The 72,089-nt window shown below is 39.4% G+C and overlaps 2 protein-coding genes and 1 pseudogene across 2 annotated transcripts; 1 reads left to right on the top strand and 2 right to left on the bottom strand.

Moving 5' to 3' along the window:
- Positions 1-15,844: 15,844 nt before the first annotated feature.
- LOC114031326 (olfactory receptor 4D6-like) lies at positions 15,845-16,780 on the top strand. Its single transcript, XM_027846385.1, has one exon. The coding sequence runs from the start codon at positions 15,845-15,847 to the stop codon at positions 16,778-16,780; it is 936 nt and encodes a 311-aa protein (XP_027702186.1).
- A 5,552-nt stretch (positions 16,781-22,332) lies between these two features.
- On the bottom strand, positions 22,333-53,549 carry LOC114031325 (butyrophilin subfamily 3 member A1-like). Its single transcript, XM_027846384.1, has 8 exons — positions 53,190-53,549; positions 46,251-46,325; positions 43,801-44,148; positions 40,211-40,492; positions 38,051-38,164; positions 29,455-29,676; positions 25,601-25,627; positions 22,333-23,338 (listed from the first exon to the last, which is right to left on the bottom strand). Exons 1-8 carry the CDS (start codon positions 53,254-53,256, stop codon positions 22,749-22,751), a joined length of 1,725 nt encoding a protein of 574 aa, XP_027702185.1. The 5' UTR covers positions 53,257-53,549; the 3' UTR covers positions 22,333-22,748.
- Positions 53,550-56,690: 3,141 nt separating this feature from the next.
- On the bottom strand, positions 56,691-58,934 carry LOC114031324 (annotated as a pseudogene).
- Between the last annotated feature and the right edge of the window lie 13,155 nt (positions 58,935-72,089).

Below are 72,089 nucleotides of genomic sequence, written 5' to 3'. Positions count from 1 at the left end.
ATCAGTCTGAAAGCAAAGGAGTAAGAGATGAGCAAAGCCATAATTACTGCGTGGTGAACGTCCAGACAGTACCTACCAGAAACAGCCAGCGGCCTTTCAGATCCAGAAGCAGGAACACAGCCAAAGAGAATTAACTAAGATTCTTTCAGAAGATACTCAACTTCAAGACACCCATAAAGTCCATGGAGGACCCTTCTATTGACAAGAAGAATCCTTTTACCAGGAATGTCTCCATCCATGGCTGGATCCTACCTAGCGTGGTGAGCAGGATGACGACATAGCTGACTTGCATTATACATGCAAGTAAAACTGCTTCATCAAGTGTTACAAAAACACGTTCACATAAGTTGCCCTGCTTGTAAGATATCCAGATTGGGGTCATCATGACAGTGGGCAAGTGAGAGACTCTCAGCAAGGCAGTGTATCCCTATGTGCTGAAGATCCCTAAGACATTTGAGGCCAAAATACAGTTCCAAAAGTTCTGGGAGTGAAAGCAGTGACTGGCTTGAGCTCTCCCCAAAACCCTTCCAAATACCCATAAAAAATGGCTCTAAACAAAAGTTCTGAGCTCCTCCTCTTATCAGACAGGCATGTGGGTGGAGAATAGGAGAGGGAAGTTCTAGAGTCATCTGCCCAGCAGCCCTGCAGATTTCTCAGAGGAAAAAATAATGAGACACCTAGAACAGGCTTCTTTACTTTTGTGGCATGGACCCCTTGGGAAGCCTCATACTATCTGTAGACTACCACCCCCCTCTCAGAATAATGATTTTCTAATTTATAAAAAAATTTATAATAAAAAGGCATAGGATTACAAAGGAAACAAATTATATTGAGATATAGTTAACGATTTAAAAACAAGTTTGAGGACTCCCTTAAATCAGTCCACAAGTTCTTTTTATGTCTCTGGACCCCAAGTTAAAAACTCCTGACTTAAAGAGTCAAGAGTCCACTGGCTGGGCAAAGATGAATGAGCTGCAAACAGCATTGTGGAAAGAATTCCTGTAACGATGAGATCAAATTTTGAAGACTGCACCACACAGTGCTTCCAATGCGTGCTCCTTTACAGAGAAAGCTGCCTTTCTCTTTAACGCCAAAATTTTTCCCAGGAGATTATGTGGCTGTGAATCATGGCACAGAGAAGAATCAAAATTGCAGGTGACCCACTAAACAAAGAAAAGATACAGGGTCAGAACAAGTGCTCTTCAGCATATTACTAATGAGCCATCATCCAGCTCACATGAGTTAGGAAAAGAGAGCAGGCTAGGCGTGGATGTAGCAAGAATAAGAAGCAAGAGACAGGTAGCTTTAATGTGATGATGAAAGCCCTGGGATATTTAAAGGACTAGAGAAGGCTATACAGCAGGATGGGATGATTTTATTTGGACAGTTTGGAGGGCCAGGAGAACAACTGCATGGGTGAGAAGCTATAGAAGGGCTATGATATGCTCCCATGGAGGAAGTGCCCACACTTATGAGATCATGGCACCTTTCTGCACCTCAGTTTCCTCATCTGCTAAAGAGGATCATAAATTTAGAGTTTGAGAGGATCATTGAGGTCATCTCATAAAAGTCCTTCACTTTATGGATGAAGAAGCTGAAGTGACTTACCCAGGATCACACAGGTAGCAGCACAAGTGAAATATGAATCCACGGCTGGATTCTGACTTCAGTGGCTAGGGGATAAAGAGTAAGAAATGGAAAAGATCAAAGAGGAGATGGATTACTCAGAGAGGGGGCCTCAGTTACCTTGAAGTAGACCTGCACATCCACGCAGGCCCTCTGGGGAACAAATACACTGATGAGCCTGTCCCACATGAAGAGGACTAAGCAAAGATCTGGAACCAAAACTACTGAACCCATTGGAGGAATTCTGGATCAATTAATTAATCAGTCAACCAAAAAGAATTCATTAAAAACTGCTGTTAAGAACCTGACACTGTGCTCGATCCAAGAATACAAAGAAAAAACCAAACAGGCCCCACCCTCAAGGAGTTTATATTCTATCAGGGACATATACCTACAAATAGTACGTACACATGTATTATCTAGGCACTATGGACACAATATTTCAAGGGGAAACACAAACAGCTGGGTGGAATCTGGAAAGGTCTTACAAGGAGAGGTGACCTTGATTTGAGCTATGATGGGAGACAGGGATTTTAAGAGGTGAGATGAGAGAGTACATTTCAGGTATATCCTATACAAAAGCATAGATTGAGCTAGAATGTCATGTGTGAGGAACAGCAAGTAATCCAGTTTGTTGGAGTATAGCAAGATAGGATGGAGTATGAGTCATTTCCTCTTTAAAAATTACCTTAAACGAAGCCTGTCATATATTCAAAATCTCATTAGCCTGAATACTAACATGGTGACTGAGGAGCCTTCTTCCTTTTGGTGGAGAGCTAGATAGGAGATAAATCCTGACTTTCCTGGGAGAAAACCAGTGAAAGGACTCAAGCCAATGAATTTGATTATGCAGAAGTCACCCAAGATTGAACCCATTTGTTGTAATCGTAGAGCTTGGGCTCTGGATCACAGGTTACGTTTGAAATCAGGATGCATGCTGGAGTAAAGTCATCTTATGTGCATATAATCTTGTCCTTGTGATCAAAAGTTCAGGTTTCCATCTGAGATTCTGGTTCAGATTGGGACATGGGGCATATAGGCAGTGGAGGAAGGCATCTATGGGATAGGGGCATTAGAAAAAAGACCTTAGCCAAAATCTATTGGCAGACAATTGAGGTTCTCTTAGCCTTACCCAATTAGAGTTAGGCATTAAGATTTGCACCTTAAATATGCAAAACAACTATAATAGTGTCTTCAGGCATGAGGGGGTGGGAGTTCGCTTGGGCAGAAGATAGAGGTGTCCTGGCTAGGTTGATTTTTTTTGATCTGGACCCATGATTCCACTGATGTAGGGAACTCATGGTGACAAAATTCCCTTGACATAGAAAGGACCAGTAATTCTTACTATATCAGCTGCTTTCAAACACAAACAAAGATGATACTCTACTCAAGAAAAATCTGGTGTTGGCACACGAATTAGGAAAAGACGAGACAGAGAAAGAGAGATAAAAACTAGGAGGCTGGAAGAAGTGAAATGGTTTGCCTTGGGGCCCACAGCTAGAAAGTTGCCTGGTTCAGGTGGGTCTTCCTGACTTCTAGCTGAGTGTTCTATCTGCTATTGTTTATGATGAGGAAAAAAATAAAGCTTTCATACATTAGGCATAACGAAAAAATGTCTATTCTCATGATTATTGAGATCACTGCTGAACCTGAGGTTTCAATGGTATGGGGAGCTTCCAGGTAAGGAAGTATCCTGTCCTAATGCAGGTTAATGTCACTTATGCTGTTTTGTCTTAGAGAGCTGCCTAAAGCACTTAGAGGTTCGATGATGTGCCCAGGAACACACGGTGTGAATTAGAGGTAGGAACTGAACCCAGGACTACCTGGCTCATTCAAGTACTCTTTCTACTATACACACAGCCTTGCTAACAAAAACTTAGAAAAATTGGTAAACATCATTTCAAGTAATTACCAAATAAAATAAAAATAAAAGTCGTTAGAAGTCTACTGAACTACCCTACCAAGACATATGAAGACATTAGATAAACACAACTTTCCAAAAAAAGAAATAATTGAAGAATTTTAGTAGCATAGCGCCTGGCAAGTGGTAGATGCTTAATAAATGCTTGTTGACTATGGAACTAAATAATTGGATAGATATTCAACATACAGGGTAAGTGATAGCAGTATAGCAAAGGTATATGGCCCAAATTAAACTTGAGATTTAATGCTATATCAATCAAAATATCAGTGGTATTATTCACAGAATTAGATAAAATAATAGCTCAATGTATATGAAAGAATATCAAGGAAAATAGTGGGAAAAGTAGAGATGGGGGGAATTTTCACTGCTATGTCCCTGATTGAATTATGATTCAGTAATCAACAAAAACAGTTTATAACAGATTTTGAAAATAGAAAAGTAGGTCAATGAAATAGAATAAATGAGAAAGACTTAAGACCAAATTTCTACAGTAGTTTAAGGCTCAGTAAATTAGTATACAACATATGGAGGAAGAAATTAATTATACAACAAAAATTTTCAGAGAAAAAGAGAGTATAAAACCATAACATTGTTGATATCCCAGGGGAAAAAATGTGAAAAATAAGTTACTCTAAATGCCATTTTTAGAAAACAATGTAAGAAAAGTCCCCAATTGGTATTGGTGGGAAAACAAAAACAACAGAATACAAATCAATAGACTACTGACTGTGCCTTAGAGAGGAATTCTAATTCTAATCCCATGAAATATATGGAAAAAAATGGGAATATGCCAGCCATTTATACTACATACCACAATAATTCAATTGTGTTCAATTAAATAAACCTCCATTTGGGACCTACTCTGTGCAAGACACTGCTATTCAATGGAATGTTCAAATATGCATACAACTATAGATATGTTCAATGTAACATAAAACAATTTCAAGAGGGAGAAATCACTAAAAACTGAGATGATCTGAAAGGACAATCAATTTTAAATATACCAACAATATGAATGCAAAAATTCACACAATAGACAAAGTTAGAGAAGACTAGAAAGGTATATTTCTCACAACTCAGGAGAGTGGAAGAAATTCTAATCAGTTCAGACTTAGAAGAAGTGATGAGATGAAATAAATAAATTAGATTACATAAAAAGAAAAGAAGTTTTTGCAAATAGAAGCATTGCATTCACAGTTACAGATATTGAAAAAAACTTTTACTTTCAACATCTCTAATAAAAGTGTGTTATCAAAATCTACAAGGAACCAGTTCAAATATATCTGGGTAAGAGCCATTCTCCATTAGATAAGTGATAACATGATATAAACAAGAAGTTCTTGAAAAGGGAAACAAAAATTATCTACAACCACTTGAATATATATATAATTGATAATTTGAGGAATACACACTATGAGGAAGGCAAAGTGACTATCCTTTAAAATTGACTAATATGAATAATCACCCATTAAATTGACTAAAATAATAAAAGATTATAAAATATAATACCTGAGGGGTAGTGGAAAAGGTGACCCACTAACTCATCAGATGTTGGTGGAGCTCAGAATTGGGTCAATATTTTTGTAAAGCAATATAGAATTTTAAGATAAGAATTACAAAACTGCGCATGCATGCGCTATGACCAATTAATTACAATATTAGAACTGTATCCTAAGGATGTTATTAATAGGAGGAAAAGACCTATCTGGATAAGCAATTTTACAAATTTGTAAATTTTGTAAAAGCAAAGAAGAAAATAAAAATCATGCAAATTCTACGCCCAATCCCTGAGGAATGGTTGCATGAATTTGGGCATATAAACACAGACACAATGGTGTAATAGAGAACTAGCCTCAGAGTCCAGAAGACTTGGGTTTAAGTCCTTCCTCTAACACATAAAGTCTATGTGACCCAAATGTGTTCATGTATATAAGCATGTATATACTGGTGTTCTGTCATTTCAGTCACGTCCAACTCGTCATGACCCCAGTTGGGGTTTTCTTGTCAGAGATACTGGAGTGGTTCACCATTTCCTTGTCCAGCTCATTTTACAGATAAGGAAACTGAGGCAAACAGGGATGGGTGATTTGCCCAGGGTCACACAGCTAGTAAGTGTCTGAGGCAAGATTTGAACTCAGGTCTTCTTGACTCTAACCTGGGCATTCTATCCACCAAGCCACCCACCTGCCCTAAGCATGTGGACACATAGATAGATAGATAGATAGATAGATAGATAGATAGATAGATAGATAGATAGATACATATACACAAACACACACAGATAAATATACACTATATATGTATACATACATATATATGCATATGATGTGAATATATATATAAATATGTACATAAACATAATATGCATATATATTCTTCCTTCACCATGAACGTGAGCTTGATTGGTGCATGAAAGCAAATTTAGCTAACTAGTCACCAACCTTGCATCACATCCATCCGCTGCAGACAGATGTCTCTTCACCCTGTTGATTCCACACATACCAGCTTTAATCTCCATTCCATTCCTATTCCACCTTTTGTTTTGGGAACAGCAACCCAAGCTCACCAATGCTTGGGAGCTCACCAAAGATGTGATACATCGGATTAGACTGGATTTGTAGTACTGCATATCTTGACATGCTTCTATTTGTCAATGGAATTTAAAACTAAATGTATTAATTTAAAAAAATTAATGTTCACAAAAAGTACTAGACTAGATGATCTCTAAGGTCCCTTCCAGTTTTGAAATTGTTCCATTCATCATTTCTGGGATTCTCCAAAAACCTTTTTCCCTCTGTTATAATGCAAGCTCCTTACAGTCAGGGGCTTTGGTATTTGTATCCTTAGAGCTTAGCATTGTGCCTCTTAATACACAAGCAGCCACTTAATAAATTGTTTTCATTTATTCATTCACTCCCTCATTCACTCATTCATATGAATGTAGAGGGGTAGCAGTGATGTAGTGGAAAGAGTATTAGATTTGGGTTCAAATTCTGTCTCTGCCACTTTGTACCCATGTAGCTTTGGCTAAATTATTATACCTCTCTTCCAAGTTTCCTCATCTATTAAGAGAGTGGAGTTGAACTAGAAGACCTCTAAGAGCCCTTCCAGCTATACATCTCTGGTACAAGAAGATTCATTGAGAATGGAAAATTACAGGACTTTAAGAAATGATGATGAATAGAAAGAACTATGAGAAGATTCCTATGAAGTGAGGCAGAATGAAGCCATAAAACTGAAAGACCTTATACACACTGACCACAACTCTGTAAATAAAAACCCCATCTGATAGCAGCAAGAGCCCTCTTAAATCTATTGGGTGGCTGAGTTACTATATCTTCATTAGCATTAATTTACAAAGTTTTTGTTGCTTTTAGTCTACGATCTTATGAATATTTAGCAAATGACAGAATCATAGGGTTACAAATATAATCATTTCCACTCACTCTTTTTTTAAAAAATTATTGATATCATTTGTTTTTGTACTATAAAAATTTACAGATTATTCCCATTTCATGAGGGGTATGTTGTAACGAAATGAAATCATTAAGTAAAATGAAAAATACAATGACCTTATTTGAAAGTTGTTGCATCATTCTGGATCTGTAACACTCCTCCAGTTATTTGCTTGCTTGTTTTTTCTTTTAGATTAATGGAAATCTATTTTCTCTCCCTTCCCCCTAACCCTCCTTGGAAAAAAGAAGAAAAGAAAAGTCAATTTCTTATAACAAGCAAGCACAATGAAGCAAAATCTGCCACGGACACGGTGTTTCATCTCTGCCATGGATGTGGTGTTTCATGATCAGTCATCTGGAATCACAAATGATTATTTTGATCATACAACATTCTTTCAGTTTTCAAAATTGCTTTTACATTGTCATTATTGTATAAATTATTCTCATGATTCTATTCATTTCCTTCTTCATCTGTTTGTAAAAGTCTTCAAAAATATACTTTTGTGTTATAATATTGACATTAGACTATAAATTGTCCTTCTGGTTCTTCTGACTTCACTCTGTATCAGTTCATTCACGTCTTTCTATGGCTCTTTAAAATCATTCATTTCTTACAGCATAATAGTAATTAATCACATTCACATACCACAACATATTCAATCATTCCTCAATTAATGGACAGCCTTGTTAGTTTCCAGTTTAGTTTCGTCACTACTAAAAAAGTTGCTATACAATCACTTTTAAACATTGTTTTGTCTAGTTGCTTTCATTTGTGTTTGTGTTTTTGTCTTTTTTTTTTGTAGTGGTGGGTTGCAAGTTTTTTTTCATGTTACCTGTTTTATCCTCCCAGTAGACTGAAAGTTTCTTGGAAGCAAAAGCTATTTTCTTTTGGTCTCCAGCAGTGCCTTGGATATTCTAAAATGCCCAAATGGATCTGTGTTCTAAGTGATGTGTTCATTCCCTCAAACAACACAGATCCCAGATCACCAAACTGCACACCTCTTGTCCATGTCAACCCATTATTTCCACCGTAAGACTGAGACACAAAGGGAGAAGGAGAGAGTCCATGCAAGGAGTTGGGGGCCTTCCTGTCTTTCTTTTGACTTCACAAGTATAACAGTGGAGCACACAGGCTATTTCTCAATTGTCCCTCCCTCCTGTCACATGATCAGCCCATCTCCCTTCTCTGCTTATATATTTCATTGATGACATCCTTTGCTTCGATTATCTTTCACAGTTCCTGGTTTCAGAATGCGTTACCTGCTCACATGCCCCACTGCGCAGAACTAAGTATGATCTCTGCACTTGGAAAGATCTTAGTAAAACTTTGTTGCATTGGATTGGATTGGATTTGTAACTCTTCCTATCTTACCATGCTTCTATTGGTCAATGGAATTTAAAATGAAATATATTAATAAAAAAACAATGATCAAAAAAAAGAAGGGATTGTACCGGATAATCTCTAAGATCCCTTCCAGTTATAAAAATCTATGATGTTAGTATGGACAAGAATTCTCTTTTAACTAAAACTAAAAGATCTTACATTTCATATAACCAATATCAACGTGCTCTTGGCCATTACCTCTAGGGTATAGGCCCCAGAGCACAGAGGCTGGGAAGCACAACACAAGCTAATTAGAAACCAGACTTTGGATATCTTCCAGTAGTGTGTATGTGTGTGTGTGTGTGTGTGTGTGTGTGTTTGTGCACGTATGTGTGTGTGTGTTTATGAGTGTGACATTTTAATGACTCCCCATGCATTTGTACTGCTCCTTGTAACAAGACAAACCTTCCAAGGTCCAACAGTGTCAACTGCCCTGCTAATTATACCAAAGAATTGTGTGCCTGGGAGTAGAATAGATTGTGATAAAGCTTAGGTGGAGCACATCAGACCAGGAAAGATGGGGGTCCTGGAGACACCACCATAGTGATGTGGAGGTAGGTCAGGGAGCGGTGTGGCAATGTTGAAACCCCAAACTTAAGTCAAAAGGCTCAGAGCTTCCAGAGTTAATAACCATTCTCAGAAGCACTTTTAATATTTTTTTGTGAATTCTTTCTTTTTTAGGGGGGGTGGGCTCGGCAATGGGGTTAAGTGACTTGCCCAAAGTCACACAGCTAGTAAGCATCAAGTGTCTGAGACCAGATTTGAACTCCTGACTCCAGAGCAGTTGCTCTATCCACTGCGCCACCTAGATGCCCCTAATATATTTTTAATTTTAAAAAAATATATAAATGGTGTTTTCTACATCCTTTTTATAAAATCTTCTGATGTCTTATCGTCTCTGAAAAGCAACGGCTGCTGAGCACAGTCTCTGGCAGGGTCTACCAAGCTGGAAAGTCAACAATAGACTGGGTGCTCAAAGACCACCCCAACTCTAGGTGGAGAGGCTCACTACCAGCATGTGACCTAGGCTGATCATTTCACGGCCCCAGCAATTCATGAAACTGCAGCACCTGCAGAGTATTTGGTCCAGAGCAGGCACTTCACAAACGTTTGTTTCAATTACTGGTTGTTTTGATGTATTGGCTTTGTTTGTGTTATTGGATTGCTTTGATTTGTTTTATTCATTGACTGATTGATGGAATCATCTACTAAGTAATAGAAGGGGTGGAACATTATGTCCCTACATCAGTTCAGAGCACCCACACTAATGAAATCACCAATTCCTAAAAGAGAAGTTGTTTTCTACTTGGTGCTTTATGGTCTTGTATGGCAAAAGGATCATCAATGATTGTTATCATGGCATCCTGGATTAGAGCTAGAAGGAACCTCTTGGTTTTTTTTTTTCAAATATAATCCTCCTTTTTTATTTATTTTCAAAGGTTTATCAATGCCCTTTATCAATTATACATTAGCCATTTACTGATATCCATCCCACACAAATGAATTTCATCTTGCAACAACTGAAAACAGTTCAACAAAAACTGACCCATGCCACCACCAAGTCTGACCTCACATTCTGAACCCTGAGAACCCCACCCATCTATTAAGAGTCCAGAGGATACTTTAACATCTCTTCTCCAGGATCAAATTAGACATTGTCACTAATGATTCTGCCTGCCTTTGCTGATTTTTTTTCATGTTTTTAATCATTGTTGTATATGTTGCTTTCCTGGTTCCCTCTTCATCTTATAGACAAGGAAACTGAGGCCCAGAGAGATGAAGTGCCTCCCAAGGTCACATAAACAGTGACAATCATGGCTCAAATCTATACTTCCTGACTCCTGCTCCAGTCCTTTTCTTTTTTTTCTTCTTCTTTTTTTTTTGATTGAATATCCAAATGGCTTTATTGAGAGCCCAGGTTTACACACCTGGGGATGTGAGGCAGTATGACATTGAAAATATTGTCCAATTCTCTTTTCACTCTGCTCTCCTCCTTCTCTTACATTTTTGAAGAAACTGACAGTGGTGACTCTAAGCTCTGTCTTCATGCTGTCATTCTCAGTCTCCTGCTCCAGTTCAGGATCCCCTGGAAGGACAATAATATCTAGCCCTCCATCCAGAAACAGACGTCTCTATGCCATTCTTAAGATGGGGACACTGGCTGTCTTGAGACCACAATGAATGCCTAGAATGTTATACTACCACTCTATTCCTCTGAATAGACAGAAAAATTTTAATAATATTCATCACAATAATGTTTCTAACATAATAGTCTATGTTTATATAATGCTCCAGAGTTGTAGAGTACTTTACATACAAACTCTCAGTCACTTGACTGTTCAGATCCTCTTCCATAAAATAAGTAGATTGGACTCAATGGCCTGTCAGATTTCTTCCAGCTCTGAAGCTATGGTCCGAATACTTGCCCAGAGTCAACCAACATGAAAGTGTCAAAGCCAGGATTTGAATCTGAGTGTACATTTCCTTCTACCATCCTGCCACACTATGGGACTGGTTTGAGGTGAGGATCTAACAAACTGCGGGAATCTTCCGTCTAGAGAAGAGAAAGAAGACTTAAGAGAAACACGACAGCTGGTGACAGGCAGTCGAAGGGTTTTCATAGGAAAGAAGGATTTAGACTTGTTCTGCTTGGTCCTAGAATACAGAACTAGAGTCAACTGGTGTAAGCTACAGGAAGACAGACTTTGGTCCAGCATATTAAACAACAGCAACAAGAACAAAATGTTCCTAATAATTAAAGCTAACTCACAATGCAATGTGCTGCCTCAGGGCCTCAGGTATCATCGATTTAGAGCTGGATAGATTCTTGGAGATCATCTGGCACCCAACCCCTTCATCTTACAAGCAAAAGACCCTGAAGCCCAGAGATGTTAGACTTGCTCAAGGTCACACAGCTAGTAAGTGGAAGAATCAAGGTTCAGACTCAGGTCCCCTGACACCAAATACATTCTCTTCTTTTTCCTCTGCATCATGCTGCTCTTACATGACATCCTGTGTTAAATTGTTGGTGTCGTGTATAACAAAGGACATTGACAAAGTGATGTGGATTCTGAGGAAGGTGATTCAGATGACGAAAGGACCAAGGCCAAATCCTGACAGATTTTAGCTCATAGATTAAGAGCTGGAGGGAAACTTAGAGATCATCTAGGCCAATACCTTCATTCTATACATGAGGGAACTGAGGCTCAGTGAGATTCAATGATTTGTCCAAGGTCACACATGTTGTAAATGGCAAAGCTGGGATTCACACATAAGTTCTGTGACTAAATTCTAATGGACTAGTGGGAGCTAATCTCTGTCTCTGTTTCTCTGTCTCTCTGCCTCTGTCTTTCTCTCTCTGTGTGTCTCTCTCTCTGACTCTCTGCCTTCTCGCTCTCTGTCTCTCTGTCTCTCTCTCCTCTCTCTGTCTCTGTCTTTCTTTCTCTGTCTCTGTCTGTCTCTCACTCTGTCTCTCTCTCTGTCTCTCACTCTGTCTCTCACTGTCTCTCTCTGTCTCTCTCTGTCTGTGTGTGTGTGTGTGTGTGTGTGTGTGTGTGTCTCACTGTTTCTCTCTCTGTGTGTCTCTTCCTCGTTGCCTCTTCTTCCCTGAATAATGTCAAATTTTTATTGGAACCTTCTGGAGATGGTGCCTCAACTCAGTGATCTCCACACTTTCCAAGTATGAGGACCCCATTTCATATTGTAACAATTTTTGCAAAGCTCCTGCAAGATCACAATCATATGATTTTTGTCCATTGATTAAGAAAATGCATTCTGACAAAAAGTTTCTGTGATTTCTATCATCCTTTTAAATGAATTTGCATTTTATTCATTACAAGAGGCAGCTATAAACATTTGAAAAATAGAATTACATGTGATCATAGCATCTGAGTTAGAAGGGACCTCTGAGGTCATCTAGGTTGACCCTGCCCATTTTATAGATGGGGCCCAGAGAAATTAAATGAGTTGCCCAACGTAATTCAGATAACAGGGATAGAGCTGGCATTTGAACTCAGGTCCTGTGACTCCAGGCTTCAGGCTTCTTTCCACTCTACCATAGTGTATGGGAGAAGCACAGTTTTTAACTCTGCCTAAGTGTCCTTGATCATGGATTTACATGTGGATTCATGGATCCCTAACAATAACTCTATGACCCCTCAATGGTCCATGATCCACAGATTGGTCACCTTCACCTTGGTCTAGAGAAGGGATTTTCATAGTAGAGGTTTCAAGCATCACAGCAGGCCAGGAAGAGAGATATTTTTACTTGAAAGACTCACAGTCTCATTCTACTCACTCTGATACCACACAGTAGAAAGATCACCGTATTTATAAACAAAAGGTTCTAATCCCATCTCTGCTACTTTATGATTGTGGGTAAGTCATTATTATGTCTCTGGATCTCAGTTTCCTCATCTATAAAATGGGGAGGGTGTTCTTGTTCTACCCACTGTACAAACTTGTTGTGATGAAGACACTTTGTAATTCCCAAGGCCCCAGAGAAGTATATACAAATATTTGAAAGATTGGCATGGGGAAGAAGGATACTGTGTGGTTCCAGAGGGCAAATCTGGGAACATTGATATATTCTAGTTAGAGGTGGACTTTGGATAAATGTAAAAAAGAACTTCCTTGGAGGGAAGGTTATACAGAAGTGGAAAGGACTGGCTTGTGGGTCCCCATAATAACAGATGCTCACAAGGAAGCTAGATAACCATTTGTCAGCAACGTTATGCAGGTGATTCATGTTTTGGGAAAGGCTGGACTCTGGTCTGCCAGGATGGTCCCAAATTTATGATGCTGTGATTCTATGATCGTAATTATAGTCAAAGCTAGCACTGAGGAAAATTGTGATATAACAAGTAGAGAGCACGGTCTCTGTCCAGAAAAGTTATGTAAGCCTGTCTGTCCTGGAAGCACAGTCTATCTTATGTACTGAAAAGCAGACCCCATTATGGCTAAAGCCCAGGAGTTGTCGGATCATTAGGGAGGCAATGTGGTACAGCAGAAAGAATAAAGAACATGGAGAGCTGAAGAGTTGAACCTGAGGCCACCAACTATTGCTACTTACCATTTTTGTGACATTGGACAAGTCACCTAAACAACATAGTCTTAGTTTCCTCATTGACAAAATGATGGAGTGGGACGAGACCTCCCAAAATGTTGGGTTGGACTAGACCTCCAAGTTGCCTCCCCGATCTAGAGGTATGATCTATTGTCTATGCCAGAATTTAATCCAATCAAATATTGCTTAAATTAAGATCAGTCATCTGGGATTGGGGATATTACGAGAGACACAGAGATCGTTGGGTGGAATAGGGTAAGAGAACTCGATGTGGTTGAGATTCTGCTGAACATGGAAGCCAAAAAAGCCAAGTTTCTATCCCAGCTCTGATGTTTGCCAGCTGGGTGGCCATGGACGAGTCACCTTACTTCTCTTCATCTGTGAAATAGGGCTCATGGCACCTAAACTACCAACTTCGCAGGACTGTTGTAAGACTCAAGCTACCTCACGAATAATAAAGTGCTTAGCAACCACTAAAGCCTGTAAGTGTCCATTACGATTACTGCTTAAGTTGGGCTTTTGCCATAAAGGCAGCTAGGTGGTACAATGAATAGAGCTGAGCTTTGAGTCAGGAGCTCTGAGTTCAAATCCTGCCTCAGATATTTATTTAGTTAAGTGCTTTGCAAAGTTTAAAGTGCTATATAAATGTTAGCTATTATTATTGTTGTTGTCATTATTATGGGCAGCTAGGTGGCACAGTGGGTAGAATGCTGGGCCTGGAGTCAGGAAGACTCATCTTCCTGAGTTCAAATCTTATCTCAGATTGGAAAATCATTTAACCCTGTTTGTCTCAGTTTCCTTATCTGTAAAATGAGTTGGAGAAGAAAATGGCAAATCATTCCAGTATCTGTGCCAAGAAAACCCCAAATGAGGTCACGAAGAGTTGGACACAACTGAAATGACTGAACAATAACAAAAACAAGGAAAGACTTCTTGCATAGGCAGAATTTGAACTGAGACTTTAAGAAAGCCAGGGAAAACAGGAGGTGGAGATGAAGCAGGAGAAAGTTTTAGGCAGGAGGACAGTCAGTGAAAATAGCCAGATTTGGGAGATGAACTGTCTTATGCAAAGAACAACAAGGAGGCCGATATCATTGGATTGTAGAGTATGTGGAATGAGCTGTTTTGGGAGGAAGTGGGTTCCCCCCAAATATCCCTTTCAGTCAATACTTATGTAGCATGAACTTAAGGCCCTAGAAGTCTTCAAGCAGAGGCTGGTGGTCACTTGTTCTTTATGACACAGTAGGAATGTGTTTTTCAGGTATAGATTGGACTTGAACTCTGAGGTGTCCTCTAACTCTGAAATTCCGTGCTTCTAAATGAGTCTGACCCTTTGCTTCTTTGAGGAAAGAAGTGAAACATGGAGGGGCAGCTAGGTGGTGCACTGGACAGAGCACCGGTTCTGGAGTCAGGAGGACCTGAGTTCCAATCCGGTGTCAGACCAGACACTTGACACTTACCAGCTGGGTGACCCTGGGCAAGTCACTTAACCCCAATTGCCTTGCAAAGAAAAAACAAAAAGCGAAACATGGAATGTTTAAAAGTTGATCTTTCCATGTTCCTCCTCTTACTGTAACTTCACTGTGATCCCATTGATGGGGTGCGGTGCTTCTCTCCTTAGAACAGATAGCCTTTCCTTCCCTCCTCACCTTCGGAAACATTTTCATTATTTATTGTAACCAAAATAACGTAGCATCTTGTAGTTAGACCTCTGGTAATGTCTCTCTCTGAACTCGGGCTGCTCCTCAGACAACAGACACATATAGTCCATAACTTGAAGCCTTTCCAGCTTGGTAGAACAGTGAGCTGTTGGTATAGCCTTCAAAAAGCAAGGATTGTTTGCCTCGAGGCCACAGCAGATCATTAGGGGAGGATAACAGCGGGCAATTCTCATACAGGTGGAGGTTAATTCCCAGGTCCTCATCCTTACAGAGGCTGTAATCTCTCATTTGGCTTTTGGAAATTCCCTGTGTCTGTGAACCTCTCATCCCCAAAAGGTGATACAAAGAAGTATGTATTTGGCAGTTGACTAAGTAGCATTATTCAAATATTGTCCCATTGATGTTGCCAGGTATGTTTCCTGAAAAGAAAGCTATATCATAGTTAGGGAAAGCTTATATCCCACTTTTTCCCAGAAGACACAGAGTGAGTGCACAATCTACCTAACTGACAAGATTCTCACTGTTACCCAAACCCCATCATGGCAGTAGGAGACAATTGGCAGGTTTAGAGCAAATCTAAGGGATGAATCCGCCCTAGTATTTTTTTCTCCTGGGCACCCAACATATTCTTGGTGTTGCAGAGAATTCCATTAAAAGCCCAATAAAAAATATAATCTAATTCTTACTTGGCTCCTCCCAAGGTGGAGCTGAAAGAGAAGCCTCTACACCATGGACTTAGAAAACTACACCCGAGTGACAGAGTTTGTCTTCTTGGAACTTACACAGTTTCGGGAGCTGGAAACTTTCTTGTTTGTGGTATTCCTTGCTGTGTACATAGCGATGGTGTTGGGGAATGTCCTCATTGTGGTCATTGTTACCTCTGAGTCTCGTCTTCACACACCTATGTACCTCCTCCTCCGGAACAAGTCCATACTGGATATTGTTTTCTCCTCCATTACAGTCCCTAAGTTTTTGGTGGACCTCCTGTCAGAGAGAAAAGCCATCTCTTACAATGGATGCATGGCCCAGATATTTTTCTTCCATTTTGCTGGTGGGGCAGACATTTTTTTCCTCTCAGTTATGGCGTATGACCGATACCTTGCGATCTCAAAACCCCTCCACTATGTCTCCATCATGAGAAAGGAAGTATGGGTTGGATTGATTTTGGCTTCATGGGTAGGGGGTGGTTTGCATTCAATTGTCCAGATCATTCTGATCCTCCCCCTCCACTTCTGTGGCCCCAATGTCCTGGATGCTTTCTACTGTGATGTCCCTCAGGTGGTGAAGCTTGCCTGCTCAGACACTTTTGCCCTTGAATTGCTGTTAATCTCCAACAATGGCCTGGTGACCTTACTGTGGTTCCTACTGCTTCTGGGGTCCTACACAGCTATTTTGGTGATGCTCAGATCACAGAAAGGGGAAGGGAGAACCAAAGTCCTGTCCACCTGTACCTCCCACATCATAGTGGTGACACTACACTTTGTCCCCTGTGTTTACATCTACTGCAGGCCCTTTGCCACCCTGCCCATGGATACAGCTGTGTCCATCAACAATACTGTCATCACCCCCACGCTCAATCCCATTATCTACACCCTGAGGAACCAAGAAATGAAGTTGGCCATGAGAAAATTGAAAAAACGACTTGTGTCTGCTGAAAGTAATTAAATCATGGTGAGAGAATCTGAGTCAGACTGAGAAGACAAAAATTCATTCGTGCATTCAATTACTAAATAACCTCTTATTAAGCACCTACTATGTAATGTTAACTGAAACATACTTAATTTCCTCACACTGCTGTTTTGAGACCAGAGCACCTAGTTCCCACCCTTCCTCATACATTAGCACTTTAGCATTCAAGCCTCCTAGAGAATGGGAAGGAGATGAAGAAGAAAAAGTGGCAAAATCTTCGTTGTTCAGTTGGACTGCTTCTTAGGGTCTCTGTTGAAGAAGATGATGTGGGAGAAGACAAGCAAAGAATATCACCCAGATGTGATTGTAGTGGGATCTCTACATGCTATTTTCCACTATAGAAAACAAGCTCCTTAAGGGAAGGAATTGTATTATTTTTGTCTTTGTATTCTTAGTGCCCAGCACAGTGATTGGAATGCAGTAGGTACTTAATAAATGCTTCCTGATCATTGATTGATTGGTTTTTGATTTCATTTCAGCATTCAAAAATATCCCTTTCTATCATCTGTCTTACCATATATAATCAAGAGGTAACTGCAAGCATTCTTCTTTATGCAGGTTTCAGTATATCAAAAAATGTATGATTTCATCATTTTACCATGACTTCACCATAATTCCAATGGAGATTGCAAATCTTCTATGCCTTAGTAGGTGGATAAATAAAATATATTCAATAAATATATATTCAATAAAAAATACTCATCACCTACCTGGATAATCTTATGACAGTGTGCATCTCCAAATTTTGTTCTTCTTGTCATTCAGTCATATCCTACTCTTTGTGACCCTGTGGACCAACTGTCCATGAGGTTTTCTTGGCAAAAATACTGAAGTGGTTTGCCATTTCCTTCTTCAGTTTTATGCAGGCAGGAGTTAAGTGACTTGTCCAGGGTCACACAGCTAGTAGGTATCTGAGGTCATATTTGAACTCAGATCTTCCTGACTCCAGGCCCGGTGCTCCATTCACTGCACCACCTAATTGTCCTGATCTTCCAACTTAGCTAGGTTGATCTTCAGGTGACAATCCTCCACTGGATCCATACTCAAAGCGTTTGTAATTTGGTAGGACCCGCGAGAACTTGTACTTCATTGGCATAGTCTTTGAGAACCCACAGTCTTCTTAAGTCATAATGGAAGCAACTGATGTTTTTCTGATTGTTTAGATCTGACTTTATTTGTATGAAAAGTGTTTTGTGATTGTTCATATAGTTCCAGGGTTTGTCTTGGCAGGTAGACTCCCAAATATTTTATAATGTCTACAGTAACTTTAAATGGAATTTCTCTTTCTATATTTTGCTGTTGAGCTTTGTTAGTAATACGTAGAAATGTCAATGGTTTATGTGGGTTTATTTTATATCCTACAACTTTGCTGAAGTTGTTTATTATTTCAAGTAGTTTTTTTTATTTGATTCTCTAGGATTCTCTAAGTATACCATCATATCATCTGCAAAGAGTGATAGCTTTGTTTCTTCTTTGCCTATTCTAACTCCTTCAATTTCTTTTTCTTCTCTTATTGCTAAAGCTAACATTTCTAGTACAATATTGAATAACAGTGGTGAATTCCAAATTTACAGATGAGAACACTGAGGTCTTGGGAGGTGTTTGGCTTGCCCAAGGTTACATAAGTAGTGAGAGCAGCACTGAGACTTGAACCCAGGTCCCCTGACAACAGATCCACCACTAGTTTCTTTATACCGCCCAGCCTTGAAGAGGCTTTTTTACCCACTTCACCACGTACACTAAGAACTGCAAGCAAGAATGTTTCAATTAGGAGAGAAATTTTACCCAGAGGTGGTACAGAGAAATGATCCCAAGACCGTGCCTAGACAGTTCTGGAATTTCTCTTCCTGAGGCACTTTGACTCAAGTAGAAGGAGCCCTGAATTGGGAAGCAGGGTCATCCAGGGGTTCGAATTCTCCCTCTGCTCCACCTGTGTGACATTGGGTATCACTTTTTCTTTCTGGGTCCCAATGTCCTTATGGACTAGGTGAGCTCTAACGTCCCTGTCAACTCTGAGATTCTGTGATTTCTTCAACTAAGGAGCAAACTAGAGCCCAAAGAGAAGTCACTGTGCACTTCTCTTCATATTGTCAGGGAGATCATTTGAAGCTCAGGAGCAGGAAGGAGCATGTTTCTCCAAAATAGAGACCTCAGAGGACAGAGCTTGGTTAGTCTGAGCTGAGATTCCCTCAGATGGACTCTGGGAAGCTGCATGAGACCAGCTGTCATTGCTTCCAATATAACTTTCCAAACTACTTTTTTTTTTTGGCTAGGCAATGGGGTTAAGTGACTTGCCTAGGGTCACACAGCTAGTAAGTGTCAAATGTCTTAAGCCAGATTTGAACTCAGGGCCTCCTAACTCCAAGGCCAGTGCTCTATACACTGTGCCACCTAGCTACCCCCAAACTACTTTCAAAACCAGTCTACCAGACACAATTAAGTACCATGAACTTCAGTCACAAGATAATGGCCCATATGTAGAACAGACCTATCTTTAGCTTGCCACTCAATCTGACCCAGATGACTGAAATGCACTTGTGAGCCCATCCTTGGCATGGAAGAGTTGTACAGGTGGCCAGGGAGGCACCTCAGTCCAGGGAAAGCCTCCCTCCTGCCATTTACATGGTCCTAATCTCCAATATATAAGTTGGAGATGAGGTACAAGAAAAAAATGTGTAGAGATAAGAGTCCTGGGTCCAAGTCTTCTATTAGTCATTAAGTTTCTTTGTGAACCTTAAATAAATTATTATTTTTACCAGTGCTGGCCCAGAGCCAATTATAAGATCAGAGAGTCTTAAAGTCCAGATCTAGAAGAGACCTCACAAATCATCTCACCCAAATCTCTTGATTTACACATGAATAAACTGAGTCCCAGGCTTTTAGCCTCTCTGTCTCAATTGTCTCGCTTGTGAAATACACATGTTGATAACCTCTGGAAATAGAAAGTCACCTGGGGGTTGAGATGTCATGAAGGTCTAAATAGGAAAATTTGAGTTGAAGAACTTTGAAAGGTTATAAAAATGTGATATAAATACAAAGGAGAAAGAAAAGAAGGAGAAATAAGGAAAATGAGAAAGCAGGAAGAGGAGGAAGAGGAGAAAGAAGAGGAAAATGAGTAGAAAGATGGAATTCCTTCTAGCCATGGATATAATGAGTTAGTCATTGGATGCCAAGAAACATTTAGTGATCATACAAAAGGACCGTCCAGCACAGAGCCAGTATATTTGACAAAACCTGATAGTCTGTAAGCATTTATTAAGCTCTCACTACATAACACACACTGTGCTTAGGGCTGGGTATATAAGAAATGGTAAAAAAATCTGTCCCTGCCCTCAATAAGCTTGTATTCTGTTGGCGGAGAGAATGTGTAAATAACTATGTCCATACAAGATGTTATAGAGAATAGATGGGAGGTACTAAGAATGGGGAGGCATTAGCTGCTGGTCAATCAGATGAATGACAAGGAAAGGAAGAGAGAGAAGAAGAAAATCCCATGTAAACCACAGGGAACTTCCACTTCTAATCTGCAGCCTTGTTTTGTTTCAATTACACAGAAGATGCTCCCACATGGGGAATCTCCTACTGTTCTATTCTCCCTACTCCAATTTCCTGATTCCTTCTATGTATTATCTCCCCTTTAGATTGTAAGTTCCTTGAGGGCTTAGTGCTTAGTACAGTGTTTCACACATAAGAGGCAAAAAACATTAATAAATGTTTATTGGATTGGATTGGACTGGGAACATATAAGGTTTTAGGATAGAATGTGGATGATGACTGAGAAGGAGTAGTCAGATGGGCAGGAGGGGAGATTGGAGAGAATAACGTCATGAAATGCCCCGAAAATGCAGAGTCCAGAGTGAGGGCACGATTAGCCATAGCAAAGTTTGCAGAGAGGGCAAGAAGGATGAGGACAGAGAAAAGGCCATCAGAATGCATAACTCAGAGATTGTTGGCAGCCTTGGAGAGAGTAGTTTTGGTGACAAGGTTAGAATGCAGATCACAAAGGGTAAAGCAGAGGGTAGGAGGAGAAGAAATGGAGAAAATGAGCATGTAGTCTGTTCAAGAGCGAAGATAAAATATGGTAACATGAAAGGATGGTAGAGTCACATTAAAGTTGTTTAAGGATGATGGACACATGAATATGCTTCTGGTCAGTAAGGAAGGAGCCAGGAAATAGGCAAAGATTGAAGATTAGATCCAAACTCTTCTGCTCGTCATTTATTTTTCACAGGTATTTGGAGGGGTTTGGGGGAGAGCTCAAGCAAGTCACTGCTTTTACCTCTGCTTGTCATTTAAAACCTTCACATTCTGGCTGCAGCTCCTCTTTCAAGGCTTAATTTTTATAATCCCCATAAGTGAGAGCAGAAGCAACAGTCAAAAAGGGAGAAAAAGAGGCTCAGAGCAGCAGAGGTGGGCATCAAGAGCAGTGCTGAGAAGCAGAAGACAGAAGATGGGAAACCCAGGTACAAATCTAGCCGTGAGGACAGTCCAATGGGGACCCGACCCAGGAGAAGGAGTGTAGTGACATCACAAGAAGACAAAGGAAGCTAAGAAATGTCAAAGGAAGGATTGCTCCTCGACAGAGGTACTGTGGCCACATGTGGTATGCATGCATATACATGTACACATACACATACATACATGTGTCATACATGCGGGTCCTCTTCCCACTGACTATGGGCATTTACCACAGCCTTAAAGTGAGCAGTGTTAATTGAATGGAATTCAGACAGAAAAAGATAAATTGTATGAGACAAGACAAAATAGAGGAAATGAGCACATGCCCCAGATTTATGGGGAGGGGGGGAGAGTCATATTGCTATTTAACGTTATTGCCAGGTTTTTGGAAATACATTCAATGCAACTATGAAAATTTTTGAACAGACAGTTCTGTTTTTATTTTGACGATACTGCCAGGCTATATTCCTACCAATAAAATCATTGGATCAAAAGCAAGGATTATTTTTGTAAACTTTATTGTGCACTGTCAGATAACTGTCCAGAAAGATTCTGCATCTTTGCTAGTGCAATTACACAGATTTCTAGCTAGTTATGGTAACCAGCCAATATTTCCCATAAAAGTAAACCGCCCTTCTTCCTGGCAAATTTGAAGGGATTCCTTGGCCCATGAGCTATTGTATCTAATATATATCTGTATTTTAAGGCCATTGTTAAAAATCTATAAGGCAAATAGGACTATTGTAGAAAAGGTACACTAGGAATTCTCGTGGTGCTGAAACAAACAAAAGTAGAAGAGGCTATGAGGATGTTGTTGTTTATCTTTTCTTTTCAAAGAGGACCATTGGCATGTGATGTTTTGGCTTGAGAGTGAATTGGATTTAAGTGAGGCAGAGCTGTACAAAGTCATTAGTCTCACTCTGTCTTTCAGAGTCATCGAAGTCTAGTGGCAAGACAAAAGGCACGATGACTGACGATGGCTTGGGATGCAGCGGATGACCTTGGCGTCTTTGATGTCTGGCCAAGCTCTAAGTGCTCCACAGGGCTTGCTTCAGCTGCCTTCATGACCATTGGAACAAATTGTTCTCATCCACCCATTCCACCAGGGGTAGTCTTTATATGCTTGGGATAGACATCTCCCTAACTTACCAACAGGTTTGAGTCCTGTTGGTTACCCTCTACCTGGTGTAGCCCATCTGCCAGGCTGTGAATGCTACAGCTTCTTGGAACTATGGGTGAGAGTTGGGTGACAGGTGGACACTACAGGGGAATAAATAGCCCTGGAAAGGGCTTAGTAAACCCTCATACCAAACGGAGCAGAGAAGATGTGCATAGGAATGGAGGACACGTGGGAGAATTCTCAACATGTGCAGAAGGGACGTTCCTGAAGATGCAATGTCCTCCAACAGAGATGAAAGGTAAGTGCATTTGTACTGAGGGCTGTGGAGAAGATGACTTCTCAAGAGCCCATATCTCCTTACTCAAATCAATTTCCAGGCTCTTGTGTGATTTTAGGAAGTTTGGGAGGCTTGAAAGTCCCCTGCCTTTGGGATGGGAGAGTGATAGGGACAATGTTTTCCCATATAGAGAGGGGGCCAGGGCAGATGCATGGCCGTAGGGCCTCATTAAAGGTGTCTTGGAAAGTGTAGATATGGGTACCGTCAGTCACATTATAGAAAGAGATCTGGCCAGCTTCATAGTCCAGGAAAATCCCCACAATCTTAGGGGCCACTACCAAGTGGAGATGGGTCTGAGGGCTAGAGAGGGCCCAGTACTCATTCCCTTTCTTCAGAGAGATGGCCCAGAAACCAGCTTCTGGGGTGACCTGGACCCCCCTTTTTCTGCAGACTGAGTCCTTACAGAGTCCCAGGGTCCACTTCATCTTATCTTCTACCTGCACCTCCCAGTAGAATTTCCCTGAAGTGAATCTCTCCTTGCCCAGCACACAGACCAGGGTTTCAAAGCACTCAGGACACTTGGGTTTCTTTAGCTTCTGAGAACAGGAAAAGACACTTTTGCCATCCATTCGAGGAAGGAGGTAAGCGTGAGCTGTGTCTGCATCCAAAGTGACATCCACTGCAGAGAAAGGTATGGGTTCAGTCCGGGGGTTAGGAACAAGAGCCTATCACCATGCTCCATCACTTCTGCTGTCCCACCCCCAGTGATGTGCATCGTTTAATGATACTTCATCTCTTGATGATTACCTAGAATACGTGTCCCAGCTGCTATTCCAAACCACCTCCAAGTTCAAAGCACCAAGCTCTCCCCCAAACACATATGAACACATTGAGCCGATGCCTTCCCCCCGATTTTGCTGAGAAACACAAGACCATATGACTGAACTTCTTTCATCTTCCCTCCTTTTGCTTCAGTATATTTTTGTTTTTCACTTGCCCTGTCTCCATTCTCCCTAACTCAGAAGGATAAGTCTGTTTTATATCTTCAAGTTTAGTACCCCATTACCTTACACACACACACACACACACACACACACACACACACACACACACACACAAGCAAGTGATAATAGCTGGCTTTTAAGGTTTGCAAAGTACATTACAAATATTACGTCATTTTATCTACACAACAACCCTAGGGGGTTGGTGCTATTATTGTCCCCATTTTTGCAGTTGAGGAAACTGAGGCAGGTCAGTTAATTGACTTGCCCCTGGTCACACAGCTAATATCTGAAACCAAATTTGAACTCAGTCTTGCTGAGTCCAGTGTGCCCCCTAGCTGCTGAATCTACTGTGTTTCTATTGTAGAATAGTTACACTTCCTTGAAGTCATGCCTCCATATACATTCTAGGTTAGGGCTCTTTTTACTATATTGGGAAGGAACAGTTAGAAAGATAGGAGGAAAACAGTAGGGGAAGGGGGATGTCAGACAATAATATAGTGTCACAAAGTCCAAAAGTAGAGTTTCAAGAAGAAGGGATGTGTAAAATAGAGTCAAACAAAATAATAAAATTCTTTGCAAACCTTAAAATTCTATATAAATATGACCTACTATTCACAGAATCACAGAATCTCAGTTAGAAGAACTTGAGACCTTTCACTCTAATATGTGACTGAAAGAGAATGTACTATAAATAAAAATGTTCATTAAGCTGTCAGTCAATTAACAAACATGGATTAAATGCTTACTTTGTGCCAAATTATACTAAGTGCTGGATTCAGCCTTTAAATCAAGCTATAAGCATTTATTAATCACCTACTATATACCAGTCACTATGCTAAGCTCTAAGGATACAAAAAAAGAGAATGAAACAAAGACCTCAATTTAGGGATTAGTGCGACATAGATTTTTAGTTAGAAGGGACCTTAGAAGCCATCTTGTTCACCAGTTCCCACTTTTTATAGATGAGGCAGCTGAGGCCCAGAGAGGTGGAGTGACTTTCACAGGGTTGCAGAAGTGGTGACCGAGGGAGAACTTTAGCTCAAGTTGTCTGACCCCCAAAGTCAGCACTCTTTTCACTCTACCACATTGTTCTAACTTCTGGTCATCATTCTGCCTTATAGCTATCTCTAATTGTCAAGTTTTTCTTTTCCTCTTATTTCTTTGGCCCACTGTTCCTCCTTCTGCTTTCTGGGCTCAAGCAGAATGATCATAATCCCCATTTCACATGACTACTTTTTGAATACTTGAGTAACTTAAATATTCTCATTTGTAAAAAATAATGATAATAATAATAGCTCGGATTTGTATAGCACCTACTATTTGTCAAGCATTGTTCTAAGTGCTTTACAATTATCTCATTTGCTCCTCACAACAACCTTGGAAGGCAGGTGATTCCAGTTGTGATCTGCATTCTACAGTTGAGGAAAATGAGGCAAACAGGCTAAGCGATTTCCCCAAGATCATGCTACTAGTGAATGAGGCTGGATTTGAACTTAGATCTTCTTGACTCTCAATACTCTATTCACTGCACCACCAAGCTTCCCCAACACATCTGGCCAAAACATCCACAATTTCTTCTACTGATTCTTACTTGGCATCAGCTTAAGGCCCTTCCCCTGATTTCCCTTCCCTGGGGAAGGGAATTTATAAATGTCTCAATTTATAATTGTCCTTCCTAATGTGTAGCACCCAAAATTAAAATCAGTAATACTCCAGATGTAGGCTGACCAGACCAAAGTGCAGTGGGGCTATCAACTCCCTAGTCCTGGCTATTATTTAAGCCTCTTTCAATGAAGACTTAGATGATATTACATTTCTTGACTGTCATCCAATACTGTTATGTTAAATGAAGCTTTCAGTCCAGTATAATCTCAGATCTAATTCAAAGACATTTTCTGCTCCCCACGGGTTCTGCTTATAGCCTCTTCAATAATTACCTCTGTGTTTCTGGGCAGTTTGTAAGTCTGAAATCAAACAAAAAAAAATGAAATAAGATTAAAATTCTGATGCAAGGTATAGAGGCACAGCTTGGCTGCAGCCATAGGGGCTGGTGACCAGTCTCCATCCTTCACCTGGTCATTAATGATTGCCCAGACTCAGCTCTGGACCATCCTGAGCTCTATTTAGAAGATTAGGATCCCTATTGTCATATTTTTTAGCTCATTAGTAAGCTGCCACCCTGGAAATCTGGATATTACATTAATTACAATAAAAGTTATAATTCATGACTAGATTTCCTCCCAAAAGAGAAGCAATTAGCACATATACTCAAAGCACAAATACAGTAAGATATTTTATAGGAAATTTACTCCTGACAAAAGCAATGAAACCATAAAGATCATACTGCACACCAACAGATTGATCAGAGCAGAGTTTAGTAACTTTAACTAGTGTAGTTTTTTTTTGTTGTTGTTGTTGTTGGAAAGTTGGTGGTTAAGCCTCATAGGTATAAAAAGCAATTTTTGCAAGGCTTTTAACTAATCATTTTCCATTTTTCATCTCTGACATTGTCTAATTAAACATCCAAATTTATTTTACTTTCTGATGGTCTTTCCATCAAAGATATTTCCCTTTCTTCAGACCCACTCCTGACAATGCTGCCATCGTAATCATTCTGTTATACGCTTTCGCCACTTCTCACAGACCTCCCAATGTTTCAACTTTACAATGTCACCTACTCAAGGAAAGGAACACCAGAAGACAGTCAGAGGTAGCCAGTCACCTCAGCTAAAGTTCACCTGGTTGAGTCCCCCTGCATTGATTGCTATGTATGTTGCTATAACACCGCAATAGGGAGGGACTTCAGGGGCCAAATGGGGAAGATAGGACTTTGTCCTTTCCCCACCTCACACTAGAATAACATTTAATCATCTGCTGAACTGCAGCCAAAAGGGAGCAAACAGGAAGCTGTGTTCTCTTTTAAAAGGTCCCCTGAGTCCTCAGATCTTCCTGCTTAGTAGCCAATTACGGGATCCTCAGTCATCAGTGGTTTAGGGATTAAAGTCAAGCCCTCAGATTTCTTCATGATTGACTAGGGAAAGAATATTTGCACATGCTGCAAGGAATGCTCTTTATGTAGATCAATTTATCCATGGTATACTGTTAATTGTAGACTATATTCTCTTGCGTCTGAGACACCCATGACCCCAAACTCTATAAGATTTAGAATTGAAGGGGATCTTTAAAATCATCAAGGTCAGCCTTATTCTACATTTGATGAATCCAAGGTTCAGAGCAGTAAGGTGACTTCTCTAAGGTCACACAATATGTAGGAGACTGGTGGTCAAAAAATGTTAATTGGCTGAATGACTGATGTTCTTTCCCACTTTCTCCAGTAACTTATCTGCCTCGTGTCTCCATTCTCTCACATCGTCATTCTCTCCCTATCTACCCATTGCTTCCCCATCCTTTTAAAACCCTCAAATGTTCCTTCCATTCATTCCTTTTTCTAAATTCAATTACTTTTTTCTTTATTTAAAAAAATGCTGATATATTGATACACAAAAAAAACCCTCTTCCAAACCCTCATCTCTTAAGAATCAAATATTTTGCTTGTCTATTGCTAATATTTTTAATGGAAGTATTTTAACTTTAGTAGTATGGTACTAACATCTATAGCCGACTTTTCTTACCTTCAAATGGCTAGTGACTTTGTTTACCTCGTGATCATTGCATGTTTTTTTTATTCTGCTTTCTTTATTCATTATTTCATGCAATCAATTTCTCTAAATTCTTCATATATCTCCCTTTTTACATAGCAGTGTTATTCTATTACATTGAGCTACAACAGTTCCTCAGCCATTCCTCAAGTGTTAGAAACATATTTTGTTATCACAAATATTGCTGCTATAAAAACTTTTATATGGTCATTTCTTGTTCTCATTATACTCATTAGTGAAATCTCTGAGTCCAGTAGGTATGGACAATGGAATAACTTTTCTTGAATAATTTCAAATTGCTTTCCAGAAGAGGTGAAACACAGTCACAACTCTTCCACTGTTTAATTGTGATTCCTGTCTTCCTACACACTCTCCAATGAAGAATTTTCCTCTTTACTAACTACATGGCCTTAAGGTGATGCTTAGTGGGTCTTTTAATTTGGACTTCTCTTATTATTACTGCTTTTAAACATTTTTCAGATAATTGTTGATAGCTGGTATTTCTTCTTTTGAAAACTTTTTGTTTATATCCTTCATTTGTCTATATGGGACAGCCTTATCAATTTGTATCAATTCCTCATAGATTTTGTATGTTAGACATTTTTCAGATATACCAAACAAAAAGCTTCTTTGGAAACCACATTTTTCTTCTGATTCTAGTCACAATGATTTTCTTTGTGTGAAAACTTTTAAAATATAAATATAAATGAGTTTCTCTTATTTTTATGCCCTATTATCCAAAGTCTGCTTATGAATTTTTCCCTCTCAAAAACTTAAAAGTTATATAACCTTCCATTTTTCTCTATTTATAGTATGTAAATATTATTTATATATTGTGAATATGTTAATAAGGCATACTGTGTTGATCTAAAGATATTTTTCTCCAGATACATTTCCTGTTTCCTACAAATTTGTGGTAAACAAAAAACATAGTTTGTGTTCTTATAATAATTTTTAAGAAAGTTTGAGGACCACTATTTATAGTAATGTCATTTTTCTTATCCTGGCAAAACCCAATCCTAAAGATTGAAAAGTTCCCAAATTTTTAGTGGTCTTCTTTTATTTCTTATATCTTCTTTTATTTCTATAAAATACTATAAATATATCTTATTTTATTTCTATAAAATGCTTTTTGGTTGCATTTATATGATATTTGTGTATCTTAGTACGTAAATTCCCAAAAATTTAGTACATTTTTTAATTACATAGAATTTTTGTCCTATCTCTTCCCATTGGGTTTTGTTAGTAATATATAGAAAGACATGATTAGTTTAGATTGACATGTTGCCTAGAACTTAGTAGGGCTTAATAAATGTTCTTTGATTAATTGATTTTGTATCTTTGATACTTTTTTGAAGTTTTTGATCATTTTGGTTTTTTCCTTGATTCTCTGTTTCTTTAGGAGATCATCATATTGTCTATAAAGAGGTCATTTTTACATCTTCTTTGACTATCCTGATTCCATTGTTATTTTTTTCTGTTTTCATAAAAATAGCATTTCTAGCACTAAACGAAATAATGATAGAAAGAGTAGGCTTCCTTGTATCATCTCTGATCTCACTGGGAATGCTTCTAGTATTTATGTGTTACAAATTATGTTAGTGTTTGGTTTTACGTACTTACATCATACAATTGTGAGGTCTTTTAATTTTTGTTCTTTTGGATGGTTTTCTCTAAAAGGATTTTTTGGGTGTCTTAATATTTCATAACAAAATTAATTTCTATTGTGCTTGCTATTAATATGATTATGTTTTCAATCTCCCTAGATTTGAATCATCCTTGGATTTCTGGTATAAATCTAACTTGGTAAATATAAGTAATTTCTTGAATACACAGCCATAGCCTCTTTTGTCATATTTTAATTAGTATTCTTATTGTAATGTTCATTTCTGATATAGATCTACTTTTTTTTGGCTACTTTATCTTTTCCTGGTCTGTGTATCAGGACAATAAATTTGTGTCATAAAAGGAGTTTCATAGAATGCCTTCTCTATATTTTTTTTAGTTTATATAACTTATGAATGATTTATTTTTATAGTGTTTAATAGAATTCAATTTTAAATTCATCTCAACTCTTCCTGATTGCAGTAGAGGAAGAGAGATACCATTCCATTCTGCCCCAGACTCCTAACCTGGCCTCTTCAAGATATCAGGGGAAGGAGGGAGATTCCATTCCACTTCCTTCTGGTCTCCTGGTTGGGCCTCTTCAGGACGGCTGAGAAGAGAGACAGATGCTATTCCTCTTTGCTCCTTCTGCATTTCTCCTGGACTGGCCTGCTCCTGCGTACATGGAAGGAGAGAAGTGCCATCCCATCCTGCTCCCTCCAATGGTCTCCTGGCCTGGCCTGGACAGTCTGCAAGGGAAAAAATAATATTTCATCTGTTTCCTCTACTAGTCCCCTCCCCTACGCTGACTAGTGCCCTAAGAGGATTTTACTCTGAAGGCAAACTCCTAGGAATATTAGTAATCTACCTGAACTAATTTATCAATGATTAATAAGCACCCACCCTGTCACATACTCTCTTCTTCCTAGTGATTCTGAACCAGAGACTGTAATCATTCAAACCTCATTCTCCATCCCCCACACTCCACTCCCTTATTCCCATCATACTTAACCCAACTCCCACAACATTCCATTCTAAAACTACCAAACCCTTTCACTGTGCTCTCTGGAATGCTTGTTCCATAGGTAACAAATGTTACCTTTCATTTTAAAACTTTTCCTTTCTCACTCCTTCCATATTTTGTCTCCCACTGAAAAATGGCTCCCTCCTTATTACAGTCTTCTTGGTCTCCCTTTCCAGCACTGGAAACATATTTCCTTCATTTGTCCAACTCACTGGTTGAGGTGGGACAGTTAGAATACTAATTGTTCCCCACTGCCATGTCCAGAATGTCCTCCATGACCATCTCTCAGTAACTTCTCCCTTTTAGGTTCATTCAATCCAGATTTACCACGGAAAATTTTGTTTATTGGCCTCTAGGACGCTCTCCTTCTTTTTGCAATCAGTTCAGTGACTGCCTCACCCTCCTTCCTTTCTCCCCAGCTCCTGCCCTTATAATATAGGACTTCAACATACATATTGATACTCCCTCAAATACTGAGGGAGTATTCACCTTAACCTCCCAGTTCTTCAATATTCTCGTTTCATAGGACCTATTTCCCCACCCTACTTCAGCTACACAGAAATGATCATACCCTTCATCTTGCTGTCACCCATAAATGTACCACTTCTATGTTTATAACCTCTGAAATTCCCTTATCAGATCACAAACAATGGTTATTCCACCTCTCCCTCTGCCTTGAAACCCCACACCTCATTGTTCATTCTCCCCGTGACCTTCAATCCCTCTATGCCTGGGTTTTTTCCCAGGCTATCACCCCTGCATTGGCTAAATTCTCCTCCATTCTCCATCTTGATCCCTCGGTGAATTAGTTCAACTCTACATGGTCTTTTTCTCATTTATTCTTTGTATACTTATCCTATCAAGGATCTTGCCATGTCTAACCTCAACAATGAATTATTCCTACCATCCACAGCCTTGGTTCCTACTCATGTGCTGGGGGAAAAAGCTGGAGAAAAATAACATAATTGTGCTGACTAGATCCACTACAAATTTGTGTTACATAACCTCAACTGGGCCCTCACTGCTACAAGGCAATCTCTCTACACCTCCTTAATAAACTCACTGTACCACTGACCACAGCAGCTGTTTCAAACTTTTTCCATTGGCTGCCAAACTTTCCATATCTCCCTTCCCCCCCCCCTCCACATCTAAGAACTTTGCCTGTAAAAAGTGGGGCCATTCACAGAGAGCTCCCTTCTCTCTCTTCTTCTCCTATGACTTAGATACCTTTCCCAACTATCTCCTCCTTCACCCCTGTCTCATATGAAGAGACAGACTTTCTCCTTGCCATGGAAAACCCCTCTAAAACTACAAATGATTCCATTCCATCTTTTCTCTAACAGATTACGCCCTCTACCATTCCCACTCTCTCACCTATCTTCAATCTCTACTTGCCTACTGGCTGCTTCCCTACTGTCTACAAATATGTTCGTGTCTCCTCAAAACATCCTCACTTGATCCATTCATCTCCACTAGCTAACATCTCATATCTCTCTTCCCTTTTGTGGAACTTAATAAATGTTTTTTGACTGACTGAACTTGAAATACTTTCTTGGAGAAATCACTTAGCTTGATTTCACTTTCTGATGTATGGATGTTTGAGTTTTCTATTACAAATTCCTGTTCATTTTTATACTTTGTATTTTTCTAAATTGTCATCTATTTCATGTAAATTTTCCATTTTGTTGGGATATAATTTAGTACTATAGTTTCTAATAATTTTCTTTATACCTTCTCTGTTGGTTTAAAATTTCTCCCTCTTTATTATTGATATTGGCAATTAGTTTCCATCTCTCTTTAAAAGAAATAAAATTATCAAATTATTCACTGATCATAATGATCTCAAGAAAACAGATATTTGTTTTATCTAACATTTTAATGGACCTTTTGTTTTCAATATTATTTCTCTTGTGTTTTGTTTGGGGTTTATAAATTTAATGATTTTTTTAACTACTTGCTCTTTCTTTCTTTTGATAATGGGGATGTTAAGATTCATAAACTTTCCTCTATGACATGCCTGAACTACATCCCTTAGATATTAGTATGTTGATTCATTATTTCATTGTTTATGTCATTATTTCACTCAATAAAATTGTTTGTTGTTTGCATGCTCTATTCTTTGATCCAGTCATTTAAGGATACAATCATTTTGTCTCTAGTTTTCTTTTCTCTAAAATCTATAACATAGTGAAATGAACATTATCCAGTGGTATGTCATATCACTTTATATATTGGATTATGAATAAGAAAGTATAGCTCACCAAGCTAGTCTTTAAGAGTGCCTATAAAAATAAAAGTAAGAAAAATTGTCATTATCCATTTTTTCACATTATGGCCACCTCATTTGCTTTTCTGTTTTCTCAAGTATCCAAATTAACTAATATAGATGAATAGGCAAGGGACTCAGAGTTAGAAGACCTGATTATTACTATGCTTGGTTCACCTACAAATTCTCCTTGTGATCTTTTGTATGTCACTTTCCTTGTCTGGGCCTCAGTTTCTCCATTTGTAACATGAGAGGATATTGGATGAGAAAATCTCATATTCCTCGTACTTCTAACAATGTATGAATCTATCTCAATTCTGACTCTTAACAACTTTGTGACCTTGTAAAATTAATTTAATGTCTCTATATCTCTGTTTTCTCATCTATGAAATGAGTGGGTTGGTCTAAATGGCCTCTAAGGTACCTAATAACTTTCAATTTGCAATCCTTTGATAAGTCAACTTCTACTGGATGCCTTGCTTCTAAGTCACTTCCCAATCATCAATTTTTTCTCTAAATTTGAATATCTTTCAAACTATTGCCACATTGTGCTTTGTCACAGGTAAAATGAGGGGATTGGACTAGATCCCTAGTCTCTTTAAGATCTAAATCTATAACCCTTTGTTCTTTCTTCCTCTATGTTGCCTTGGAATTATTTGTTCTCTAAATGTCTAATAAAATTCCATTTTCAATAAACCCAGGCTAGAAGAGTTTTCTTCAGGAATTCCTCAAGCTTGGTTTCTCTTTCAGATATTTGGCTATTTAGAGCCTTTATTTTCTATTTTGCTAATTTTTATATTTCATATTGTTCTACATAGTCATCTACTTCATGTACATTTTCAGTTTTAGCCATTTGTTGTATTTAGCTAAATGATTAAATATATTAGCTAAAAGATTTTTTTCAACTTTATCTCTCCATTGAAACTCTCAAAATGGCTGTTTCTGGGCTTGCTTTCATGTTTCTTGTTTTGTTGGTTGTCTATGGGGTTTTTTTGAAGTTTATGTTGTTGTTTTTTTCTTCTCCTGATATGAGTCTTCAGAGGTATGACACTTTCAGCTGTGTCCCAATAACGTTGATACGCCTCACCGTTATCTTTTTCTTCTTTCTAGGATAAAATACAAAGTCCTTTTGGGGGCATTTAAAGCTCTTCCTAACCTACCCCCCCATCTTATTATATGTTACTCTCCTCCATCTCTCTATAATACACGTATAATAATTTACATGATATTTCTTGAGCATGACTCTCCATCTTTATATCCCCAGCACTTAGCGCAGTGCCTGGCATATGGTAGGCTCTTAATAAATATTTGTTGACTCACTGTCTGACTAACCCACTCATTTTTTAAGATGGCAATCTTTTGACTCCTTCAGGACTTTCTTTTTTTCTGAGATCAACAACACAAAGAGATGAGAATTTTTCTATAGCATCTAGTCTCCCCATTTATATTTGTATAATGATGGTGAAAATATGTAACTTGCCAAGTTTGTCTTTAAAAGTATCTGGGGGGCAGGGGCACCTAGGTGGTGCAGTGGATAGAGCACTGGCCCTAGAGTCAGGAGGACCTGATTTCAAATACAGCCTCAAACACTTAACACTCACTAGCTTGTGTAACTCTGGGCAAGTCACTTAACCCCAATTGCCTCACACCAAAAAAAAAAGTATATGGGGGGGGAGGGAGGAGGAAGAAGGAAGTAGTCAGCTCTTAATTTTACACTGGTGTCTAGATCTGATTCTCCTTCAAAGACCTTGAACCGTTTCTCTGTGCTTCTGGCAATGATTTTATCTAAATTCTGTCACTCTCTGACCCTGGGAAAGTCACCTTTCTTGGCTACAGTTTCTTCATCTATTCAATTTTTGAATTGGACCAGGTGATGGCTTAGATTCTTCATCGCTAAATTTAATTATATGGCTTCTACTTCCTCTGTTTTTGAATTGGTATTTTTTTTCAGTCATAGATTGTTTAATTTTTTTTACATTTTTCTTAATTTATTGATAAATTTTGCTTTGACAAAATGAACACTTCTAAAAAAAATGCCCAAATCTACTCCTCAGTTAAAAAAGAAAAAGGTTGTTGATTTTTAACCAAAAGAAATCCTATCCTTTTAACTAATACCAAACCAATATTGTCCATTGAATTTAATCAGAATTTTGTCACCTCATCTAGTTGCAAGGAGAGAAAGGGCACCTCTACTTTTCCTTCTTTGACACATGTAATGCTGTCACAATTATCCTGCGTGTCAGTGTAAATGAGAAGTCACTTATTACCCCCTAGATATTCTTTCTTCCTCCTCTCCCTGTTCTGTGTATGTGGAAAGGCTCGTGTTAGTTGATGAAGTTTAGAATTCCTACAAAGAAAAATGACTAAGTTTGGCCCAAGAAAAGAAATACAAAAAGATTCCCTCACCATCCCTTCCTTGCAGAGGAGGGCGCGAGCATGGATGTAGAACACTGTGTATTAAATTAAACACTGATGTGTTCATTAAGCTTTATTGAATCTTTTTCTCCTTTTTTAAAAAATTATTATGAGGTGGTTAGGTTGTAAATTTAAATTCATATTAGGAGAAAATAAAAAACACAAACTTTAAAAAAAAACTAGAATACCACCAAAGCAAATAACACCAAAGCGAGCTCAGAAATGGACATTTCGAAAAGAAAAAAAATCAATGGAGAGATAAAGTTGAAAAGATAATGAATGAGCTAATAAATACAACTCCTGACCTAGAGACAGACAGGTTTGAGTTAAAATATGGCTTCAGATATTTCCTAGCTGTGTGACCCTGGAAAAATCACTTAATTTCTATCTGCCTCAATTTCCTCATCTGTAAAGTGGAGGTAATGATAACACTTACCTCACAGGGTTGTTGTGAGAATAAAGTGAGATATTTGTAAAGTCCTTTGAAAACGTTAAGGTTCTAGCTTATAAGGGGTAGTTATTGTAAGTTCAAGCTATTATAAGACTACCTGGGAAGAGGTAGAGGAAGAGAAACAGTGGGGAATATAAATGATGTAAAAACAAAAGATATCATGAAATGGTTTGAAGAGTATCTGGGGAAAAGTGAAGGGATGAGTCAACTTTCCAACAAACATTCACCCATCCCACAAATAAAGATTCGGTTTATGGATCATTAACTGAAAGGAAAGACGCACCCTTCAACTTTGGCAAGACAGTAATGGTACTGTCAGTAGTTTCTGGCCAGAGTACCTTTGATTTTCAGTCTCAGCTATATTTACACTGTTGTTTATTGTATATATTTCTCCCTTGCTTTTGCTTTCTTCAATTGGCATCACATTATGCAAATCTTTTTTTCTCCTTAATATTTTATTCAAGGAAACCTCAAGCCCCCTGAAGGGAGCTCGGCCCAAAGTAGAATGAGCTGCCTTCAGCAGCCTTTAGTCTACATTATGGGAGGCCTTCTAACAAAGACTCAATCAAGTCTCTTACAGAAGGTATCCTTTCCGAGTGCCAATTGGACTGAATGATATCAGGTGTTTCTTTCAATTTACACATATTGTGATTCTGTGAGTGCGCAAAACTTGGAAGCATTTATCTACCTCAGAAGGCAATAAACTCCCCAACGCTGCATTCTACAAGCAGAAATTAAATAGCCAGTGGTCAAAGATATTGTGGATATTATCATTTGGGGCATGGGAGAAAACAGATGGCCTATGAAAACCTCCCAAGTCTAAAGACTCACAGTCTAATATTCTGGACTCTGACTCAACTGACCTCACCCTGATCTGTATTTCCCTGCAATTATAATCTACACTAACCAATTTAGCATATAACTATGCATGGGTGTTTATATATTATTACCTGATTAGTTTATAGTATGATATCTATCACCTTGAGGATTAGAGATAACAGAAGACAATAGGACTGAATGTACTAGGCCTATAAGGAAATCATTGAAGGCCTTGGCTGGTTGCAGTTAGGAGGTAAGAGGTGCTTAGGGCCCTGCAAATCTTTACTCTCCCCTCCCCATTCCATTCTATCTCTTCATCTTATTCCCCATTAAATGTATCACTTCACCCATTTTGGACGTCTTTGATGTCTCCACCAAGCCCCCAGTAAACTCATTATTGGAAAATCTCATCACCTTGAAAGATCCAGTCAATCAGGGACTGCTACTCAGACATCATCTGTCTCCCCCTCTGAGAGGGAGGGGGAGGGAGGAGCCGTGAACTCTTCAAATTCCACTTAAGGAAGGGAGATGTACAGACATCTCCTCATTTCCTACCTGCTGCACTCATTTTGGACTTCTTTTTTTTCCCTCTGGCTGTACTCATCTGGGACAGGTAATTTTGTATCTCCAAAGGTAATTTTGTATCTCCATGCCTAACATAGTGCCTATCACCTAGTAGGTGCTTAATAAATGTTGATTAATCAGTTTATTAATTTTATCTCCCCAACTAATCTTTCCCATACAATCTAATACTGTGACTTCAATTGAGAGAGTGACGTGAGGGTGGAGTAACTTCCCATAGGAGGGACAACCTATTCAAAGGCATTGGCATGAAGATGGGTGGTAGAATAACGTGTATCGAATTAGGTTGAAATGATGAATGGATTTTGGTAAATTAGATGCAAGTTTGACCAAATTGTATAAAGCACCAGAGCAGAGGCAAGAAGGAAAAGAACCTTCAGACTCCGAGAAGACCAAAGTTTAGATTACATTTATTAGCTTATTAGCTGCGTGAACATGGACAAGTCAACTAGAAAATGATCATAATGTCTCTAGCACCTATCTCACAGTCCTGTTGTGAGGCTCAAAAGAGAAAATACATGAAAAAAGTTTTACAAGGCTTCAAGCCTAGATCAGTGTCAATTAATTAATTGGCTTCCAGGCTGGACCAAAGATAGCTCCTCAAAGAACTTCTAAAGGCTATTAACATCAGGTACTCATGTTAGTGTTAGGTACACCTAACACTCTCCCGGATCCAGAAGATCTCCAGAATTATTCAAACAAATCTTGCAACCAGGCTCTTAGTGCTAAGAGAAATAAAATAAAAAGTAATTTAATAGGAACCATTTATCATCTTATTTTAAAAATCAACAGATTAGTAGTGTTGAGAGATGTATATTTTCACATAGTTTAATAAAATGTTCTGCTCTGAATTATAATTAAGTGCAAAAGTATGTGCCTTATGCTCCCTCATTAATATTTAGACTTTGTTATTGGGACCACAAATGCATAATAATAATGATGGTGATATTTAATAATAGTATTTATGTGGTGTTTTTAAGGTTTGCAAAGCACTTTAAACCATATTATCTCATTTGATCCTCACAATGACCCTATGAAGCAGGTGTTATTATTATCCACTGTCTATTTTGTGACAACTTGGGCAAAATATAAGGAGGAATGAATTCATCAGCCTTTGTGTTACCAAACAGGTTTCAACCTATCTTTCCAAGCTTACTGCATCCCAATCTCTTTCACGAAGCCAAATTGGCCTTCTTTTCATTCCCTGGGCATGACGTTCTATCTCTCATCTCTGTGTCTTTACACGTGCTGTCCCTCTTCCTGTCTAAGATTCTCAGGTTTCCTCCAAAGCTCAACTCCAACACTTATCTTTCATCTGAAGCCTGTACCTAACAATATCTGGCTTGAATCTGAAAGTTCCAGTAGGATATGGTTAATATACTCCACCTACAGGTATCCATTTGGAATCAAATTGGATTTTCAATGGGTTTGTCATAATCTGAACTGATCCCCCTAATGTCAAACTAAGAATAAACTGCAAGTAATGACTCAGACAGTTCATAATCTTCTCTAGGTCCCATTGTATTGTAAAATAATCCCAACCTACCCACCTATTTACCCCTTTACCTCTGACTTTTCTTAGAATGTCATCATAATAGGTGAAGAATAGGAAGATTCCAGCAATAAATACACAGATAAACAGTAGGATTATCCCGGAAGAGGTCCCTGGAAGCAAGTTATCTGGAAAAAATCAAATCTCAGAGTTATAGGCAGTTGATGCTTGAAGAGGCCTTACCGATTAGAGCAAAATCTTAATTTAACAGATGAGGAAATGGAGGCCCAAGCAGTTCTAGAGCTTTACCCAAGGTCCACGTATGGTGGACCTAGAACCCAGAAATCCTAATTTCACAGTACTCCGGTTCCCTAGTCAGAGTACTGGCCCTGGGGTCTCCCTGAGCCTGTGCAGGCAGAGGCCCTATTCTCCTCTGCATTACTATTAGCACAAGACGTCACCTATGCTTTGGCCAATGGAGGCTCTCTCCAACAAGTCTAGTTAAGAGGGAGAGATGCTATAGTTACTACCAATAGATCTGAAGCTAGCTCTTTTTCTTCCTAAGGATTACCAGTTCAAGAAGTAAGGAGATGTTTGTTGAATTGGGGTAAGGTAAGGTCAAAAGAAGGAGAGTTAGTAGGGAGTCAGGATGGAAGGACTGGCCTAGGATTCTTGAATGTGTCTGTCCTGCTCTGTGTTTATGTGCTCAACAGTATAATGACCCTTGTATTCCACCTACCCTCCTCCAGGGGCTATTACTAAATAGGTATGCCCTATAAGAGGCCTCGCAGAATCAGCATTACTGGGAGTAGAATTATCATAGATTGTAGGGCCAGAAAGGACCTCAGAATGTCTGGTTCCATTATTCTACAGATTAGAAAGTTGGAGCCCAGAGAATTTAAGTGACTAGCCTAGAGTCACACAGTCCTGAGGCAGGATTTGAACCTGTGTCTTCCTGATTCCAAATTCAGTGCACTGCTCATGTTCTAACTCTCTCTTGCCCCCAAGTTAGTAAATACTCCCAATGCATAAGTATTGTTATGTAGCCCACAATTCAGAAGTTCAGGGGCAAAGAATGACACATTGTTCCTGCCTGTATCCTTAGTCAGACAGGTAAAAAGCAAGCATTCAGGTGGCACAGTGGATAGAGTGCCAGGCCTGGAGTCAGAAAGACTCATCTTCCTGAGTTCAAATCTGACCTCAGATACTTATTAGCTGTGTGACCCTGGGCAAGTCACTGAACCTCCTTTACCTCGGTTTCCTCATCTGTAAAATGAGCCAGAGAAGGAAACGGCAAACCACTCTAATATCTCTGCCAAGAAAACTCCCATTTGGGTCACAAAGAGTCAGATATGAGTGGAAATCAACTGTACAACCACAACACATGTCAGGCCCTGTGCTAAGTGCTGAAGAGAGAAATAGAAGCAAAAAAAAAGACAGTTCTCGTCTTCAGAACAACGTCCATTTCATTCTAGTGGTGAAAGAAGACACATAAAGGAAAGCTTGAAAGGGGATGGGGTGAGGGGAAATGTAGTATGGCAAACATATCACAAGAAGAGAAGGCCCCAGGTGATAAGGAAAGTTCCAAGGTGAGAGGGCAGCTGAATTGTGGTTCAACAATCCTTAAAGATTTTGGCATGACCAGGAGAGTAAATGAAGCATGGCCAGCCTGACCCTGCCCCCAGAACAGAGGCCCCAGAAGGAATTCACCAGTAGGAGAAGAGGGACTTTGACCAATAAAGAGAAAATGTGGGGAGCATTTAGGGAGCAGATGAAGCCACATGAATATACGCCCTTGTTCAATCTGCTTCTATGGGTTCACTGGAAATGACTAGGCCAGTTGACGAACAGCAAACACGGTTCCCCTACAGCAATAAGGGAATGTGAATGGCCTCCAGTCCTGGGTGCCTCCATGTTAATGTAAAGCACCAAAGTCTCAGTACCCTTGAATGGTAGGAAGCCAAAGGAAGGGGCACCCTGATATATTGAAAAGAGAAGTGGATTTGTATTTTAAAGATACGTCTGAATCCAGATTCTGCCATTTAAGACCAGAGAATTTCTGGAGCACCTTCCATCGTTAAGATCCTACATTTCCTGATAGTGAAATGCCAAACATTATGACCCATGATTGTGTGAAATGTTTGGAGGGGTCTGGCTTTCCCTCTCTTTTTAGGGTCTACATTTTGCTCTTTCTGGGCACAAGGATAGCTCTGGCATTTAGGGACGGAACTGACCTGCCCAAATCAACTTCGCTTCCTTCTCTTGCTTGAGGAGGGGGTTCCAAATGAAACAAGAGATGGTTTCTTTTAAACTGGACGACACCACGATCGATATTTCTACAGAGAACAACCCATTGTCCTTCTGCTTAATGTTCGTCGACACTGGTAATAAGGGCACCCCATAAATGTTCCTCCACTGCGCCTCAGGCTTTGGATACCAGCCGGTGGATGTACACGTCAGCCAAATCCTCCCCATTTCCTTAATGTTGGTGTGTATGTGAGGGGTTGAGCCAATTCCTAAGAGAGAGAAACACAACAAATTGGAGGTCATTTCCATGCAAACAATGATTTTTAATTATCTTATTACTTTATGTACATTTTGTAACTGTTGCAAATGGGAAAATATAGGATGAGAAAAACTGCACATATCTACACCATCATATACAGCATACTTATCCAATGAGGGAGGTAGCATTTTTAAATTTAAATAGGAACTTATTAGGTACCTGGTCTGTGTCAGGCACCGTACCAAGTGCTAGGGACACAAAGCCAAAATCATCTAAAGTCCCCGTCCTCAAGGAACATGTGTTGGAAGAGAGATGGGAGAAGACAACAGGTACGCCGAAAAATAAAACATAGACAAAGACATTTCAGAGAAATGGAGAAGGCATGAGAAACAAATGACAAATATAGCTAATATTTTGTAACAGTATTGAGATGCCAACGGATCCAGCAGGCAAAAATGGCAACATCTAAGATGAAATGATTAACTATAAAGGCCTTTACTGGAATTCCAAAACTCAGCTACACAAATACAAAAGCAGGGACACCTGACTGGCCACTGTGTTTAAGAAAGGCCAGGGAATTGAGTGAACTGGAAACCTGATATGAGTTAACAGTCAAACACTGAGTCAATCAATGTACAAATATTTATTAAACACCTATGATACTATGAGAGCTATCCTGCTGGGCACTGGTGAAACAAATATACTGAATGAAATGAGACAATGCTTACTCTTAAGGACCTTACATGTTAGTAGAGACAGCATACACACGCGCACACACACACACACAATAAATAAATAAATAGATAAATAGATAAATAAATAGATAAATGAATGACTGAATAAGTAAATGGATGGATGAATATATAAACAAATGAATGAATGAATAAACAAACTGAGAGTAAAGAGCAGGAAGTTAAGCACTATGCAATCTGGAAGGGAGGGCAGGCCCCATTGAGAAGACGATACTTGAAAAAAGAAAAGGGTTCTCTGAGAGAGAAGGGAGGAGAGAAGACATTCTAAGGATGTCAGTGCAAAGGCACCATGAGACTCCATCTGAAATGGTTCATTTGGTTTGGTAAATGTCAGAAAAAAATTTCACCAAATGGGGTATATTAAAGGACTGTCCAGGGTGATAAGAAGAGAATGGTTTTAAGAAACTGAAGAAAAGACATAGGGGGATTAAGATCACTGCTTTCAAACATCAGAAGGGCTGAGCCATTAAAGAGTACTTTGATCTGTTGTGCTTGTCCCCAGAAGCGTAAGCAATAGGTAGAAGTTATATAGAGGTAGATTTCAGAAAAGTTCTCTAACAATGCAAGCTGTCCAAAAATTGAGCAATCTGCCTCAGTTGATAGTGGTGTCTCTTTTTCTGAAAATATTTAGGAGAATAGATGATCACTTATCAGGGACATTGGAGAGAAGATTCTTGTGCGGTAGAGTTGAACTAGATATTTTGAGGGTTGCCTTCCAATGTCCATGACATATATACACATGTATGTCTGTGCACATTTGTGAGTACGTTCACTGAAAAGAGTAGACAGTGAGTCAAAACATGGCTATCTATGCCTAATTAGGTTTCTGTGCAGATTTTGTTCCAAGGTATGGACAGAATTATCAAGCATCATGACTCTATGCAAATAACAACAGAGTCCCTAAAGCCTTGATTTGACAATCTCCCAACCTCTCATCTCCACATTCACACAGTCTATGAGTTTCCTGAAGTTTGAAGCTGCACTATATAATATAGAATGGAGTAAGTAGGGACACGATACTGTACCCTTCCCCCTTTCCCCGGTAAAAGCTTTTTGCAGCTTGAAACTGTATCCTCCCAGTTGAAACCGAGGGAAGTTGTGGTCTTCATGACTTCACTTCATTAGTCCTGTTCCTTCAAGAGATTACTTTTTCTCTCCCCACTTCTGCAACCATGCACCAGGACATCTGTACTTGCTTCCTCTTCCTCATGGACCCTTCAACACCATGCAATGTGACTTCTGGCCTCCACATTTAACTGAAGCAATGTTCTTTAGAGTTGCCAACAAATACTGGTAAATTCATGACTTTTTCTCAGTCCTCATCCCATTTTTTTTATGATATTGACCATCCTATTCTCCCAGACACCATTTTTTTTTCAGTACTTGGATCTTTGTAGTATTCCTCCTCTCCTCAATCTCCTTTTCAGTAACTTCTTCTGTGGTATGGATGTGCCCCAGATCTCTGTCCTGGGCCTTCTCTCTCTACACTCTCTTCTCCTCACTACATTTCATCAGTGCCCATGAATTAAGTTGTCACTCTGTTCAGAGGACTCCCACATATACATTCCCAGTCTTTGTCTCTCTCCTGACCACTTGTCCCACATCACCTACAGATATCTCCATCTGGATGTCCCTTAGGAATGTCAAGCTTAGCATGTCCAAATCAGAATTCATCTTTTCCTGCAAACACATGCTTATCACTAACTTCTCTATTTCTGTCAAGAATAACACCCTTTCTGGTCAATTAAGTTTAGAAACTCAACCTCTATATCATTCTTTACTCTTCCCTTTCACTCTCTACCCACATTCAGTCACCATTTTTTTTATTCTACTTCAACGACATCTCTTGCATTCATTCATTTCTCCATCTTCCCATGGTCACTACCCTGGTTCAGGCCCTTATCACATCTTGCCCCCCCAAATTAACCTCTCTTCTTCTAATCTCTTCCCCATTCAATTTGTCCTCCACACAGCTCCCAAAATTCACTTCCTAACACAGAGATCCAGACATGTTATTCCTCTCACCTTGAAATTATTTTCTACTTTGTATATAAATTATGTTTTCTTATCAATATAATTGCTGCAGAATGTAAACTGCTTGAGGACAGGATTAGTTTAGTTTTTGTCTTCAGAGGATCTTTAAACTGATTAACCTAAACCATGGGCATAATTATCCATCAGTTTAGCACATTAGCCAAAATATCATTTCAATAACTGCTGGAAATTCACCCTGATTTGACCATTATTCTCACTTCAAGTGGCTTCCCAGAAACCTTACCTCAGTGAATCTAACTTAAGTATTTGCTTCGGATTGCATTCCATTTCTTCAGCTGAACTATTTGTCTCCGACTGGAATGGACCATTACTTTCCAGAAAATGGATCTTCCTCTTTGAATTGCCCTCCCCTTTTGATGGTCTAACCTGGGAACAAGGCAATATTGCCTTTAACATTGGATGTCCCTGTTTTGCCCCTATAGCAGGATAGGGCTGCCTGTATTCCCCAGAAGCAAATTTCCCTATAGTTGTTGCCTCCGTGTGAAGGCTTGGGCACCAGCCACAAACTCACCTGCCACATGTACTTGGAATTCAGCTTCATGAGAATAGATGGAACTTCTAAATTGACACAAATACTTCCCCTCATCAGATGGATGGATATTGCTCAACCTCAGGGCCACATTCCCACTGGAAATATTCTCTCGAAGGAATTCTGTTCTTTCTTTATATTCTGGAAGTTGGTATTCCATTTGGTCCTGCTTATCTTTATAGTGATGAATTAGATCTGAGTGCTTCTCATGAAACCACATCACCTCCATATCCCCAGCATCCTTCTGGGGACAGAGGTGGCAGTGGAATGTAGCCTCTCCACCCACCGAGGCTGTGATTGGCTCCTGTGGTCCCAACACAGTGAACTTCCCTGGAGAATGGAGGCAGAGTCAGGGAAAAACCAGGGTTAATACTAGGATAGGGACAAGATAAAAAGCAGCAGAGTGTGAGAAAAGCATTAAGTCAAAAGTTTTTTTTTTCAATATGGAAAATACTTTTGACACAATAGAGACCAATCTCCACCTTTTGAAGATTACAGAAGCATTAAGAGCAATAAAACTTTAGCATAGGAAGGACCTTCAAAGACATTTAATGTACTCCTCCCCACCCCATCCCATGCAATTATCCTCTCCATAGTGTCTCTGAGAGATAATCATCTACCCCCCCACAATAAAAGATCTCTCTGGATGGGGAGTTCAAAACCTCATTGATATCAGTTAACAAAAAGGATAAGAGAAAAGTGGATCCAGACAAACAGGATAAAAAACTGTGGCCTTGAGGTCACTTGTCCAACAGAATATTATCTGTGAGCTTAAAAATTCAGACTAAGGGTGATGAAAAGGAAATCAATTAATATTGAGGATCGATTTATTTTTAGTTTGATTATAGGATTAAACTCCCTTCTGTAGGAAAAGCTAGCCCTAACAGCTAAGCCAGACTAACATAGATAGTTTCTTAAATCCATGTTATCTATAGATTTAGTGAAGAGACAGACTGAGAAGACTTTAGCATTTAGTAGCAGATAATTTAGAGTAAAATATATTAAAGTAATCATAGGATTACTCTTTTTGAAAGGCTAGGTTTTCCTTTCTGGCAGAAAGGGGCTTTCACCAGAGGCTAAATTCCCCTCTCAGGAAGCTGGAGAGAGGCCAGCCAGAGGTTTACTTCTTTTCTCCAGCCTTAGCAGATAAGCTCCTTTCTTTTTTCTTGAGCTAGAATCTAAATTGAGTAATGAAATCTTCTAAGGAAAATGGGGAGCGACTGCTAACTACTGACCACATGTTCCTCTTTCCTAGTAGACTTTCTGCTTACAAAAGATACCACCTGTAAGGAAAGGTGGGATTAAGGATTAATGATTCTGGGTAGCATTAAGAAAGGCTGGGAGAAACTAAATAGTCAGGTGACCTGACTTGTCCAATTGAATTATGTTCAAAACAATTTTTTTATTCTTCTTTTCTGTTATAACAATCAGCTTTGTAAATCACTCTTTGTCTCTGACATCTGAAGAGTCAGGTGATCTAATTTGATATGCAAATGCTCTCGTTGCAAATTAAATTATAGATGGTTTAGTAACTTTGTCCTCGGTTTCCTTTTTATTTCAGATCATTAATTTAACAGTGGGGTTTTTTTTTATCAACAACATGCTATGAATTCTTTTTTACTGAATTGACGGGTCATTGTTAGTTCAATGGAAAAAATAGTCAGAACAGTTGGCAGACCGAACCAGTTAATTTACTAAAAGAAGTAAAATTGAGTATAAATACAAAGCTAGTCAAGCACCCTAAGAAAACAGATCACATTTTCTGTGAGCTAGGTTCTTCTGAGATTCAAATTATTCCTACACATCACCAAAACTTTCCTCTAAAAATGGAAATAAAGAGGTACAATGAAACTTTTTAAAAAAAAAAGTCTGCCTTTATCTTATACCATATAACTTATTCTACCATAAAAAAAAATTAGAAGAGAATAGATGGGGTCATCTTTCACAAATTTAGCTCAGCTAAGTAAGGATCCTTAACCAAATAAGAAATAGAGGAAATCACTAAAGATTAAGTAGGTAATATATTACATGAAATTGAAAAACTTTTGCACAAATAAAATTAATGCAGCTAGTATGAAAAGGGAAATGATTAAATATCTCTGGTAAACATTTTCTATCCAAAATATATAGGGAACCAACACAAATATATAGGGCTAAAAGCCATTCCCCAATGGAAAATTGGCCAAAGATAATAACAAATCATTCTTGAAAGAATTGGCAATTATAAACAGTTTGCTAAAAATCAGTAATAATGAAAGAACTGTATATCAATACAATTCTGAGGTTTTACCTGACACCAAACAAATTGAGTAAGATTAAAAATATGTGAAAAGGTAACGTTGGCTACAGGTTTCAAGAAAATATTGAATTGGTCCAACTCTCTGGAAAGTAATTCGGAATAATGTTTAATAAAATAACTAAAATGTCTGTACCTTTTGATCCAGAAGTAAAAGAAGTCTCATGTTGGCCAAAAGAGTCACAGCAGCACTTTCTGTGGTGGAAAAAATCTGGGGGGAAAAAGGCAAAGTATGGGTTGGGAAAGTATAAAGCAAATGGGGGTTCATGAATACAATGAAATTCTAGTTGTTGAGAACAAACAAATATGATGAAAATAGGAGAAACACGTAAAGAATTATATAAACTGATGCATAGTGACTAAAGTAGGAGCAAGAACAAAATGTACTCAGATGACAGCAACATAATTAGGAAGCACAATAAAACGAAATCAAGCTCTGTATTGACAGTGCCCTGTCTTTGACCCAGAAAAGAACAGAAAAAGTGAACTTTGCTGCCTTCACCACAGAGGTGAGAGACAACGGGTGTGAAATATTTTATGTTCTATCAGATATACTTAATTATATAGCAAAGAAGCATAGTGGAGAGAGGGCTAGAGTTAGAGTCAAGAAAACCTGACTTTGAATCTTGTCTCATATACTTACCTGCTGACTGAACTGAAGAAAGTCACTTAACTTCTGTGCCTCAGTTTCTTCATCTGTAAATGAGAATAATAATAGCAATCGTCCCTACCTCAACCCGTTGTTGAGAGGATCAAATGAGATATGTGTAAAACACTTTGAAAACCTGTGCTATACAAATGTTAGATATTATGTGTTGACTGGTTTTTTAAGCAGCAGTTAGGTGGCACCATGAATAGAGTACCTGGCCTGGAATCAGGAAGACTTGAGTTCAAAACCAGCCTCAGACACTTACTAACTGTGTGACCCTGGGTAAGTCACTTAACCCCGTTTGCCTCAGTTTCCTCCTCTGGAGAAGGAAATGGCAAACCACTCCAGTATCTTTGCCAAGAAAACCTCAAATGGAGTCATGAAGAGTCAGATAGACAGGAATGAACAAAGGTTTTGAATGAATGAAACAGCTATTTTCTCTCTGTCATAAGGGAAACTTTCATGGTTTAGGACTGGAGAATATAGGGATATATTAGCAAATGCAAGTGACATAAAAACCAAAGGCATTAATAAAAATGGATAAATGAAACATTTGTTTTGAAACCTAATGGTCGAACCAGAGGCAAGTCTGTAAAAGTAATACTTTAATGGGTGTAATCTCAGCTGCTTAAATTAAAAATTCTAGGGGGTAGCTAGGTGGCACAGTGGATAGAGCACTGGCCCTGAAGTCAGGAGGACCTGAGTTCAAATCTGACCTCAGACCAAACACTTGACACTTACTAGCTGTGTGACCCTGGGCAAGTCACTTAACCCTAAGTACCTAAAAGATAAATAAATTAGAAATTTATTGATTTTAAATTTAACTAACCTAGTGATTACAGCTAGAGAGTTTTATGAGGAATAACTGGTTTTTTTATTGGGGGTGACAATAAAAGACCCCCACAGTAATAGCTAGAATTTTTATAGACATCAAGGTGTATAAAGCATTTCACATATATTAGCTCATTTCATCTTAACAGCCCCACAGTGATGAAGGTGCTATAACTATGCCCATTTTGCAGAAGAGAAAACTAAGGGTGATTTGCCCAGGGTCATTTTTTCAACTATTAAGCATCTGAGACAGGATTTGAACTCATGTCTTCTTTACTCCAAGTCCAGTGCTCTATTTACTATTCTACCTAGCTCCCAAAGGATTAACTTGTATCTTGAACAAGACCCTCTTTCCATGGTATTATTTTTGGGCTTATTTGAGCCATGAAATGAAAGGATGGAACAGAATCAGAGATCATGCCTTAACTTCCTGATAGGTAAACATATAGGTCCCAGATTCTCCCAGTTACCTGGCCAGACAAATCCTAACTCTGCCTAACCTTTGCTGATTAACAGGATGCAATGATTATCAGGTTAGTAGAAGAAAGTAAAGTCATTCCTTTCTCATTGGCTCAAGCAGATTGAGCGAGTGAGTAAACTGCAGGTTGTTGTCATTAAAAAAAAAAATCTTCTACATATGAGAAGCCAGAAGAAATTTTGAGTACAGGTCGACTTAAAGCTGAAGGCACAGAAATACAGACCAACCGAGAGAGGTCTTAACTACAAGAAAAGGAATCAGGGAACCAAGTCTGAGATATAACCAAAATTGGATTAAGGAAAGTTGGAAAACAGTCAAGAATTTGTGAAAAGAGCACCAAATTCTACCAATGAATTTATGTCTTTAAAATTTGTTCTATCTACAAGGCTATTCCCTTTATTTATTACATTTCTTGGTTTTAGGAAAGTTTTTTTTAAAGAATGTATGGAAAATTAAGGAGATTTTTTACTTCACCATACCAATAGCTTAATCCTGATAAGGCAAACCACCCAATTAAATAACTGTGTTGACCTTGTAGATGTGAACTATAATCACAAGCTGTGTTCTTTTGAGAAATCAAAGTTGAATCTGGAAAGTGAAACAAACTTCATCAGCAATACTACCACGTGTTTAAGGTAGTTATTCAATGGTATGTAGATATAGCCAGTTTTTTGAAGGTAACTATTGTTTGATTGCATTGGAAATAAACCAATGCCAATTATGAAATGAAGAATGAAAAGTAATTGACTTTTAAAAATTAAACTCTACAAGATTAAGACAAAATGGCCAGTAGATTAATCAATGATTCCATTAACAAATATTTATTAAGAACCTGCTATAGAAACCCCATCAAGTGGGAAATGACTGAAAAAAAAATGATGACACATGAATATAATAGTATATGACTGTGCTGAAAAAAAGAGAAGTATGGAAAGACCTACATGAACTGATGGAGAGTAAAGTAAACAGAATGAAGAAAATAATATACACAGATTACAACAGAGTCCACAGAAAGAACAATCACCACACAGTAGTCAAAAGTAACTGTTGCAAAATTATAAAAAAACAGGCATGGTCCCAAAAAAGAGATATGAAAAAACAATTCCTCCCTCTCCTGTCCAGAAATGGGTGGTCCACAAGTGGGAAACATTGTATGTATTTTCAAGGTCTTTCAATTTATTGATCACTTTGGCTGATTTATTTCTCTGCTTTTTTTGTCATTAAAAAAATGTCCTTTGTTTTATGGATAGCACTATGGGAATGGGAGAAAAAGAAATGCTAAGATGTAAAAACAGAAGATATGAAGGCAATATCAACATAAAAACTAAAGATATCAGTACATTTTTTAAAAGAATGTACTATGTGCAGAATCCTTGGTAATATATACTCTCGCGGCAGAGAGAACCCAAAATTTAAATGAGAGAATCTCTGCTCTCTTGAACTGTCAGCGCTCACAGGAGGACAAGCTTAGAGATTTTGCGGGTTGGGAGTGACCTTGGCAGCCATATGGTCTGCCCAATACATTAAAGGAATCTTCACAATAACATGCGGGTAAGGGGATTGATTGATTTACTGAATTAAGTCACACCACATAAAATCAGTAATCAGATGGCCAAACAATCAAGCAGTGAGTGCACAAAGTCCTTGGAAAGGAAATACGTTGCATAAAAATCATGTTTAAAAAGACCAAGGAAACTTGGCCACATCCCAGGTCAACAAGTTATTGAGGTAGTTTAGAATTGGACTCATTCCAGAAAGTGGAGTGTGCCATTCTATCTCAACCCCCTGATTAGCCAGCCTCATGCCTTGTCAGACCCTAACTCTGGATTCCTACTCATTTGCTGTTTAGTAGTGTTGCTAGGACCACTAAACATTTTTGTTGTTTAAGAACATCTCCATCTCATATCAGGAATGACATCTTCTTACTTAGAAGACAAGGTTCTTGTCTCTAACAGGTTTCAAATAGAGATGATCTTAGGAAATCATTTGACCTGGGTTCATCTTTGAATGTGATACGTAAAACCATCAAATAGAGAAACACTTACAGCGAATGTGGCCAAAATGGTGTCCAGACTGGAGCCTATTATCTATCTTAATGTAGTCTGCAGGAATGAAAAGGCCCATACCATCTTACAGGCCTTTTGATCTCAGGCATCAAAGAGCTATTGCATCATGGTATCGGACAAGCTCTTGACCCAGCACTCTTTGGTGGCTTTAAGGGCTGGGGCAACCTGATATTGGTGGTGATATTGTTTTAAATTTGTAAAAAAGCAATGAATCATGGCCTTTCAAAATTAATCCTGGTCAAGAACTGGCCTTTAAATTTCAAGATTAAACTTCCTTCCTTTCTCCCTACCATGAAACTAGAAGTGCAGGGTTTCTTCTAAGGTGAAAAGTACTTATATTTGGGCCCCACCTCCAAATTCAAAGGGACATCATTCTATATCTATCATGTTACCCAAATTAGGAAATAGGAGACATTTAGTTTATTTTGAGAAGCTGAAAGGTAGTAGAAAAAAAAAAACAGTAGAAAGAGGGGTCTTTTTTCTGATTCCTGATCAAAAAGAAAACCTTTCTCTTTAATTGTAACACTATTCCACTGACTACAATGGCTGTCTGAAACCTTCTCTTCTCTCTTTAAGGCTCCCATAGCACCACCACCACCACTCCAACTGAAGACCTCACCTAATACTTTTCTAAGAAAATAAAAGTCATTAACTATGAATTTTCTCTTTTTCCTCCCTCCTCATCTCACAACCCCTTGACATAATCTTATATCCTCTCTTTCTTTGCTCCACTCTCTGAAGAAGAGGTGGTCTTTCTCCTTACCAAAACCAGCCTTTTCCCATGTACTCTTAAGCCCAATCCCTCTCATCTTTTCTAGCAGATTTCTCCCAATATCATCACCCTGGCATTTTCAATCTCTCCTTCTCTACTGGTTATGCCCTTACAAACACACCAAAGTATCCCCAACTCTTAAAACCTTCACATGATCCTAACATACCTCTAGCTACCATCCTCTATCTTTCCTAAATATTTCAACCAAGTTCCTTGAAAAATGCTATAGATAGTATCTCTACTTCCTCTCTCTCTAGAATCTTTCCAAAATTACCAATGACCTGTTTTTTTCATGGACAAATCTAATGGCTTCTTCCTAATTCTCATCCTGCTAGACCTCTCTGCCACGTTGGACACATATCTACCCGTAATTCCTGAGTTTTCACTACTTCTCTGTCTTATGTCTCCTTTTAGCATTCTGATGAATTATGTTTCCCAATCTTCTCTGCTAGATCATCATCAATTCCATGCCTATTAACTGCGTGTGTTCTCCAAGTCTCGGTTCTGTGTCTTCTTCTCTTTTCTCTGTACGCTCTCACTGTGATCTCTTTAGTGTCAATAGATTTAATTATCATCTGCATTCATATTACATAAATGTGTGTGTATACATATACAAATTTATATGTCTATATATACACACATATATGACTGAATATCCAATTCTAGTCCAAAATAACAATTTGCCTATTAGGAATTTTAAACTAGATATACTGTAAGCACTTCAATCTCAACATGTCCAAAGCTAAACTCATCATATTTCTCCTTAAAACTCACCCCTCTTCCAAATTTTCTTATTATTATTGAAGGCACTATATCATCCTTATAATCAAAGAATGGTGAAACTTCAGTATTATCTCTGACTCTTCTCTCTCGTGCACACTATATATCTAGTTTGTTTTGAAATCTTGTTTCAATTGCCACAACATCTCCTGCATATGTCCCTTTCTCTTTATCAGATCAGCCACCATCTTAGTTCAGGCCTTCATCGTCTGAACTCCTACAATAGCCTCTTTGCTTTCCCTGACCCAAATATCTCCCAATTTCAACCCATCCTTCACCAAGTTAAAACAAATCCTAAAGAGAAGGACAAGTTTAAGAGAATAGGAGGCAGTGGATTAAAAAATGACAGAGAGCAATTCTAAAAGGTGGAAAAGATGGGCAGGCTTTTGTAGGTAATGAGGCATCATAAAGCATAAAAGGAGAAAGAAAAGATTATTGGGGACCATGAAGGAGAAACATGATTTTACCTACAGGTGTTATATTGGAATGATCAACAGAGATTAGGAGATGCTGTCTGGTACAGAGTACACTGTGGAACATTCACTATGAGGGGGGACACCAAAGAGGCAGAGGGACTTGGAGGGTTCAGAAGCCCAAAAGTTTCTGAAATTTCCCAATCTAGTTCTCTTTAGGGGAAGTTCACCTACTGACTGCCTGGTGCTGTATGTACAAGGAATTGTAGAAAAAGGGCACCAGCATTTAAGGGACGGAGGCAGATGGTTGTGTCCAGTCATTGGTAAATTTCAAGTTTTAGATGAAGTTCACACCTTCATTTCATGAGTGATCTCTTCACAGTAGACATCACAACCCCAGTGGCCACAAAATCTCCATAGATGGTCCAGTTTCAAGGACAGAGACTTTGCAAAGTCACTCTACCTTGTTAGACCCCATGACCCAATTTGGGGTGACCTATCATCAACTTCATATCCCCCACTTACATCACATCTCCATGTGTGGACATGGTGAGAGAATATATTCAAATGACTGTGCTATAAAGAAAACTCATTTAAAAATGTACTTTTTAAAACCCAGGAAATAGAGAGGGAAACAAGTTGTTTTTTTTTAATGACAAGTTTTCCCCCTTGAGGGTATGATTTGAGATGATTTTGAACCAGATTGAAAGGTTAAGCAGGAGAAATCAGGGTTCATTGATCCGAGACGCAGCACCCCTGAAGATAAAACAAATAAGACAGACCAATAATGCAATGAGTGAAAGCAGAGAAAGGTCACTTTGAGGTTCCATTGTTGGGGCAGCTTCATACATGCCATGGAATCTTACCTGGGTCCTGAGAGACTAGTAAGATTGAAATCTAAATTGGAAATGTGACCAAACCCAATTCTTCCCAATATCCTCTGATCTGAAACATTCCACCACACCAGGAAAGGGAGATAAAGAAGATGCCGAGAAAAAGAAAGTCAAAGAGGCCCAGATTCAAGGAAATCCTTCCCAGAAGAAGGCAGCAAAGAGATCAGGGGCTCATTACCAAGGTCCCACCTACCTGAGAGGAGCCAGGGGAGCTGGAAAAGGACAATAAGGGCCACTTCCCTAGGAGAGAGAGAAATCATCTTGGGCAGTTCCACCTTTAGAATTCCAGCTTAGCCAGTTGCTGCCAGTGGGACTTTGGACCAGTCACTGAACCACTCTGGACTTCCTTTCATTTCAACAAAGGAGTTACTCTGAAGAGCTCTGACATCTTTTCCAGTTTCTAATCTAGGGTCTTCTCATCTGTCTCTGAAAACATCTCCATGCTTATAATAACGAGGTCACAGAGCTACCCAGGATGCCTGGGTCACAAATACCACCATACCTTCCAAAAGAGCCACTTTCAGGGCTTGAAAAGCCTGTTTTCTAAAACTGTCATCTGACCCATTGGGAAATGAAAGTGAAACAGTTCAACTATAGCCTTCCTGGTAACTGAGCCTCTCATGTGACAGAATACTCATAATAGTTACTGTAACAGACTTGACTAAGTGGAATGCTAAGTGGTATGGTGGGTAGAGCACTGGAGTCAGGAAGGCCTGAGTTCAAATTTGATCTTAGACACTTACCAGTTGTGTGACCCTGAGCAAGTCATTTTTGTCTCTCTCATTCTCAATTTCCTCAAATGTAAAATGGGGACAATAAGAACACCTACCTCCCAGGGTTGTTATGAGGATCAAATGGGATTTTTATAAAGTTCCTGGTACATGGTAGATATTTACTAAATGCTTATGTGCTTTCCTTCCCTGGGCTGGAGTTATCTTCTGTCAGGAGAAAAATCCATTCTGTGAATTCTCTACTTAGCCAACGTCAGAGATCATGGATTTTTAGAATTCCTGAAGCACAAGTCCAACCACGTCAGTCCATGGCCCATCAACCTCCAATGGATCCCTATAAACTCTGGGGTTAAATATGAAGGCCTCTTTCTGACATCTAAAGGAGTTAACAACTTGACTCCCATGTCTTTGGTTGTTATCTTAGACATTATTCCCCTCAATGCATATCTGTGTGTGTGTGTGTGTGTGTGTGTGTGTGTGTGTATGGTTGTTGTCCTTCATTCTCAGAGTACCAAAATGACATCACTATATTAGAATTAAGTTACAATGTGTCAGACTATGGCTGATCTGACCGATATGAGCTCAGAATGCTCTACCACAGGTCGGGCACAAATAGTCCATGTGAACATTTGGGGTGGATTCTCAAAATTTGCGTGTCCTGTGTTTCTTTTGAGCTACTTTAATTCTGCTTTGCTCATAAGGCACAGGATCTTTTCTGATGAGGGCACACCATGTTGGATAGTACTGTGCCAGTGACTCCCATGTCACACAATCAATTCCAAAGTATTTTTTGTTTTGTTTTGGTTTGGCTAGGCAATGAGATTAAGTGACTTGCCCAGGGTCACACAGCTAGTAAGTGTTATGTGTCTGAGGCCAGATTTGAACTCAGGTACTCCTGAATCCAGGGCCAGTGCTCTATCCACTGCACCACCTAGCTACCCCCAATTCCAAAATTATTAAGAGAGACCTTGAGAGTGTCCTTGTATCACCTCTTCTGACCACCCTAGTTCTCGATAAAATAATCTTTTAGGCGAGTACACAGTTGGCATTTGAACACAGTAGCCAGACAGACCATCGTTGTTGCACTCAATGCAGTAGAGTTTGAATGCTTGGCAGTTTAGCTCAAGAAATGACCTCTGGGTCAGGTATCTTATCTAGCCCAGTGATCTTCAGAATCTTCCTAAGACAATTCAAATGGAAGCGATTCAGTTTCCTGCCGTGGTGCTGGTATACTGTCATCAATGGGTCAAAGGAGGACAAACTTATAATTCTGGGAAACTTTAATGCTAGAGTAAGCTCAGACCACCAGACATGGAAGGGAGTCCTTGGGAGAAATGGAGTTGGAAACAGCAACAGCAATGGTCACTTACTACTGAAGACTTGTGCATCTCATGACCTTCTCATCACCAAAATCTCATCAGTTTACCTGAACATAATAAAACTTCATGAATGCACTTTCGCAGCAAACATTGGCATCTAATAGACTGTGTGATTGTAAGGAGAAAAGACAGACTGGATATGAGACTAATGAAGGCAATGTGTGGCCCAGAGTGCTGGACGGATCATAGACTTATCCTCTCTAAGGTAAATATTCACATTCAACAAAAGCCATGGTCCCAAGGCAAAATGACTACCAGAAGAATTAGTGTCAACAGATTAGAGTGCTTCTCTGAGTAGAAACAGTTTGTTTCTAATTTGGAGGGAAAGTTGAGCCCGTACACAGTTGGTAACAATGAGGGAGAAAAGGAGTGGGCAACCTTCAGAGATCTGGTGTACAGTACTGCATTTGCTCATCTGGGTCAGAACGTTCACAAACATCAAGACTGGTTTGATGAAAATGATGGGGAAATTCAGAAGCTACTAAATGAAAAATAAGAATTCCAAAGTGCATGTATATGTGTGTGTGTGTGTACACATATGTATGCAAATATATGTCTGTATACATTTATATATATATATGTCTATATACCTGTATATGTCTATACTTACATATATGTCTACATACATTTAGATATGAGAAATTTGCATATATGTATACATATACATATAGATAAACATATGCATGTGTTCATTCTATTGTGTATGTGTGTTTCGTGTATTTATGCATATATACACATGCCCTATACGTACATGTATACATTTCATATGTAGGGATATATATATGTAATTTTTTTTTACTTGACCTGAAATTTCATTTGTATAAGAAACGCTGGGGTTTTGAGGGAGAAATTCAGTATACTCACCAGAGGAAATGCATCACTTAATGAAGATTAGCAATGATATACAGCTAATTATATCTCAACAGTTTCACAGTGACCCTTTGGCCCCAAATTCTCCACTCTGGGGTTAAGCAAGAAACTTGTCCAACCAGGAGGACTCCATACAAACCAAGCTGTTGTGATAGCTAAGTGAACCTGCCCCTCTTTGATGCCCCCACTGCTATACTCCATGGTGCTCTCAAAGTGAGAACTCAGAAAGACCTTAGCTTAAAAAGGCCAAGGTCTCCCACTGAATCCTGGGCTTCCCACTGGACCCAGATGGCTCCAGAGGAGAAAGGGAGGCTGGTGACTTTGTACAGCCCTCCCTCCCTTAAATCCAATTCACTTGCATGTCATGGCATCACCTCCTTGATGTCATGGGCCTTTTCAAGAACGAAGGACTATGGGGCAGCTAGATGGCACAGTGAATAGAGCTCTGACCTTGGAGTCAAGAAGACCTGAGTTCAAATCCAACCTCAGACACTTAACACTTACTATGTGACCTTAAGCAAGTCACTTAACCCCAGTCGCCTCACCAAAAAAAAAAAGAAGAAGAACGAAGGACTAACAACAATTATACTTCATGGTATTTGATAATAAGACATTCAAATAAGCTTTCAATCAAAAAATAATTTATTGGCTGGAGTGTTCTGCTGCCCTTTGGCGGGCCTACATGAAGCATCCACTCTGTAAATATCTCTGCTCTTACAGTCTGTATATAAGTAGCTCCTGTTCTTCTGCCAGGTCCATTTCAAGACTGACATCCAAAGTGAAACCCCAGCTGGGGCCCGGCCTCTCACCTGGCCTCCCCACTGATGGGTCTTTCTATGATAGAAACACAGCAAACTCTTCTAGTAGACAAGACTGTTTGAATGCCTGACTTCAGTTAGCAGCGCAAAGAGAGAAAGAGGGAGTCAAGAGAGACAAGCAGTTGAAGAAGGTAAAACAGACAGGGAAAGCCACAAAGAAAGAAATGAGCAGCAGGGAAATGAAAAAGGCAGTCAGACACTGCTGTTGTTCATACTCAAATCAGTTTCAGAAATTCAAAACCGCAGGGTGAAGAGAAGGCCATGCCGCTAATGTTTTTGGACAGACAGAAAAATTCTCAGACTAGAGAGTAGGCCTTAAGCAAGAAAAAATATTAAAGCAAAGGAAAGCAGAGAAAGAACATTAGACTATAGTATCTAGAAGGACTATAGTATCTAGAAGGACTATAGTGTCTAGAAGGACTATAGTATCTAGAAGGACTATAGTATCTAGAAGGACTATAGTGTCTAGAAGGACTATAGTATCTAGAAGGACTATAGTATCTAGAAGCATGTTCTCGAGAATTTGCCACACTCACCCTCATGTGCAGATGTATACACAGACCCTGACCATGAACACTTTTGAGATCAATGGAGCTTGTCTTTTCTCACCTCTCCTTCCTTTTCTGTACTATTTCCTACCATCTGCCAGACAATAAATCCCAGACCCACAGGGTCCACCTAATACCCCGATGCTAACCCCCTGGCTGCCCAAAGTCTCCCAAAATGGTACCCCATGTAGGTCTTGTCTCTTCATGGTATCGCCAAACTCACAAATGAGGAGGAACAGAAAAACATGTAAATGATTCAGTGCTACTTACCCCCAGTGTTGAAAGGAGAGTGAAATGAAATAAGCATGGAAAGGTAGCCCTCATCCAGATCGTGAAGAGTTTTAAATGATTAGATTAGAAATCTGGATTTCATTCTTGGGATGATAGTTGAGGATTTTTTTTTGTGCTTTTTTTTTCTTTTTTTACAAATATTTTGTTTTTTTTTTTAAAGAAACTGGCACAAATAATATCCATTTAAAACCCATGCCCCAGGCCAAAAAATACAATAAAGTCAAACGATATTAGTGGTCTGCTATATACATTTCTGCAGCAATACCTTTATTAATTGCAAATGGAAAATTGATAGGTTTTTTGTGTTCTTCTGACAAAATTTAGAATCCTAACATGGTTTGTCTCTTCAGTGAAGTTAGTCGTGATTGTAACCTGATCTATCATCTCCATTTCCAACCTGATATTTTTCTTCTGGCCCAGGCCATCAGATTCATTAAAAAGTAGCTTCAGATGAAAGAAACACCATTTTCCCACAGTTCAGTCCTCTGAAATATTTCCACTGCTCACTGAGAGTTATAGTCCAGGAGGGAAGTAATAACATCCCAGGACTTCAGGGTCAATGGAAAAGTCATCTAGCACACTGGTGCTGGCAGATCTCATCACCTTCAAGGCTGCAATGTGGAGTCCTAGAGAATGTGGTATGCATGCACATACACATATTTCAAAAAGGATGGTAGAGAAGTAGGAAGGGACTACGGCTTGATCAAAAGAGTTCAGCATGATGAAAACAAATGATAATGTGGGAGGAGCACTAGAATTCAAAATAGCAGACTTTGAAAGTAAGACTTCCAGAGCTAGGGTGCCAGTTTCAACTCAGTGTCAAATACAATATTACAAAAGAACTATTGTTTAAAAATAAAAAAGAACCAAGGGAAAAGGAAAAAAATTACATGATGGAAACTGCTGAGTGACCCCATCTCTTCCCAATAAACTTCATCCACATCTTCTTCCATGCCTAGGTCTTTTGGAGTATGATTAATTAGCAATTCTCTGACCTTCAAAAAGAAATGAGTGAATTCAGTAGCACATCCTGTATTTGACGGTATGATTCTTTGAGTTTCTTGACATGTATTGTCATTTTCACCTTGAAGTGAATTTCACAGCTGTCCAGCTCAATGGCTTTGATTTTAATGCATTTTCTTCTGTCTTTCCCCCCAAGTCCTCAGCAGAAGGCTTTGCTTCCTGGTCAGACATAGCAAAAGCTGCTTCTCCCTGGGGATCTCCACCTGATACAGGTGAAAATCACTCTCCCAGGCTCCAAAAGCTCCCTCTCCCTCTTCCCCACAGCACAACACCTCCACGTGAAGTTTCTTAAATTGGCATGTTTTGTGCTTTAGGAAGTGCTTGTGGGGAGAAGCGTGAGGGAGTGAATGTGTGTGCAAGAGCAATAGGGAATTTGAAAGTGAGTGACTTGGTGGGAAAGGCAATGAATTTTAGACATGTTGAGTTTTAGATGTCTACAGGACAATAGGCAGTTGGAGGGTCAGTAGAGAGGTGAAGGGTGGGTAAGTAGATGTGAGTCTCCTCAGCATAGAAGTCATCCTCGAATCCATAACAGCTGATGAGATCATCATTTGAAACAATATAGAGGGAGAATGGATCCAGCACAGAAGGCCATGGCATCCCCACAGTTAGCAGATGTAAGCTAGATGGAGATCTAACAAAGAAATACGAGAATAAGCAGAAAGGGAGAAAAAGCTCGGGAGAGTAGTATCACGAAAACCTAGAAAGAAGGGAGAAGAAAGTGATCAACAGCATCAAAGGTTGCAGAGAGGTTAATTTTGTTGTTGTTGTTTTAACAAGCATTTTTTAATTGCATACTACACGCCAGGCACTGTGCTAAGCAATGTACCAATATTATCTCATTTGATCCTTACAAAAACTTCGAGAGGTAGGTGCTATTATCATCTCCATTTTACAGATGAGGAAACTGAGGCTTCAGAAGTTAAGCAACTTGCCCAGGGTCACACAACTAATATTCACCTGGGATCATATTTGAACTCAGCTCTCCCTGGTTCCAAGTCCAAGGCTGTATGCATTCCACCACTTAGCCACATCTCATGTCCCCCAAAAGTATGAGAACTGAGAAAAAGCCATCCTGTGTTAGCGATTACATCATTGGTAACTCCGGAAAGAGCAGTTTTGGTTGAATAATGAGGTCAGAAGCTAGACTTTAAAGAATTAAGAAGAAAGTGAGCAGAGTAGAAGTAGAGGCATCTATTGCAGATGCCCTTCTCTTGGAGTTTAGCCACAAAAGGCAGTAGAAAAGTGGGAGAAGGGCTGGCAGCACTGTGTGGAATAAGTGAGGGGTTGTGAAAGTTAAGGAGACTTGTGGGTATAATTGTAGACAACAGAGAAGTAGCCAATAGACAGGGAGAGACTGAAGAAAAGTGACTCAGTAGTGATGATAGTTGGGATGGCAAGTTGGCAATCTGCTGGAGAAGGTGAGATGGAATGGATGATTTGTACATGCAGAAAGGCTGGCCTTAGGAAGAAGAAGGGCCATTTCATTATGGGAGATAGATGAAAGAGAAGATAACAGCACAAGACATCAGGGTGATGTGAGATGAGGAGGACGGGAAAAGAGACCTTCTGTGTAGGTTTTGCAAAGATTGGTTAAAAGTCTAGTGATTGTGACAGAAATAGGAGAAGGTAAGGATATGTATTGATATACAGATTAACAGAAAATTACCTAGAAGAAATTCCCTAGAAGAGGTTCCCTAGAAGAGAAGGTTTGATAGAGGAAGTTGCCTAATGTAGAGGGCTCAGAATCTTTTCTTCAGGTCTGAAAGCTTGCTTCCTCTGGTTCTATGAGCTACAAGAAAGAGAATTTTGAGTCAATGCTGAGTCAAGGTGAAATAGGTTGGGGTTCAAATTTCCTTTTGAGACATCTGGAAAGGAAGAAGGAGAGTATGTGAAAGACCAATGTGGTATGCCCTAGTGATGTCACCAATGGAGAGGAGGAAAGAGGACAGTGGAGGAGGGAAAGAGAGTCCTATTATGAAAGGGATTTGGGCACAGGATGGGCAAAGTTTATATATGACAGCTGGTTATTGGCAAGACTTAGCATTTTGACATGCAGCTAGCTCCCTATACTTACACCACCTAGTCTGGACTCTCTCCCTCCACCACTACAAGAAAAATTGGACTCATTTTCTTGTTTATTATTATTTTATTCTTCATTAAAGACCTCATGTTAAAGATCACAGCATTGAATCCTACTCACAGAGTTTGATGGCAGCATTACCACGTCCTTCTGACCCAAGGGTTTTCTACTGCTTCATCAACTCAAAGTTGAACGACCTCTCTGGGTGTCTGACTCAACCCTGGGTTCATAAACATCCCTCCAAACCCAGAGTAAGTGCTAAAGCAAGTAGCATTTGTGCCCACTCCTAAAACAAAACGGAAGAGAAGATAGCAAGAGAAGTGCCAAGTCTAGAGGAATCCAGACCCATGTTACATTCTCCTGGAGTCTAATCCAGCTGAATCCATGTGCTACTAAAAGAAGGGGGATGTGACTGGTCCATCTTGTAATAGTACAGCATTCCTGAGGATCTCAGGATCTTTATAGGAACAAAGCTAGATTAGACTATGAAAGGTTTTTCTTCACTCCTCACTAAACTTGTTGACTGACAGACAAGTATGTTTCTTAAAGAGAGGGATCAGTTAGGAGCTGGGGACAGCTCTCCTGGGACACACACTGGATGAAAATCACTTGGCACCTCTAGAAAAGAGATATTGTCTTTGGTCAACCTGGGAAGGATAAGGGGAGCACCAGGAGAGACCCAGAAAAAGGGAAAGATAGCCCCAGAGAAAGAGCAATTGAGAAAGGTATAAATATGTGTTCCACATGTCACATTGTAAAATGAAACCTCTCTAGCCTCATAGTCCAGGTAAACTCCAACTCGGCTAAAGGGTGTTGTCAGAAGGAGAGGGGTCACAGGGCTGCTCAGAGCCTCATAGCAGTTTTCATAAAACTTCATTGTCTGGAGATAGCACAATCCAGCCTTTCTTGCTCACTGCTTCCCTACAAACACCCAGGGTCCAGGTTGCCCCGGTTCCCACTTCAACCTCCCAGTAACATCTCCAGAGGTGAAGCCCTTACTGCCCATCACACAGGGCTGAAAGTCAAATCGTTGGCTGGTTTTAGGGACATCCTGTTCAGCACCCCCATAGGTCACCTGGCTCTGGTCCTCAGATAGGATCAGGATCCAGCTATGGCTGGATCCAAAGTTACATGCACTGTAAAAAGAGATACACTTGGTGAATCTCAAGAGTCTGGAAACTATTTCCAGAACTGGACAGTTAATCAGTCCTACTGCCACCCCTAGACACCCTCACCCCTATCCACTTCCTTACAAGTTTCTGAGTGGTTCTTCAAGGTCATAGGTTAGGATTGGCTATATAACATCTGTGCCATAGCTACCTTAGAAATTAGGGAGAGCAGAAAATGACTAATGATTAAGATTGACTGCCATTGGGGCAGCTAGGTGGCATAGTAGATAGAGTACCAGCCCTGGAGTCAGGAGGACCCGAGTTCAAATCTGGCCTCAGACACTTACTAGCTACTTAACCCCATTGCCAATAAATAAATAAAGATTGACTGCCATATAGGCTGAGGTTCTGAGAATTCTTAATAGAACCATCTTTGAGACATTTCAGTATCACAAATTTCAATTCAACAAGCAAAGCAGATACTAAGCACTTCCTATGTGCCAGGCACTATGATAGGCCCTGCAGACATGAAAACAAAAATGAAATAGTTCCTGCCCTCAAAGAGCTTATAATCTATTGGGAGAAAACATTATTAAAAATCATTCTGAGGGGCAGCTAGGTGGCATAGTAGATAGAGTTCTAGCCTTGGAGTCAGGGGGACCTGAGTTCAAATCCAGCCTCAGACACATGACACTTACTAACTGTGTGACCCTGGGCAAATCACTTAACCCTCACTAAAAAAAAGCAAAAAAAAATCATTCTGCCCTGGTCTTCACCAAGAAGTCAGTTTCAGATGAAAGTGATTGAATTCAAACAACTGGGGAGGCTATTTTGAAAATAACTATGTTTGCTCCATGTGTTTGATTGAACTCTATTGGATGTTTTCAAAGTTACCTGACATTGGGTCAGGTAAAAGTGACCTACATCTGCAGCCCCAGGTCCAGGGGACACAAATACAGACAAATATCTCAGCTGGCAGCATACAGACTAAAACAATTAATTGACCAGGTTTCTCTGCAAAATATGTTATTTTTAAAACATGGGGTCAGAGCCCACAGAAAAAGCTGCTACTGTCACCTTGGGTATGTACCCAAGGAAGTATCTTTTCCCTCTCCTGGGTGCCTCACCTGCATGTTTCCAGGCCCTTCTCCAACCTGAAAGTAGAAAATTCAATTCAGTTTTGTTTTCTGAGATGACAGAGACAACCATACCATATGTCTCAGGCCCCAGCTTCCAATGGCTCCCATGAGCAGGTTTGAAAGAGAAACAAACACAAACACACACTGGCTAGACCAGGGGCTGGGGTGATAGCAAGAGAAGGACAATTTGTCTTCACCTTCCACTCTTCCCTCTACAAAAGATTCAGGAAACTGATTGTTTCTTTCTCTCCTCCAAAGCTTCTGAGGGCATACTGTTGCACCCTGAAGAACTGGAATGGAAAGGTATTATTCTGGTAGAACAATGACTATGAAATTACACATTGATTGCCTTTGATTCCAGATTGAGTATAACAGTAGATGGCCAATGGGAGGTAAGAAATCCAATGTTCTACTTACTCTATGGCTAATGTACACTGTCAATTCAATTCAAGGAATATTCATTAAACACCTCAATTTTTCCTGCATATAAGTTGTTTGTACGTAGTTGTTGCATGTTACCTCCCCCATTAGATTGTAAGCTTCTTGAGGACAGGAACTGTCTTGCCTTTTTTTTTCTCCAGAGCTTAGCACAGTGCCTGACAGATAGATAGTAGATGCTTAATGAATATAGATAGGTGCTTAACGAATGTTAATTGACTGCCAGGCACAGGACATCCAGATAGTATAATGGATCGAGTGTGGGACTCAGCATCTGGCAACCAGGTAATGCAGTGGACAGGGTGCTGCACTTGGAGACAGGAAGATCTGAGTTCAAACCATGCTTCAGATACTTGCTAGCTCTGTGACTCTGGAAAAGTCAAAAAACTTCTCTCAACCTCAGTTTCCTCTCCAGGGTTATTGTGAAGATCAAATAAGATACCACTTGTAAACCACTTGGTAAACTTTAGATCATTGTGTAAATGCTATTATTGTTAGGAAGAACTGAGTTCAAATCCTATCTCAGACATTTACTAGCTCTATGACTGTGGATAAGTCACATAACCTCTATGTTCCCTTTTTTGTTTCTCTATAAAATAAGGCAGTGAAACCCAGTGACCTCCAAGCTCTGTTCCAGACCTAAATCTATGATCTTATGAGCATCTCTTCTACTACAGGAGCTTACTTAAACACCAGAAAATACTCAGAAGATATTAAGCTAGAAGAACCCTTAGAAATCACATAATCAAAATCCTTCCTTTTTCAGAGGAGGTAATTGAAGCCCAGAGATACACCGACTCATCTAAGGTTACTTAGCAAGTTGATGGCAGAATTGGGACTAGAAACCAGAAACAAAGTCTGAGTCAAATGTTATTTCAATTACACTGCTCTGTCTTTCCTTTTGGAATCCAGCCAAAACTTTGATTTTGTAGATAGGGATTTCCTATTTGACTTTCAAATTTAACTTGCTCCCAGTGGGTTGGTCCCTGTGTTTGGGTCTAGAATAAATATTAGGCCCCTCAGCTAGCATTGAACTTTAAACTTTACTGAACATTTTTTTCTAAAAGTATCAAAGTATTTTTATCTCATTCACCCACTCAGCATCACTGCGAAATGTGGAGGGGGCAGGAAATAGTTACTGATTGTAAAGATACAGATATAGAAATATGTGAGTTGACTAAAATCCAAAGAGGGCAAGCAATTTGCTAAGGTCACTCAATAAGCAAGACCCAGAGTCAACGCTAGAACTCAAGGCTTTTGAATGATAGCTAAGGGTGTTAATCAGCTAAATGAAGAAGTTGAAAATTTGGCTCGGTAGGTAGGGAGCTCTCCAAGGTAGATGTCAGATCATAGACTCATGCAAAGAGTGTTAGATCGGAGGGAGTCCTTTGAGGGTATGGAGTCCGCTATCCTCATACTATAGAGTAGGAAATCAGGATTCAAGGAAGAGAGGTGATTTGCCCAAGGTCTCACATACATAACTCACCTGCATCTGTAATGACTTTTTTGGAATCTGCAATTAAACAAATATGGAGATGAGATGCTGATGACACAATTCCGAAAAAACAGTTTGGTCAGTGTAGAAAACTTACCAATTTCCTTTTGAAGAGCCACTGTGGGGGGAAAAAGCAGACCAAAAAAAAGCAAAGATTTTAGTTGTTCATGGAACTATAGACACAGGGCAAGATCTTATCCTCTGCAGTCTCTTCTCAAGGAGTACTTTCTACATTATCACTATTCCCATTGCTAAAGTACAGGGCCATTTTGTTTGGTCCTTCCTTCACCATCACTTCCTAGAATTTAAGGATCAATGGACAGTAATGCTTTTGGTCCAACCAAAAAAGTGTGCCTGTCTCTACAAGAGGTCCACATTAAGGCTATATATACATGTAATGTTGGGGGAAGGGAGGAAAGTAGAGATCATTAATATCAAAATCAGGAGATCTGGCTTTTAGCCCCAGTTCTTTTACTAGAAGCTTTACTCCTGGTTCAGCTCACTCTCTTGACTACTCCACCTTCCCACCATTGTCTTGCCAACTTCAGGATGACTCTGCCCTGAAGTCTGCTCACTGATTGGTGAGTCATGCCCAGGGTTACACAGCTAGTAAGTGTCTGAGGCTGGATTTGAACTCATGAAAATGAATCTTCCTGATTCCAGGCCCAGTGTTCTACTCGCTAAACCATAGACCTACTATTCTAGCATCTGGAATAAATCATTTGCCTGATTTTTTACTGGATTCACAATGTAGTTGCATGGATAGACTGTTACTTGGTGTTAATATTGTCCTCATGGGGGGGGGAAATCAAACTCTACAGTATTGGCTAGAGTAAACAGTTAGGGGATGGAAAAAATTCCATTCCTCAACTACTTATCATAGATTGAATGTCCAAAGGTACATCAGGGGTCAGCTATATATCATGACATCTTGAAGATATGCAATTATGGTGTTTGGGATTTTCTGGTGCTGACAATTTCACCATAAAAGGCAATATTGATCAGTGGTAGAGAAAGGCAGCTTTAGAGTTGGAAAGACCTGGGAACAAGACCTGCCTCTGATACATCCTGCCTGGGTGACCTTGGACAGGGCACTTATCCTCTCTCTACCTCCATTTCCTCAACTGTAAATGGAGCTAATACTAACACCTACCTGCCACAGGTTCTTGTGAGAATCAAATGAGATAATATTGGTAAAGCACATAGCACATTGTAGGCACTTAATAATCTTTTTTTCCTTCCAATGAATCATAGGTCTCATAAAAAGAATTACGGATACTTTATCTTAAGCATATTCCAACTGATTGGAGAAACAGCCTCATCATTAGCTTTATACACTGATGAACTTAAAATAAGTGACTCAGTATTGCCTTTAGCCTGAGGAAGAAGCCATGAATGATTCCTTTAAACTGCAACTATTGAGAACTATATAATTCAATCACTGCCCAGACTAGTTAGTTTCACACAGAAAACTACTCAACCTGATGGCCAGACTCTAAGGTTAGCTCTGGTCAGGTATCTCACAAATTGCACTGATTACGGTAGGGTAAGTTCATAACAGAATGTGTGGATGGTTCAGCACAACACCTCTCTACTGCTGTAGAGAGAGGGACAGAGGGAATGTCTCAAAGAATATGGGCTACTAAAGATGCATCCATTGTTATTATCCATCCTATGAAAATGAAAGTCTATCATTAAGTTATGGGATTTTACCTTTCTCTTCTTCATTTTGAGATTGATTTTCTGGAGGAAGGAAAAGAAAGTGTGAAATTATATCTTCTTGCATCTAAAAACATTCATCTTTAATCAAGTCTAGGTTCCCTCCCTGTCTATGTTCTCTTTTCTCTTTCAATTGCCCTTCCTGAAAAGTTGCTTTGCATAGATTTTGTTTCTTTTTTATATGTTTACATATTCTTTTCTCCCAATAGAATATAAGTTCCTTGAGTGCAGAATCTGTTTTGTTTTTGCATTTATATCCCTCATACCTAAATCAGTATCTGGCCTATAATAGGCACTTAAGAAATACTTCTTGAATTAATAGATGAATGAAACATAATTTATGGAGTCAAAACTCATTTTCAGATATTAGATTGTCCATTCTGTCTATGGAAATATTTTTCTCTTCATCCATTTTCCTTGTTATTCTCCATGTATCTTATTAAACCAATTCTTTGGAGTAGATGAATTCATTCCTGTGGTGCTAGATAAATGGGTGCAGTTTCCATCAGTCAAGGGACTGGGATGGAAGAAGAGAATCCCTAGTTTTCTTTGCAGCACAAATGCTACCTTCTGCATGCTTCCTTCTTTGATTTGCTCACCCACCCAGTCATATACCTTATCCCCCCATTACCTCATATTAATTTTGTATATATTTTATACGTTCTTCTTGGTCTCCCCCCACCTAAAGGATATAAGTTTTTCAAGAGCATAGTGCATAGTCCCTGGCATATAGGAGGTGCTTAATAAATGCTTGTTCAGGGCAGTTACATAGTTCAATGGATAGAGTGCCAGGTTTGGAGTCAGGAAGACCTGAGTTCAAATCTGACTTCAGACACTTACTAGCTGTGTGACCTTGGGCAAGTCACTTAACCTGTTTGCTTCAGTTTCTTCATCTGTAAAATGAACTGGAAAAGGAAATGGCCAACCACTCCAGTATTTTAGCCAAGAAAATCCCAAATGGGATAATGAAAAGTTGGTCACAACTGAAACAACTAAACAACAACCAAAAAAAAAAAAGCTTGTTTATTGATTTGAAGTTGGGTGGAAGATGCCCCTAGAAAATTAGTGATATTTCATGGGGAAAGATTGAAATAAATGGAGCTTTTGAATGGAATCCTGGATCCAGAGACAGAAGATGTGGGTTCCAAACCTGGATCTCCCAATTACTGCCAGTGTGGTCTTGGACAAGACCCTTCACCTCTTTGACACTCAGGGTAAAATGAGGTACTTGGACAACGGTCAGAGGATCAGAAATTTCCAGCTGAAAGAGTCCTTGGAGGTCATCCCATACTTTACAAATGAGGAAACTGAGGACCAGAGGGGTTAAGTGATTTGTCTAAGGTCACATAAGTAGTAAATGTCAGAGGTGAGGGCTAAATGAATTTGGATCACTTCCATCTTGAATGTATAATCCAGAGGAAAGAGAAAGTGGAGGTGACAAATTTACGCAAGGAGAATTTTAGTGAAGGCATAGTGATCAATTGCTGTTCTCTGTCCCCACAGAAAGACAGAGCTGGCATTCCACTAGTTGAAGGGAGTCCCTCAGAGGCACAAACTTAAAAGAAAGCAGGAAAGACTGGGCCTGGCCACCAAGGCAAGAAAACTCTGTCCTCTGTTAACTGAGCAAGTTTACAGCCCTGAAGATCTTCAGGAGAGGAAAAAGCACCTGCTCTCATCCTGGGAAGGATTTTCACCTACATGAAGATGGGGAAATAAACTAGATGATCTTTTAAGGTTTCTTCTAGATTTGGGGTTCTAACTTATTAGAAGTGTGTTGCTGTTGTTCAGTTCAAGTCTTCATGACTATGGCTGGTTTTCTTGGCAAAGACACTAGTGTGATTGGCCATTTCCTACATTTTACAGGTGAGGAAACTAAGGCAACCAGAGTTAAGTGATTTTCCCAGGGTCACACAACTAGTTTGTGGAAGCTTGATTTGAACTCACAAAGAGGATTTATCCTAACCTCAGGTCCAGGACCTCTATCCACCAAGCCACCTAGCTGCCTCCTTAGCTAGCCAACCTAGCTAGCCACCCTAGCTAACCACCCTTAATAAAGGAGTGTAATTAGATATAAAATGGAAGTAAATCTTGGTATTTAGTCACAAGGGATTCACCCTTTCCTCCTAAAATACCTTATACACCAAGGTCACTGGGCATCAACTAGCTTCCACATTGGGCTAAAAGGACCTCGACTTTTTCCCTCTGCTCTTAAGGCTCTCATTGCTACTGAGTGAGCTAACGATCATCTCTGCTGGCTTTCCACTCCCCAGGTTCAAGATCAACTCAACTGCTCCCCCTTGTGGCCATTTCCCAATCATACCTCTTGCCTTGCACTGCTTCCTGATGAAATAAAAGCACCCCAAAATGAAGAGTCCCAAGATTTGGAGGCCAATTGCAAAAGCAACGATCCAGGCACAATTCTTTGAGGAAAGGGATGCTGAAACACAAAGCCTCAGAGTCAGCAGGCTGACAACAACTTCAAACTTTGTAATTTCTTGGCTCTTAAGGTTGAACTAGATACTCACTAAGGTTCATTCAAACTAATAAAACTGGAGCTATAGCAAACAAAAGAAAACAAAACAAAAAACTTTTAATGATGGCTGTCCTGTTTCTAAAGCCCCTACAATTAGCAAATTAGCACTTACCTCACTACAATCCTGGGAGGTAGGTAGGTCAACTGCCATTATCCTCGTTTTGCAGATAAGGAAACTGAGGCTCAGAGAGAGATTATGTGACTTGCCCAATGTTAATTAGTGATGGAGCTGGAAAACAAGCTGTCTTCTGACTTGGCTTGTCAAGTCAAAGAGCAGTTCTTTCAATGACAAAATCAAACTCAAATAATTGAATCACTAAGCTCTCTTGTATCAACCTTGGGCAGTATGGTTCTATGGAAAAAGCACTGCCTTTGTCATTAGAGGACCTCAGTTTAGATTCTTCTTTCTGGTGGTTACTACCTTTACTTTCTTGGGCAAGTCCCTTAATTCCCCTGAGCCTCAGTTTCCTCCTTTGTAAAATGAATGGATAGGAATGGATGGCCATTCTTGTCCTTTCCTGCTCTACATGCAGGATCCCATGATCTATGAACTGCACCATCTATGTTAGAATTTACATGATTTCAAAATATGTGGATTTAAAATGAATATTTAATCCTCATTTAAATAGTCTGATTCCTCAAAAACCAACAACAATTTCTACAGTTTGTGTTCCTTCATTAGAATGTTGGGCAACTGTAACCTACATCACGTCATATGTCAGTTATATAGTGGAAAGAGCATTGCCTCTGGAATCAGAGAGCCTGACTTCAAATTCTTGCTCTGTATGACCTTAGGCAAATCATTTTCTCCTCTGTAAGAACAGTAGTGTTGAATTAGATTATAAATTTGAAGCTGAAAGGGGTCCTTGAGGTCATTTATTCCAACTCCTTCATTTTATACATGAGGAAATTGAGGCCCCAAAAAGTGAAGTGATTTGCCCTAGGTCACATAGGTAGCAAAAGGTAGAGGCAAAATTTGGACCTAAATCCCCTGCCTTCAAATCCATTAGTCTTTCCAGGTCACATTTCCTCTTCAATTTCTAATGTCCCTCTTAACTCTAAAACAAGATACCTTTGGAGGTCTTTAGAAATAGGAGAGTTTCTCACGTGGGACCTGGTTTGTTGTTCAATAATTTCAGTCATGTCTGACTCTTGGTGACCCAATTTGGGGCTTTCTTGGCAAAGATACTGGAGTGTTTTGCCATTTCCTTCTCCAGCTCATTTTACAGATGAGGAAACTGTGGCAAATAGGGTTAAGTAACTTGTCCAGGGTCACACAGCTAGTAAATTTCTGAGGCCAGATTTGAACTCAGGAAGATTAGTCTTCCTGACTCCAAACCTGGCCCTCTATCCACTGCACCACATAAGTCCTAGTTTAAGAAGATTTCATCCTAAACATAGAGACAGATCATATGCCTTCTTAATGTGTTTCCCATCCCCAAAATTGTGCCATTCACAATTCACTTGGATGCATGTCATAGAGGGATATTTCCAAAACTGTGTTCTAATGTAACAAAAGAATTTTAGTAAGGAAAATAGTCTGCATTCTTCTGCTACAAAGTTTCCCCAGTTCAATCATGCCTCCAGATCAATATACATGAATTCTGTTATTAGATCAAAGCCAAAGTGACCTTTAATAGGTAGGATTGGAGGATTCCAATGAAATGAACTCAATAGTTCATGGGAGAAGCAATATTGTTTAGTGGAAAGAATATGAGATTTGGAGTGGGAAGACCTAAGTTCTGTTCTTGGCATTGACACTAACAACCTTGGGCAGCTCACTGAACACACCTTAGCTTCAGCTTTCTCATCCCTTATGTGAAGGAATTGGACTAGATGCTCTCTAAGGGCCCTTCCAGCCCTAGATTTATTATGCTAGACTCACCCTGACTTCCATTTCTAAATCCTGTTGTGTTCTAATAGAAAAGGGGGAAATCCTCTTTGTTGTAAAGCTTTAGCACATGAGGTGCTAAGATAATAGTTGGCATATGGAATGGTGAGTGTTGCAGTGTTTTTGCAGTATTTTCAAAGCTTTGCAACACAATGCCATTTTCTCTTAACATTGGGACCACAAAAATAATCAGCCTTTCTATGTATTAAAATCCAGCCAAAGATAGAAAAAATTCTAATCAAAATTACTACAAAATACATAAACTATCTAGCCATAAACCTACCAATATGCACTCAGGTCTTGTATGAAAGCTATTCCAAAACATTTAACGGAAGTGGATGGCTTAAGTCATTGGATGGAAACTATAGCTCAGATGCTTCATTCCATAATAAAAAGGGGACCAACCTCTTGGGGGAAATGACGCTGTCTTCTACTCTCCAAAGAGAGGATGCCAAATGGAGCAAAACACATCTTGGGTGGAATTGGCTTAGACTACTAGAGATGTTTCTATTTGGAAAAGGTCTTCTCCATCCTGAGAATGAGAGTCTGACAGGTTAGGCAAGCTCTTTCCCTGGACATCTTTCCATCCCACTTGGGGCTTTGGGTACCACCCATTTGATCAGCACAGGAGCAGAATTTCTCCATCCTTTAGAGGTTCCACATCAATCTGAGGATCTGATCCCCAAGCTGGAAGAGAAACAAATAGGAAGAAATAGTGGTTTAATAATTACTCAAAACTTATAGCAGTGAACAGCTAGTATAAAAAAAATCACCTTCCCTTGCTAACCCCTTCAGCCTTCCCCTATTACTTCACTCAATATGTGGATGCTTCTTCCTCATTTTTGTTCATTCATTCATTCATTCAATAAACATTGACTACAAAGCTCTATAGAACATACTGGTGTATAAAGATGAAATATAGCTATCCCTGCCCTCAAAAAATTTGAAATTTAACAGGGATATAGGGACCAGACATGTAATTTCATTGGTACATTCATTGATACAAAGAACTGGGTGAGAAAGCTC

This window comes from Vombatus ursinus, unplaced genomic scaffold (assembly GCF_900497805.2).
Source record: "Vombatus ursinus unplaced genomic scaffold, bare-nosed wombat genome assembly UNPS02015135.1, whole genome shotgun sequence".
Taxonomy (NCBI): domain Eukaryota; kingdom Metazoa; phylum Chordata; class Mammalia; order Diprotodontia; family Vombatidae; genus Vombatus; species Vombatus ursinus.
The sequence above is the reverse complement of the archived record's forward strand: the minus strand, read 5'-3'. Positions and strand labels throughout refer to the sequence as shown.

What these genes read in the sequence shown, in the direction of transcription:
- LOC114031326 (XM_027846385.1), top strand. Translation starts at nt 15,845, where the DNA reads ATGGACTTAGAAAACTACACCCGAGTGACAGAGTTTGTCTTCTTGGAA.
- LOC114031325 (XM_027846384.1), bottom strand. Translation starts at nt 53,256, where the DNA reads ATGATTTCTCTCTCTCCTAGGGAAGTGGCCCTTATTGTCCTTTTCCAG. An exon ending in ATTCCAAGTACATGTGGCAG is followed by an intron (nt 40,493 to 43,800) that starts GTGAGTTTGTGG and finishes TCTCTCTCTTAG; the next exon opens with GAATTGGCTCAACCCCTCAC. An exon ending in TGATATCTTGAAGAGGCCAG is followed by an intron (nt 25,628 to 29,454) that starts GTTAGGAGTCTG and finishes GTTTGATTTCAG; the next exon opens with ACTTACAAACTGCCCAGAAA.